The sequence below is a fragment of the Rousettus aegyptiacus genome, unplaced genomic scaffold, assembly GCF_014176215.1.
Source record: "Rousettus aegyptiacus isolate mRouAeg1 unplaced genomic scaffold, mRouAeg1.p scaffold_m13_p_17, whole genome shotgun sequence".
NCBI classification, from domain to species: domain Eukaryota; kingdom Metazoa; phylum Chordata; class Mammalia; order Chiroptera; family Pteropodidae; genus Rousettus; species Rousettus aegyptiacus.
This window is the reverse complement of record NW_023416292.1, coordinates 34,517,152-34,587,247: the sequence shown is the minus strand read 5'-3', so window position 1 is coordinate 34,587,247 and position 70,096 is coordinate 34,517,152. Positions and strand designations below refer to the sequence as shown.

The following is a 70,096-nucleotide window of genomic DNA, read 5'->3' as shown; positions in this document are numbered from 1 at the left end:
GAAGGTCACTGGCCACTACGACGCTGACTGCAGCCCTTCGCTGCCTCCCATTCTGGCCCTGTCCTAGCGGAAAGGTGTAAAAGGGAAGAGAACGATTAGGCGTCGTGGCCAGTGGTTCATAGATGCCGAGTCTTAGAAGGGGCCTTGAAAGTCGCTGATCTTAACTTCCAAGTTACACAGACGCAGAGGGCTGCGACTTGCCCAAGGTCCCCCGGTCAGTTACAGGCAGGTCTCCGGGTTTCCTTGGGCGGGACTGTTCTCCTGCAGCCTGTGGCCGAGCGCGCTCCGCCTCGTGACCTAGTGACGTCACGGGGCGCTGACCAATCCTTGCCGGGTCCGCCCTGGGCTCTAGGGCTGCGCATGCTCGGAGGGTCTTGCGTTGAGTGTCTCTCACATCGTCATGTTACAGTTACTGCTCTGGAAGCCTGGTGGTCTGGGATGGACCAGACAGTGCCGAATGCTATGACTGGGGTCTTGTCCCTGCACGGTCAGGGCCACCGGGGCCGAAGGGGCAGGCTGGTGGGACTAAACCCACCAAATGGAGCGGGATAGGTTGGCAGTAGTTTTAGGAAGGATGTCCTGTTGAGGAGCCCCGAGGGTGTGTAACTCCAGCTAAGTCGGTGTTGGAGGCTGGGCACAGGCGGCTAGGTGTCCCCACAGGACACAGCCCAGAGTCCCCACCTGGCATGGGTGGAGCCACCAGGCAGGACTCGGCACTGGGGTCGCTCTCATTCCCAACCCTGAGGGAGTGAGAACCGGCAACAGCAAGGCAGAGCCCTAAGGTGGAGGAAGGGGCCACTGGCTAAGTCCCAGGACATGGGCTCAGGCCCTGGGAACCGGGCAAGTGTTAGCGGTGGCCTGGCGGAGGCTGCCAGGGGGGTCAGGTGGCTCAGCTGTGGGGACGAAGGCGATAGAACCGGGGAGCCATGCAGATCGCGGGCAGGCCAGGACGGGAAGGGCAGCTCCTCCGGACCACGGCTCACAGTGCTGTCACATTGGAGGTGTGACCGGACCACAGGAGGGCACAGCTTGCTGGGTGCGTCTGGGCAATCTCTTTGGCCTTCCCGAGCCTCCATTTTTCATCCACAAGCTGGGGATAAGCCCTGCTCTTCCCGTCTCGCAGGTTCTTTGCGGGTTAAAATAAAAGCTACACGGCCTTGTGCTAAAGTGACAAGCTGCCTGCCAGCTCATCACGAGGTCCTTGCATCTGTGAGTCGCCCAGCACGGCGACCTGGCTCCTGGCTTCCTCTGTGTCCCCGAGCGTTCAGGACAGGGCCGAGGCCCGCTGTGCAGACTGAGAGGGCTGGCCGGAGCTGAGGCGAGCCCGCGGGGCCCTGGCAGCCGGCAGGGCTGCGGGGAGGGAACAGCCTGGCAGTGGCCCATCTGGCAGCCCGAGCAATTTGCATGAAAACAAAGACAGCTCCAGCGGCATGAAATATTGATGCCCTGAGACTTTTCAGGGTGGTGTTTGGTCTCGCTCAGTGAGTGCTGGGCTCCGGTCCATGGTGATGGTGCCTCCTGCCTGTGAGGTTCATTCAAGGGGCTGCAGGGAGAGAGGGTGTCCTAACTGAGGGGGCCACCTGGGAGGTCTTGTGGGTGTGCATGAGTCTTGGGTTTCAGGTGATACTTGAATCAAACTGGTTTGGAAAAAAACCCACAGTGGATCAGGTTCTGAGTGGCTCAGTTTCTAGTCTGATGAAGGCAGATGGGAGCTCAGTCTTCTCAGGAGGCCCTGCCTCCCTCTCCTTCGCAAAAGAACCCACTGACTAACTGGCAACCTTTCAAAGAGTGAGAGGATCAGGCAAGGGAGACCCCATCCTGACCAAGCACTGCTAGGCCCTGACGGTGTGATTTTGTGGTGTGCATCCTCCTCAGCGTCCTGGAGAGGGCACTCTAAAGAAAAAGATGCCCATAGAGTCCAACTTGGGTGGGGGTGGAGGTGGAACCCCAAAGTGGGAAGGGGAGGGCGCTTTAGGCACAGACACAGTACTTTGGGTCTTTGTCCCAAGTCAGGGCCAGGACTCTGTTTCTCTCTGGTTTGGCTTTTCTCAGAAGGTGGGGGCTGTCTCGGACATTCCGAGCGCCCTTCTCAGCGGTGTTTTGTAGGCGCTGCCTCCTGGCCCAGATCCCTTCGTCTCTATCTGCCAAAGGAGCGTGAACATTCAGCTCCAGCCGGATTCTGACCCCTGGAGCAGGCCAGTCCTAACGGGTCTCTCCGTGAGCACCTCCAAGGCTTAGTCATCTTAGTATCTTCTGCTCCTGGCGCACAGGAGGCACCTGAGAAATGTTTGTTGCAATGAACAGTCTTGACCAATAGGATGAAGGGAGCGTCCACAGCTAATAGCAAAGTCTCTTAGCTCCTGGCGGGGAGTTTTGCTGGGGGAGAGGGGCCTTCTTCTCTGCTCTGAGGGGTTCAAGGGACCCAGGAAGCTTTCTCTCTGGTCAGGTGTCCCATCTCTCCTCAGAGCTACAGTAGGCCAGCATTCTGGGCTGTTTCTTTTTTTTTGGCGGGGGGGGGGGGAGCTTTTTAAATTTTATTTTCCTCCTATTTAAAAAGAAACACATTCACAACAGAAACATTGTGAAAAATAGGATTGTAGAGAAAACAACTATCATGTTCTCAACAAGCTGGACCATCATTTCGCAAACATCCTTATTCCAACTGTGGCTGACTTGACTGGGGTTGGGTTGGAGAAGGCCGCCCACCCCCAACTCCTCATTCTGTGAGCAAGTGATACCAACCCTTGGCTCACAGAGCGAAGCCCTTGCCCCAGGATTTCTTACTCCAGTGGGTTAAGATTAGAACCGCTTGCCTGTTCTGGGTGGGCCCAGCAAGGTCTTTGCGGATGGGTTGAAGAATCTGGGTCCCTTTGGGTTATTCTCTTTCTCTTCACTCAGTGACCCAGCACTGGCAGTGCCCCACCTGGTCAGGGCCAAAAGGCTGGGCGATCCTGTGCTCAACCTGGAGTGTGGAGCAGGGACTGCAGGAGCGGGGAGAGGGCTACTTAGAAGGTCGCCTTGCCCTGTAGGAAAGACGGTTAACCGAGGGCCTTTTGAGGGCCTTTTCTAAGCCAGGAGATTCGGGGGAGACACCATTCTAAGCACTGTACAGATGTTAATTTATTTAAGCCCTCATAACAACTCTTTATTTATTTTCTTCATTTAACCACTAAACAAGTATTTATTGAGCATTGCTGTTGTTTTAAGTTAGAGCCTAGGGATCATTTTTGACTCCTTCCCGTGGCCCATTCTCCATTCTCAGTAATCACCGGCTCCTTTCATATTTCCTCCCTGACATCTCTCCTTTCTGCACCCCTCTTTTCTCCGGCCAGGATGCTTTGAATTGGCCTTTGTACAGGTTTCTCTACCTTTTTCCCTCCAGTATTCTCTCCACATAGCATCTCGGGAGGTTGTGAGGTTGTTTCATATGCAAATCAGACCTGCCATTCCCTTCCTCGGGATTTTTCAATGACTCACCATCCATCATGGTGCGAAGCTGAAACTTCTTTCATGGTGTGTGGCTCGTTGTCCCTGAGTATTGGTTTTTCCTTCTTGCTTAATAGCATCATGTTTGGCTCGGTGTGAGGTCGCGAGAAGGAAGATGATATTCTCCAGCCTCCCTTGTAGCTGGGTGGGGTCACGTGACTCAGGAGGGACTAAGTGAGGTGTTACCAGGCAGCTTTCTGGGAGCCTTGTTCGAAGGGTCGGCCCTCAAGCGCTCTTCGTTCTCTTCTTTGTCCATTTCTTTTCCCCGCTGCCTGGAATAAGATGCCCCTTCTTGGCCATGAGGTCAAGTCCATGCACACGAAAGCAACAAGGCAGAAGGAGCCTGGCAGCCTGGCAGTGGGATCCAAACCAGCCTTGCATCACATCTTTAACCTTTCTGTAAGAAATAAATGATATTCTGTCTTGTTTAAGCCACTTTTGTTTTTATCACTCTGAGTCAAACCTAACCCAGCCGATCAGCACACAAGACCAGTCCCACCTCATCTTGCTCCCCAACCTCCCTATTTGGACCCTTCAATATTGCCAGAGCGGCTCATCCCATGGACTCTGCCCAAGCTGTCCCCTAAGTCAGATGCTTCCCCACACAGTTCCCTCGAAGCTTGCGCACTTGGCAAACTCTCGCATCTCCTTCAAGACCCAGCTAGAGCATCACTCCCTTTTCTGAGCTTCCTCTGGGTTCTACAAGGTTGCTCAGGCCCCTCTTCCCCTACAGAACCAGGTACACAGCAGTCGACCCACAGAAACCTGAGAAGTCATAAATGACTGTGGTTTTAAGCCTGAGTTTGAGGGCAGCCTGTGAGGTTACACTATGCAACTGAAACAATGTCCCTCCTCTTAGTTCTCAAACTTGGCAAACAGGTAAGTGTCAAACTACGTCACCGATATATGCTAGATCAGACCAGGGACACGAAGATAACCTTAAAGAAAGAGAATGCCAACAAGGGCAAGAAGGTTCAAGTGGTAAATACATTTATGAGTGTGCACAAAGAAACTACCAATCAAAAGAGGAATCAGTCAGAAAGGGAAGCGGAAGGAAGGAGAATCCTTCAGGTAAGAGCAGCAGAGTCCTGCTCACGCCTCCCTGTTTGGGTGGAGTTTGTCTGGCAGGTGTTCAGAGGAGCTGATCCGCTGACAGGTAAACCCCAATCGTGGAGATGGATGGGTGTGGCAGGGCAGGAAAGCTCCATGCCATTAAGCAATCAAATAATTTAATTAACTCTTCTTGGCCGATTCCTCAATATGTCTTTTATTGGGGAGATTGTGGTCAGCTCAAATAAGCTTCCGACTCATTTGACAGTTACATTGCTCACTGTGACTTAATTGGCAGTCTGGTTTTTCTTAGGTTTCATGTAAGATTTGTTAGTATAAATCAGTATCTCCAAATCTGATGAAATTTGATTTGGGATTTTGATAGAATTTGAGTTTATCAGTCTGTAAGGATGAGGGCTGGAATCTTGTCAACAGTGAGCTAGCTCATCAGAATAAAAGCTGCCTTCTGATGTCCAGCCAACTGGCCGCGTGTAGCCTCTGCATTACTATTTACCTTTCCTTGCAATTCTATGGTTACGTTGTCATCCAGGCATATATAAATCTCAGGTGGCATCAGAGGAACGATCACTCCTGGTTGGTGGGAGGCGTTGTTGGGGAGATGCACTTAATTCGACCTCTAGATTCAGACGCTCATTACCTAACGGTATATTTCCAGTCCCTTGCGTCTCACTTAGAAAGACAATCCTGGGGTAGTGACTCAGGAAGAGTGCCTCCAGACCATCTAGTCTGAACTTCTCACTTCTGCAACTGGGCACAGGCGCACACAGCCCCATGAATGCTCCGCGTGGGAGGATTCACATTTGGGAGAGCCACAGTGTTAGTCCTCACTGCGGTGTGGCTGACCGAGCAGAGGTCTGGCGTGCTGGCGTGAGTACATCTCTGAGGGTAGGGGTCACGTTCGACACCAAGAATCTGGCACGATGTGCATCTGTCGGGGTCTCGACATGTGTTGCTGACCAGCCGAGCTTTGGGGTTGGGGAGCGGTCTCAGTGCTGAGTTTGGCCGGCCTGGGCTTTCCCATCTGCCGTCCGCCCTCTCGAGCTGTCTCGTTGGCGGGAGCGATCCACTTACTTGTGCTTCATTACCTGTACGCTCTTTCCAGCTGGTCGCACTCCCAGAAGATAATGAGAGAAGCGTTCCTGACCGACGAGCTGTGGCGTTTTCTCTTTTTTTTTTTCTTCTGTATTTTCTCTCCCCCAAAACTAAAGTTGACTGAGCCCTGACAGCTCAGGGAAGGGTGCTGTAGAGGAGCAAGGGGATGATCTTAATATGACTCCAGGTCTCAGTATAGTGCAGGCGAAGAGTGCAGGGCTGGGGGGCAGAACCCCTTAGTTCCAGTGCTCTGGCTCTGGGATGTTTGATTTGGGAGCTAAGTGGGTCATTTGATTTCTTTTGGACCCCTATTCTTACCTGTAAAGTGAAACGTCGAGCTATTTAATTGTTTCGAGTGCTACTATTCTGTGGTTTCATTTCGAACTCAATTTTTTTTTTTTTTAGTCCGCAAAGTTGAGAAACTAACAGCAGTGAGCTCTGTCCTTGGTGCTGAGGTCTTGGGCATCACGTCTTGGGCATCACGTCACGGGTCAGATTCAGGAAAGAAGAACCAGCTTTACAGAACGGGAGCCCCAGGGAGATTTTTGACAGCTAGGATTTGGATCCTGAAATATTGCTCCAATGAGCAGGCCACAGTTTTGGGGCTTGAAGATTTTCCATAAGCCTATTATTACACATTTCAATCTGTGTTCTCCAGAACTCCAAGATGGCTTTGCAAAATGTCTTCCATGACCAGTCTGTATTTTAATGGTGTGACCATATATATTCTAGATTTTCTGGTACCGTCCCAATTTCAAATATGCTATCACGTGATTCCCATAAACCATTAAAATGTCCCTAAAATTCTAATATTTTGCCACCTAGATCACAACTCCAGCGTGTCTCTTGGTTAGGGAAGCAGTTTAACAATCTCTTTTTCCACCTATGTATCTAGATTTCTGGCTCTTAGGTTGAGATTATAAAGGTGCTGGATAAGGAATTGCCAGGATTCTTCTTTTTCATTAAAAAAAAAAAATGTCGTTCGAGAGTATGTTTAGGTTATGATACAAGCGTCCGTCCTCTGAACGAGAAGGCCAAGGGTAAACGTTTTTTAGTGGAGCATGCCTGCGTAACATCACACAAGGGATACCGAGGACAAAACGTAAGAAACGTGAGATGCAGGTGTCGGCACAGCACCCGAAGGCTCGGGTGGCCCTCCTCTGGCCCTCGCTCGCTCGACCGGTCGCTTTGACATCGTGTTGACACAGTAGCGGTGACAGAAGGAGGGTAGTCACGCCGTTAATGAATCACTCTCCCGATGCTGGTGGAGAAAATAAACCGCGGCAGGAGGCCAGCGATGGCCCAAGAGCAACCTGTGGGACCGTTTGGAGAGCTTCTCAATGCCATATGGAAAAAGGTCCCATCTCAGCTTGACTCTGTATTCACAAAAGGCTTTGGTTCTCTGCTTCCCTATGGATGCGGTTTATTTATTCTCCATGTTGGGGAACCAAATTAAATCGGATACCAGATATTTAATTCGAGAAGCATTTTTTGGGCTCTTCCCGTGCAACTCTCATTGTGCTGTGACTAGGAGGGAGGTAGGAGCTGAGGGCTGGCTGGTAGCAAGGGCTGCAGTGAGCAGGAGTGGCTGTCAAGGAAGTGAGGGGAGAGGGCTGGAGAGAACGAGGAGGCCGGCAGCCTGGGAACTTCAGGCAGGGAGGCAGTGGTATGGGATGATGAGTGTGGAGTCTACAGGGGGCCAGTCCCAGGTTTAAGGCCTACGTTAGTGGCTTAATAGCTAGCTGTGTGACATTGGGAAGGGAAGTTGACCCCTCTAAAACCTAACACACCGATTTGTAGAAGAGGTGGAGGAAACAGCACCCTTACCTCAAAGGGTCGTTGTTGAAGTGAAATAAGATAGTTTATGTAAAGGGTTTAGTTCAGGGCCCGTGAGCCACACACTTGTGATGGACATATGACTTGTGGTTTGCTTGAGAACAGTAATCAAATAGCTTAAGGTCCATGCCATCTGCCCTCCCGCCCCCACCTCCTCGGACTATGAGGCGTTGAAATTGGTCTTGCAGTTTCTGCCCTCCCTCAAAAATATGTTAGCAATCTTTTCACATCTTGCCATCTTTCGGGGGATTGCACATGAATTGTTTAGGTAGCTGCTCCATCCTTGCCTGGTGCAGGCTTTGCACCTGGAGGGTTACCTGGGCTCTCAGCGTAGGGGTTGTCTCAATATCCACCCTGTTGTCTCCCACCCTCTGGGAATCCGAACCACCCAGAATGCCTTGGCCAAGCATTTACGATTTCCTAATCGCCCACAGGATGTAAGTCAAGGGGGCTAGTTATGAAACGGCTTCTAAGAGGCCCCTTTAATTATTTTCTTCCCTAATCAAGTATGACTTTTTATCCTCCCACCAAACAAGGCACCCTAATTATATGATTATAGTCGATCTTTTAAAATAAAGACAGTGGTTCAAAAAATGCTCCTGTCTTCTCATTGTCTCCTGCGATTCTGTCATTCGCCTGGGTGGAAGGAGGCGGCTACAGGGGGTGGAAGCGATGTGGTCTCCTCCTTCTCCCTCCCCTTTTACCCTTTATACATCGAGAATGTGTTCCTGTTTCCATCTTTCCCTGGCAAGACCTTGTCTTCTAGTCACACTAGCTTCTATCACCACACGACTGAGTGTGTGTTTCTTTTGTCCTGCTCTTCTTTTGGCCTGATAAAAAAAAAATGCACTGGGAGCATTTCTACCTAAGTTTTAGGTCCTTCAGGCAATCTCTGTAAGCTGTAGGCAGCATCACCCCGACCCGAGGATTGGCGCTGTATTGACGCAGCCAATAACAACAATAGCAATGACAGTCGCAAACGCTGGGTTCGTGCTAACTGTGCTGGGTGCTTCTTCTCATTCTCTTGCGTTTGTTCCCAGGTTCCCTGAGCTCATAACGTGGGAGAGACCCTGGGGCCCAGCCCTGGACCTCCTCTTTTCTGTCTGCATTTGCTCCCTTGGTGATCTCATGCAGTCTCACGCTTTAAATACCTTTTCCATGCCGATGACTCCAAAACTTTCCCCAGCCTAGACTTCTCTCCCAAACTCCAGGTTGATGTATCCAATTGCCTACCCTGTTTCTCTACTCAATGTCTAATAAGCATTTTCAGCCTAACATGTCCCGTACTGTTCTCCTGATATTTTCCATCAGACCAGCTTCTCTTGGCATCTCCCCGATCTCACTAAATAGCAACTCCATTTTTTCAGCTGCCCAGACCAGGAAGCAATGCTCCCCTTGACTCCTCCTTCTCTTACTTTCTACATCCAGTCTGTAGGAAGTCATATTGCTCTGCTATACAATACAACCAATATAACCAATAGAACCAGAATATGATCTCATCTCACCACCTCCACTGTTCCGCTTTAGTTCAAACCATTAGAATCTTTCTCTTGGATGATTGCAGTAGCTTCTTTACTGGTCTCTCTGCATTTATCCTTCATATCCCATAATACATCCTCCAAACAGTAGCCGAAGTGACTCTGTGAAAATATCACTCACATCTCCTCTTCTCAAAACCCTCCGATGGCTCACGTGTCAGAGTACAGGTCCAAAGCCTTTCAATGACTAGATAATCCGGCCCCCATGACTTCTCGTCTCCAACGCTCTCCCACTTTGTTCGCTCTGTTCCACATTGGCTTCCTTGCTGTTCCTTAGACATGGCCGCAGGCTTTCACCTCAAAGCCTTGGTGCTTGCTGTGCCCCTGTGTGGAGTGCTTTTCCTCCAGATAGCTGCATGAATCTCTTCTCCAAGGCCATCCTGGTTACGCATCCAAAATGGCGGCTCCCACCCCAGCCCTGTTCCTTCCTTCTGTTCTGTTTATTTCCTTAGCACTCATCGCTGTCATGTTTTTCTTATCATCCATTTTCTTCACTCCATGAGGGCAGGGATATTTTTCTATTTTGTCCACTAGACTTCCCAGTGCCTGACACAGAGTAGGAATTCAGCAGAAAGATTCATTCAAAGAGGACAAACATAAAAAAATTTGCTTTATCTGTTCACTGTTTTCTTTGAGATATAAGAAATGTATCGTATGTCTCCCCATTCCCCCGCACCCTCTCACAGTTCCCCAGAGACCAGGCTAAGAAGACTGTGAAAGTATCGGGGGGCTGGGGCCTCTGGCCTGCCTGCCCTGACTTCTGACCCAGGATGTTCTACCATTAACCCTCAGCTCTGGGACAAAGATCATGGCTCTGGCGACTGAGTTTGCCATAGAGGCCTTTTCCAGTGTTGGAAGGAGTCCGCGCTGGCCTGAGAATCCGGCCTCCACCCGGCTCCTGCCACCTCAGGTCACAGCAAAGGTAGCTCTGGGCTAACTTGCATGGTTGGCTCACAGACCCAGGTGTGCCAGGGTCAGCAAAGAAGGAGGGCTCGCTGGGCTGGGGCAGCTTTGTGGGCAGTGTGAGGAGAGTAGAGGCCAGGAGCAGGGCCAGAGAGGGCCCAGGAGGTGGGCATAGAGCACCAGCAGAGGGACAAAAGGGCGGCTCTAAGTAAAAGGGCTTCCGGTTCCCTCTCTTGTCAGCTCAGGCCAGACGCTGCCTTTCTAGACCTTCTTTGCCCACCTGTGGTGAGAGGAGGGAACTGCTCCGGCCTGTCTTCTCGCCCCACCTGGAACCCACACCTGAGAGGCTGGGCCCAGGGTTGCCAGATAAAATATAGGACGCCCGGTTAAATTTGAACTCCAGATAAACAGTGGATGATTTTAAGTGCAGTATAGTCTAAGTATGCCCTATACAATACTTATGCTTAAAGATGATTCTTTGTTTATCTGAAATTCAAATTTAACTGGACGTCTTATGTATTTCTATATAATGCTACCTGGACCCTCACAGTAGCTCTCATGTGTCTGCTTCTCCCAGACAGCCTGGGCAGGAACACTTGACCTTGCTCGAGTCCTCAGAAAGGAGGCCACCTTTGCAGAGGGACTCTCGGACCTTTCTGCCCTGGATTGCTTTATCCATCTGGCAGCTCGTAGCCTGAAATTCCATTATCGATCTTTGGTCAGTGAATAAAACGGAGTAGGGAGGTGATGGGACTGGAAGGTAGGAATGTGACTGCGACTGATTACCTGCGTGAAGAGGAGCAGAGCCTCCTCGAGCCTGAGCGCTCCCTCACCTGCCGAGGGGCTATAATAAGACCCGTTTCACAGGCTCACCATAATGATCAAAAGGTACAGTGCATGTACGAGCCACTTGGCATACAGAAAGTGCTCAACAAATATTAGCCGATGCCCTGTTTAGCGGAAAGACCAGGAAGCCATAGTACCCCTGGAAGTTCCTTTAGAGGGAAGGAGATGAAGCAGAAGGAGAAGGCAGGAAGGGGTCCTTACACCGAGCCCTAGGAGGGCTCAGCATTTGCCCCACCTCCCGTCGTCCAGAAGCCAGGCCACCGGATGTGAGGTGGCGAGTGGGAGCAGGTGGACTTGAGGGTTAACAAAGAGTGGAGGGAGGTTGGTAACGTCAGGACTTGGCCATGATGTGTGTTGGGGCCAGGAGGAAACAGACTCGAGGGACGAAGCCATTCGTGGCTAAGGGAAGACGGACAGGACCGTCGTTTCCTAGTCTATCCCAACGTCAGTATAGGATGAGGTCCGCACTCCGGTGTGAGAAGACAATGTCTCCACTGATGCCAGTTTTAAATATTGGAGAGATATCAAAGACGACGGGGACTATAAGAAAGAACTTGGCTGTATAAACACAAAAAAGAGAAAAGTACAACCAAACACTACCATTTGTGCCTAATTATCACGGTTCCTGGAAATGGTAATGAAGATCATTGTGTATGCATTTTGCTTGAGTCTTTTTTTTTTAGTAGCAATTGTGATTTTATTAGTTGTCTCTTAAATTTAGTGCGAGAATGACGTTAGACAATGCGAGCCCTCGGTTACGGAGGAGCGCTCTCACGTGCGCATCCACGGACAGCGGCACACTGTCGTGGGCCTAAATGTAAGTGACCACGGGAGAGCTAGTCCCGAGACTTTCCTCTGAGGGACTTGCAAACAATTGCAGGGCCTGGGGCAAGCGTGTCCAGGGTGGCCCATGGGCCGAGTCTAAGTATTTTAAGGTTATAAGTTAAGCCAACAACTGGTACATAAAATACGTTCACTTCTTATCTTGACACGTGTACCTTTGTAACAACCCGGGCGGTCATGTTCAAATTCAGAAACCACGGATTCCTCCATGGTCACATGTCACCACACAGTGGACAGTTCTGTGCCCCTGTCGCCAGCCCGCCACCCACTTCCTTCCTCTTCCCACCCGTGGCTCTGCCCAGCACCTCCAGGGTCTGTAATCTATTGCCGTTGTAGCAGTGACCACAAACTTAGCCATTTAAGACAACGCAGATTAACCGTCTTACAATTCCAAAGGTCTGAGTCCAACTTGGGTGTCACTGGGCTAAAACCAGGGTGTCAGCTGGCTGCGCTTCTTCCCGGAGGCTCCAGGGGGAGAATCTGTTTCCTTGTCTTTTCCAGCTTCTAGAATTTGCTGCACACATAATTGGCGGTCCCTTCCTCCTTCTTCGAGGCCCCAACGTAGCATCTTCGAATCTCTTTCTATCTCTCTCCTGCTTCTCTCTTTCACTTAGAGGGACTTTTGTGATTATCCTGAGCCCCCCTGCACAATCCAAGATCATCTCCCCATCTCAAGAGCCTCATTTTAGCCACATGTGCAAAGTCTCTTTGCCATGTCAGGTAACACCTACGCAAGTTCTGGGGACTGGATGTGGACATCTTTGGGGAGCTGTGATTGCCTCCCTCGGGGTCCTTGTGCAGACTGCGTGGATATTCCACACTCTCTTGGGGTCTCGGGATCAGCACACAGGTGGTGACATCCGTCCTGGAGGGGACGAATCAGGTGAAGAGTAGCACGCAGGCCCTGGTAGTGGGCGTGAGTCTGGACAAAGAATCAAGGGTCCCAGGTACCTGGAGAAAGGTCCAGAAGTGGGGCTTGGGCTCCGGTGTGAACACCCTCTTGGCCCCGAGGACTTCTTGCCCAATGGGGAGGGACAGGGACAGAGAAGGACCAGAGGGGAGCCTTATAAAGCCTGAAGCACAGGGTAGCGTCCCCTCTTGGATGGGTCTAAGGGTGATGCTGTATTTACTTGAGTTCAATGCACTCACTGAAATCATGTGCAAAATCTTAGTGTGTGTGTGTGTGTGTGTGTGTGTGTGTGTATGTTCACATTTTGAATGAGGTTTTACGATTTTCATTGAATCTCCAAAGTGACCCAGAAAAATTAAGTAGAACCGCTCTAACTACTTGTTTGCTCTCTTTGAGCAAAACTAGCCCTTTCTGGGTCATTTCTGTGTCTTTCAGTCCACAAGGACTCAGATGCTGCCTTATCTCTGAGGTATGGCCCCAGCGCGCTGGGCTGGCCTCTGCCTGTACACAGTGAACCCTTGCGGTGACTGTTTGGGGTGCAGTTGGGGGCCGGCGTGGGTTAACCGAAGCTCTGGCCTGTGGTATGAAGAGAAAGACCAGTCGAGAGAGGTGGGAAGAGCTGTTACTTTCTTTCTCTAGCAAACAGATGTTCAAAGGCGTTTTCTTGGTCCCTCAACTCACTTGTCAGGCAGATCTCAGGACAGGAGCCAGATGGGAGGCTGCAGATTTGGCTTTGGCCTGTCACCATCCAGGCCCCACCTGTCTCGCCTGCCAACAGGTGAGCCAGAGCTGTGCTCTTCCCAGGAGGGGGTCGGAGGATAGAGAAGCAACAGCAGTTCCCACCATATGCTTTTTATTTTCCAAGAAATTAAGCTGCGTTTCTTCCTCCCAGTGAATTTCCTTAACAAGGATATTTTAAAGCCTTGGAAAATATTCTTGTCCTAGTTTAATTGTATAAAGACTGTTTGTGCTGAAAGGGATAGATGGAAGAGAAAGAGGGTGGGGACAGGGAGAAGGGGAGAGAGGGGGCGTGGTGAGAGAATGGGAAGGGAGGAGAGGGAGGGGAGAAGGGGAGGTGGAGGAGAGTGAGGAGGCGGGGAGAGGGGTGGGAGAGGAAGGGGAGCGAGGGAGGGAGCAGGGAGAAAAGAGGGAGAAGGGGGAGGGTGGAGGAGGAAAACAAAGAGAGAATGTTTTTAAGAAACTCAAGAGCAGCTCTTTGCTTAAATGAATTTTCTCTTCCAATTTTCTTCTCTCCCCAGCCTGCTGCTCCCCCAGCCCACCTTGCTGAGACTAGCCACTCGAGGTCACAGGAAAATAAACCTGTGGCTTCTTCTCCAGTGTCATGTTCCCTCTGGTTCCAGCCCTCCATGCTTGCCAGTCCGTTTTCGACCATGGTGCCCGTGCGGGGGTACTGGTGCTCAGTTGGAGAGACCATTGATGGGAGATGCCCAGAGACCTCTCTCAGCTCTGCATCTTCAGCCCTTCCTGGTACTTACTCCCTATGAGAGCTTTCTGACCTCAGCATCTCTTCAGCCCCCCCGAACCTGAGCTCCCTCCCACGCTCCTTGTCAGTTCTGACTTCAGGCCTGACGGGTTAAGGCAGCTCCTCCCTGGGCAGTGGGGTTGGTCTTCTAGAGAGGAGCAAAGAGGAATCGAAGTGGGAGCCAAGAGGCATTTCCACGAGAACTTTATCTTCTGCAATGGAGCTTGAAATTCTTCCCTTGCTATCTCCCAGAAATCCTTGCTTCTGAGGGATGAAGTCACCCTGGGAAAACAGAGGTAATTACGAGCTATCAATTGTACACTGAAAACCCTCCATGATCCCTCACCCCTTTGGCAGATGGGCGAGAACTGGCCAGGAGTCTTCCACTCCAGCCTCTGGCAGCACTGACTGGCCACCTCTCTGTCCTTCCAGACCAGATCTTTGGGAAGCCCTTAGGTCACCCCAGGCAGGAACAGGGCCCCATGGTGTCCTGCTGTCACACTGGCTTTGCCTTTAGTGCCTCAGAGGACAGATGGAGAACTGGGTCAGGCGAGGGCAGAAGGGAGAACACATAGGGAAAATCTACCAGACGGGATCTCTGAGAGGGCAGGGACCCTGCCTTGGTGAACTCTGGGTCCTCAACACCCAGCATAGCACCAGGCACAGGGACTGTCAATAATCCAGTGAATGTCCAAGTCCTTGGTCTGCTTATCTGAAAAATCTTTGGGTCTTATCTAGTACCGATATTCTCTGATTTCACAGAAGAGAGTTGTTCTGAAGGTGAATCTATTTGCCTAAGGCTCTGGGGGTGGAGCTTAAAAATTAGCACCATCCTTGTCTGGGAAGGTGAGAGATTGTTTATTCATTCATTTGACAACGATGTATTGAGCATTCGACTTGTGCTAGGCATTGTGCGAAGTGCTAGGTTTCAATGATGAGCAGGGGACACAGGGTCCTTAACCTCATGCAGTTTATAGCCTAGTCAAGGGCAGGGTTTAGCCATATATTCTTAGAGATGTATGATCTCAAACCGCAATGATTGTTTCAAAGGCAAAACTCAGGAGGCTGAGAGAAGGGATCGCAGGGAGAACCGGGGGCCCAGCAGGCTAGCGTGGGGGTGCCTTTCCCAAGGGAGCAATGTTTGAGAGTGCCTGAAGGGCAAGGGAGAGTCACATAAGGGAATGAGACTGGCGTGGACGAGCGAACTCCAGGCAGAGGGGGATCCTTGTGGTCAAAGGCTCGTAGGTGGAGAGCAACCCAGAAAGTGCTAAGGAGGCGGGTTTGACGCAGGAGAGTGACATGCTCAGCACTTCGCGGGGTGTGACAGTGGTTGGAAGGAGGGAAGGGTATGTGAGTGGGAACAGTTAAGAGGTAACTGCAACGGTCCTCGTAGTGATGGTGGCAGTGGAGATGCAGAAAAGTGAATGAATTCGGGAGCCATTTAGGAGATGAAATCGACAGGCTTTGAGAACGGGACGGATTGCAAGAAGGATGAGTCCTGCGACAGGAAACCTGCCTCTCAAACTCGCTGTACAAAGGTTTCCCTTCAGTTAGAGAAACCGAGGGTCAGTGAGGATGCTCTCTGGTGTAACAGAAAACCCGGTCGCTGGAAGAAAGAGTTGGCTGTTTCAGGATTTCCATGAAGGAACCACGTTCTCTCCAGCTTTCCACTCTGCTTGGGGGTTTTGTCCTCAGACTTTCCCCTCTCAGTCGAAAGATGGCTGCTGAAGTTCCGGCCATCACAACATCCAGCCAGACTATATCCACGGGAAGAACAGGGAGTGCCTATTTCTGTATCTCTTCTTAAGTCACCTTTCCCCAACCTCTACTTACCCGCACACACGTCCATCCTTCATGTTCCTTTGGCCAAAATGGCTTCATATTAATACTTCTTGAATAAACAACGGCTAAGGAAGAAGGATTACCTGAATGCCTGACATGAATCAGGATGAGAATCGGCTTCTCTGATTGAGGGATAGTTTAACAAAACTGGGGTTCTCACCCAAGAAAACCAAGATCAATGAATTTCAGGAATGTAACCAAGAGCATCTGCTAACCCGGGGCCATTTCCCAAAATTCTCCCAAGGACAAACAGACGAAGAAAACGTTTCTGCGGGGATGATGCAGGATTCCGCCGGGCTGTACGGGAGGCGCCTTCCCAGCCGCACCGAGCCCGCGCGACCAGCAGAGGGCGCTGCCGGGACGACGTGGCGTAGGTGCGGCGCGGAACCGGTGGGCGGCCGCTCGCCCCGCATCCTCGCCCAGGTGTCTGCCTGGCGCCGCAGGCTGCAGGCTGGGCTGCTGGAGAAGGTCGTGGTTGTCATCATTTAACCAAAGGGAGGCCAGTGATGTTGGCTGGGCCTCTGCGGGTGTAGATGGAGCCGGGACTGCATGGCGGTTGCTGCGGGCTCCTCTGCCTCTCTGCAGCGTCCAGGGTGGGGTTTTCCTCGCGGGTCCGACTCTGCCCGGCAGCCCAGTGGCCCTGACCAGAAGCCCCCAGCGAGGGACTCTGCTACCCAGGACGCTAGCGTGGACATTGCCATCTGAATCCCATCCCAAAGCATGTGATTGATGTAGGTGGGGGATGGGAGAGAGGAGGCGTCCTTTCCCTATCAATTCTTTGGGCTTAGAGATTGAATTTTAGGGCAAGAACACCACAGAACACCGGAAGAGACACTGTAGCGTGGAGGCAGTAAGTCCAGACTCTATTACCAGATTGCCTGGGCTTGGACCCTGCCCTAGCTGCTCACCGTAGCCCAGGGGTCCCACCTGCCTATCTGCCTGCCTCCTCACCTGTACAAGGGATGATGATAGCCCCTGACTGGTGGGGTCGCTGTGAGCCTCAGTGTGTCACTACTACATGGAGAGTGCCAGGGCAGAGCCTGGCAATGCCTGTTAAAAACTATTATTGTTTATTTACCCCGAGGTCCTTCCAGTTACAAAGTCCTCACGGGCCAGGTGAGGCTCCTTTAGTGAAGCCCGGGGCTGGCCACAGAGCTGGCTGTGGTACCCTGCGGGGATGGGGCCATCAGCCCACAAGGCCGCGCTGGTGCCCACTCACTCTAGGGCCTCGTGTCAGAGAACGTGGCCTGACGGAGCCTTCTCCTGCCCTTCTCCAAAGCTTGGTAAGGTCCAGGGGTTTCACTTCCAGTGACTCTGCGACCCCTGTGAGCCCTTGACCCTTCGATGCCCCTCCCCAGGGTCTGGGCGAGGTCAGGAGGGCACGGGAGCCTTGACAGTGAAGTGCTGTGTGTTTGGGACATCCCTGTTTCCTGCAGAGGGGCTCAGCATCTGGCCGTGTCCTTCCTTGGAGGACTCTGCAGGTTTCTCCTGTGGCCGTAGCTGGCCAGGCCTCCTTGGTGACCATGTTTGCTGATAGGGCTCTTTGCACACGGCCATGTGGGAAAAGGGTGGCGGTCGGGGCGCTTCTTCAAGCACCCGCCAGCATCTCCCGGCCCCTAGGGAGGATGTGGGCCATCTCGCTTACCAGGGGCACGCTGCTCAGCTGCAGACCAGATTCCCAAGCTCCCACACACTGCCAGTCTCCCCAACACTGGGCTGCCTCCTCCCTGCAGAGTGTGGCAGGGGGAGCCCTGGGAGTCCGGAGACCTGAGTTCTAGCCTAGAACACCGCCACCTGCTGGCTGGGTGTCTTTGGGCAAGTCACTCCACCCCTTTGGCCTTAGGATGTTCATTTATAAACTGAAGACAATGATAACTGTCCCGCCTCCCCACTTGCCCCAAGGTTCCAGAGAGACTGTGTGTGCAGGGCTTTGATGGGAATAAAGGGCTGGAAGTAGGTTGCATTTCTACTTCTAGTTCCCGTTGAGTTATTGGGCTGTCATCAGACTCTCTCACTGGTCGTTTCCGTGGGCAGCCAAGCAGTTGCCAAGCAGAGGGGGTGGAGAAGACACAGATGAAGGACATCCTTGATCTTGGGGGGTCTCTGCCCCCCCCCTTTATTGGAGAAGCAGAACACACATTCCTGAGGGCAGAGAAATGCACAAATATAGACTTCAAAGGAACCCACAAGGATGGTTTTAAATATCCATCTATAAACACACACAAGTTTCCAAACTCACAACAGCTGGATTCTGGATTAATCAGACTCAGGGCGAGATAGTTTAGGATGACTTCCTGGAGCGGGGAAATGGGTTTATTATTTTTTTCCCAGGAAAGGAGTGGAGAGAAAAGGGCAGTGGGTGGTGGTGGTGATGGAGGTCCAGGCCAGGGCCACCAAATTTATAATCATTTAGGGCAGGAGAGGTTTGGTGGTGGCTCCTGGTATGCAGAGATGCTGAAAGCATGAATGGGCTGTAGGGAGCGGTGAGCAGGTCTCCTCAGTGGGAACCGGAGTTTAGATGGGAGGGTGGACAAATGGGTAGGCTTGTCAAGGCAGCGCCATGTCAGGGCCCAGCTCAGTATGGCCCATCGTCATAAGTCTGTTCCCAAGGAAACAGACTTGGAGGCAGAAATCGGCACGCAGGATTACTGGAGAGGGCGCTTGGTATGAACACTTTGGGGGGATCGAGCAGAGGGCAGGTCGAACTGTGAGCAGTTGCAGCAGAACTCTCAGATGACCTCACGGGGACCTCTGGAGCTGGCAACATCTTCCAAGATATTTGAGGCTGGGGTCCAAGGCCTTTATGTCCTCCCACCGGATATTAGATTCGGGCCGTCCTGAGGTGTGACCTTGGGGGAGGTGAGCCCTCATGTGGAGGGCAGTGCCCGGGGAGGGACACGGCCGCGAGGCGCCAGCAGCCAACACTCCCAGCAGCCGTGGGATGAGGACCTCCCTCCTGAAGGGGAGATCCAGGTGCCGGCCTGGTACCCGCTGCACCCGCCGCGATGGAGGCAGTGGTGTCCGATGCCCCCCGCCAGGCTCCAAGACCAGCATTAGCCTCTGCCATTCTTCCAAGGCAGGACGGTTTGGCCCTTTTCCCCAGTCTACCCTTTTACGCAATGTTAGAGTGGGAAGTCAGTTTGGGGCTCATTTACTATAATAACCCGCAGCCTGGGTGCAGGGTACATTTCAGAATCACCTACAGGCTTTTTCAAACCACCCTCAGTAGATTCTGGTGTGCGCTGACCCCACCATCCTGTAAGACTAGACTATGAGTTTCATGTGATGGAGTCTCTGTCTTCTCAGCATTGAACCCGTGGGTCCCAGCACACAGAACGTTTGGAGAAAGGATGGACATGACCTTTGCCCTCGTCCTCAGCCTCATCTCTTGCCACTTCCTCGTTTGTCTTTTATGCTGCAGTCACTGTGACCTTCTTGCCTTTGCACAGACTGGTCCCTCTGTCCGGAGTCCCCCTCCTCCAGGAATGGGTGGCCCCCTCTGATCACGTGAGTATGTACATGCTCAGAACAGCGCCGGACACGCAGTGAGCCACACACAGGTGCTAAGCATTGCTGCTAAACGCCATTCTCCTTCGGCACACTTTGCCGATCACTGTCCTAAAATGGACCGCTTCTTGTTTTAATGGCTCGTTTACTTGTCTCCTCAGTGACAGACAAGCCGTTGGCAAGCAGGTACAACACCCTTGTCTTTGTATCCACAGCAGCTAGTGCGGGGTCTAGCACCTAGTAGGTGCTTGATAGATGTGTGTGGAATGAGTGGAAGAAGCAGGGCCCCAGGGAGATAGTTTGAAAAACCGACTTTGAAGCCTTTTTAATGAGGGGCTAGCTGAGTGAGAGTAACCGATGCTGACCGGGTGTGGGACCGTGGTTGCACAATAATGCTAAATATTGAGTGAATGACTTAATGACGAATGAATGGATTATGAGCTGGACAGGCAGAAGGGTGAAGAGATGGATGGATGGATGGATGGATGGATGGATGGATGGATGAATGGCGCCCTGTGTGGAAGGAGAACAGGAGTTGGAAGAGTCTGGGTGGTGGGGGAGGGTGGGCAGGAGAGGGCTTTTGCGTTTCACAGGGGGCCAGGCCAGCCAAGTGTGCTTTGGGCGAGGGGCATCTGAGGAGGCGCCTCCGGTCTCGCCCAGGTGAGGCTCGGGGGAGTGCTGCTCCTGCAAGTTTCCACCTGCGGGGAAGGTGCTGGGGTGGGGCATTACTCATTCTGACACATCGCTGAGGTCAGTACGAAGGCAGCAGGCGGAGCTGAGGTGCTGCAGGGTGCTGAGCCGGGCAAGGAGAGCGGCTGCTGGGGCCTGGGCTCAGCTGGAGGAGGTCTGGGCACGGGCCAGGGCCGGCGGCCTCTGCTCCCCGGGTGGTTGGCAGAAAATTCCCGTAGGAAGGGAATCGGGGCAAGTGAGAATCCTCTGTAAGGGGTCACCCCAGAGAGCGTGGCTGAGTGGGATGTGTGTCAGGTTTCAGGGAGTTCTTGTTCTCAAAAGGCCTTGCTTTTTCTGTTCATCAGGCAAACAGGCAGCTGGTCAGTTTAACTGTAACCTAGGTGGTCAGTCTGTCTGGCAGGCCAAGATGGTTTGTCCAACAGTCACCTGGAGGGGACGCCAGGTCAGCAGGTAGGGGTGGGTTCTGTGTGCACCTTGCTGGCTGAGACGAGTACTAGGTGCAGTGGGCAGAGGGAGGCAGTCGGTCAGGAAAGAGGAGAGAGGGGCCCAGTCTCTTCCCTGAAGAGCCTCTGGCGGTGGTTCTCAGTGAGACGAGACTGCGCTCTTCAAGATCGTGGGAAATGAGCTGGGGGTGTTGGTTATAATAGTATTGCAGGGGGTGAGGCGTGTGTAAAGGGTCCAGGGCCAGGGGAGCCAAGTGCCCTGCAAAGAAGGATAATCCTGCACAACCGAGAGATCTCGCTCTAAAGGCCAAGCGTGTCCCCTTAGAGAAATACTGTGTCTAGTCAAGTGGCACACCTTATGCAAATGATTTGCAGGGTTTGTCCCCAGCCCGGCTCCCTTCTACACACCCAGACCTCTAGTGGCCTCTCTGCTCTCTCTTCCTTCTCTTCTCCAGAAGGTACAGAAGTGGCTCACTTTGAAAGTTCGCAGAGTGCCCTGCGCTGCGGGGAGGCCGGTGGCGAGCAAGTGAGAAGCAGAAACGTCATCTGCTGTGGGTCCGGCTCCCTCAGGCAGCTGGAGGAAGTGGGCTTCTGGGGAACTCATGGTGAGGGCTGGGGGAAGGGGATGGGGGGGGTGGGGGAGGGGAATCCTCCCCATGCACATCGCTTGCTCGGGGCCTCCGGAGGCTTCCAGTGGAAAATCAGAGGCCCACGGGAGCTGGGTGGGCCCCCCAGGTCAGCAGCTAAGGAGGGAGGGGACCCAGCCTGCTGCCGGCTCCAGTGGGGGCTCCAGACACGCGCCACCCCCATCCCCACCTCGAGTCTTCCCTCTCCTCAGGACTGGGCTGTCATGCGCAGGCGAGCAGGGAGGGAGGGAGGCCACTTCTCCTAACACCACGAGTCTGGGAAGGACAAATGTAAAAATATAAGAAGCCTCTGGTCTTGGGGCTGGATCACACGGGTCACACGTCTGGGAGACCTGTCACCCCGGCTGTCAGGTTTTCTCTGTCTGACAAGGTTGCGGCACTGGGTGCAGCCAGGGCTGGGGGGAGGCTGGGTTTGGTCAGAACAGCACCTGTCTGCAGAGTCCATCCTCACGGCTCTCCCAGATGCCTGCCGGCCCCACGGGGGAGGCTGGGAGGACCCGCCTCCACACTCATTTCTCGGATGAGACAACTGAGGCTCGGGTCCACGGCTGGCTAGTGGTGCCGTGACTCAGGCCCACATGTGCTGAGTCCTGGTCCAGCGCTGATCCTGGTCAGCGGGACCCAGCTTTTGCTTTGCAGGCAGGGAACTGGAGTAGGGAGCAGTGACTGGAGACCCCGCCAGAGGGGACATTCTGTGCGGGTTTGTGTGTGGAGGGCTCAGCGCATCGGCGACAGTGTGCAAGCAAAGGAGGCCTGCCCTTTGGGGCTGCTCCAAGGCTCACACTGGATTTGGTAACCTGCAGAACTGAGGACCACATCTGCAGTCATCTCAGAGGGGACAGGGGACCTCCGTAATGACAGGCATCCGAGCAGCTGGCGGGGGACTTAGTGAAGTGCCGGCCGGCCACGTCCCTGGTGTCTGGGAGGTGGCCAGTGAGGGAGAGAGGGCGGCTTGGCTGGGCTTGGTGAAGTGGCGTCTGGAGCCCCTGGGCTCCCTACCAATCACATGCTCACTGCCCCTCACCAGCGCAGGGCACCCTGAGGGGCCAGCACGGGCTACATCGCTTAGGCTGCGTCTGGCCCGTCTGACAGCCAGGAGCCTCCACCCTTGGCTTCTTCAGGAACGAGCTCTGCTTAATGCCCACAGATTGCCTTGCGGCTCCCCCGAGTCTCTGCTTGGCCAAGCAGCCTAGGCCAAGATGAAAGCGAAGCTGTCAATAATTCATGTTCTAGCTTCTCCTCCCTTCCTCTGCGTGGCTGGCTGTAAATATTTCACAGGTTTCAGGGGGCCGACATGGCCCAGCAGAGACTCCCAAGATGGGGCTCGCAGAAGCGTCATCCTTTTCCAGAAGCTCTCGACCACACCCTGGCAGGAGAGGACCCAGCCCCAGGCTTGGGGAGATTGGGGGACTGTCCAGAGACACTGACCCAGTTGGCCCTGCTGTCTCCGGTGTCTATGTCTCAGACCCTGCACCTGCTACAGACTACGTGGCCCAGCTTGTCCTGGGGAGAGGTGGCAGGGGTACAGCCACGTGGGGCCAGCCCTAGGGCAGTGTCGAGGTGGATGCAGGAGGAGGCCATGCTTTAGCCTCCTCTATGACTTTTATTCATTCATTCATTTATTCATTCATTCATCAATGGTCACTTACTGACCATCCGCTAGGTGCCACGGAGCAACGAGATCAATCTAAAAATGACCAGCTCCTCTTCTGCTCCTACCCTGGGCCCAGAGGTTATAGGCGGCCAAATCAGGGCACAAGGCAGAGCTGATAGGTGGGTAGCAAGGGGGCGGCCCTGTCTTCAGGCTGTGGGGAGTGGCGGGCAGGCATTTTCCTTAGGCTTCTTATCAGGGCTGGAGAGGCCCTTCTTCCTCCTCCCAGGAAGCTCTGCCTACTTGCCCATCTAAAGGGACAGTTTTGCCACCTGGGGAGCCCTGTCTTCCTGACTTCCTGTGGGCATCCTTGGCAGTGGAAGTGGAGGGCAGAACTGGGGGCCAGCATGTGGACTTCTTAGGGTGTGTGCCATGGGCTCCTCCCTTCCTGCTGCATTTATTTTGGGAACTGGGAAGGGTCTTTTCTCTCTCCTCTCCCTCCTCTCAAACATCTCCAAAAAGAGTGGCGTGAGTAGCAATCCTCAAACATCCACCCATCCCCTCATCTAGACAATGTTTCCCAGGCCTGGGGCCCCAGAGGTAAAACGGGAAACGAATCGGTCTCCCCATTCTGAGACTGCCCTCGGCAGACAACCCCAAGGCCGGCCTCAGCCACTCCCATGTTTTGTGACCTTGGGTGAAGCCACTTACCCCCGAAGCTTGGTTTCCTCTTCTGCAAACCGAAAGCTGGTAACGATGATCGCAATGGTCTCACAGGGTTATAGGAGGCTGAAACGCGGGTCCGAGTGTGGAATCGTGTTGCCGACAAGGAAATGTACAGATGGAAGACGGCTGCCTCTCTTTATCACTGTCATCTTCGTCGTCCTTATCATCGTCATCCTCATCATGAGGAAAGAGCAGAAGTTCACCCAGCGGGCTTTGCTGGTGCACTCGGAAACGCCTGTCTGAAGCAGGCCACGCGCGGGCTACGTGGAGGAAATGGATCGGATTTATAACGGGCTCAGTGCAGCGGTGGGTTCACGGGAGCCTCACCCAGTACGCCCTCTGGGCTCTCCTCTGATGGCTGGGGCCTCCCCAGCTATACATAGCCTGGCGTTGTGAAATGGGTAGAGGCAGGAAGCTGCAGCTAATGAAAAATTCAAGCTAATTGTTTGTTCAAAAGCCCTGCCTGCTTCGGATGGGATTTTCTGGGCCGGGAGAGGGGATGTGGGGTGGCCTGTGGCTGCTGTCAGTTTGTCAGGCTCTCCTTTCCTGGAGGACCCAGGGGCAGGGTCTGGAGAAGATCACAGCATCTTGGGCAGGTGGCCCAGGGCTGGTGTTTGTTTGGGGGACGGGGAGCCTTACAGAAGCTCTGGCTTCCGTTTTGTTAACGCACAGCGCCTCTGTCTAAACAGCAGCGTCCGTGTGGCAGGCGTGGGCATCGCGTGTGTGTCGAGAGGTGTGCAGAGGAAGAGAAAGGCCAGGAAATAGCCTGTAAGTCTCCAGAGAGGTGAGGACCCACTCCGGAACCGTCTGTGTCTGGAGAACCACTTCCTCTCATTCTGTATGGAGAGGGTGTGCTGTGGGTGGCTGGGTGGAGGGGGGGTGCCTGCTCCGGGGCAGGGGAGACCAGAAATGCGTTCACTCAAGGATACGGGTGGCATGGTGGCCGCCAGCTAGGATAACGTGTGCACTGGCTGAGAGTTATGTGACAGGCCCAGCCAATATCAGAGGGGGCGGCCAGGATGTGGGGAGGGCTTCTAGCTGTGCGGATTCTGGGAGTGGTCCCAGAGGCAGAGATGAAGAGCGGAGAAATTAGATCAGACTACTTGATAAACAGATTGAGGCTGCAAAAAGTGGCCATTAACATTGGCTGGAAAGCTGAAAGCAGGAAAGACAGCGGGGGGCACGGGGGTGTCTGTACGTAGGCCTGGGAGGGAAGATGGCGTGGTAGGATTTGGGGTTCTGGAGGCTGTGCGGAGAGTAGCTTCAGCTCCCAAAGTGCACTTGTGGTACAGGGAGGAAGGGCTGCCTTCCCGAGGTCAAGGCTGTGGGAAAAAGCTGGTCTCCTTGATGGTGTTTCCCAGAGTCACAGCTCGTTAGGGGACATAATTTTGAGTGACGCTCTGTCAAGTGGGTTTTCATTACGACCTTTCTGCCCGACATTGACCTTTTTCCATCAAGTATAATCTGTGCCCTGAGATTTCCTTACGGTTGAGAAATAGACCACACAGGGCTGCATCATGGAAAGGGCACGAAGCCACACGGACTTGGGTTCAAATCCTGACTCGCCACTTTCGGGAAGCCTTTGCCGAACCCCCGAGCTAGCTTACGTGTGTTAGGAAGACACAGATGCTTTGGCCGTGGATCCCAAACACGTGTGCCTGTGCCTGGAGCACCTACTCGATACGCGTTTGTGGACCCGAGTGGATTTTTTGGTGATGTCACCTTTCAGATCCTGGTTTTCCGACGGGTGACATGTAGACCATAAATCGTGCGCACCTTGGGACTGTGGTGTGGCCTGGATGACATAAGCACCGGAAATGAAAGGCCTTGCGTGGTATCTGGGACATGGTGCGCGGCTCGCGAATGATTTTCTGAGTCCGACCTGTGTACACGGCGTGGAGGAGAAACTCTCAGTCCTCGGGTGAAGGTAACGGACATGACCAGAGATTCTGGGACACCTTCTCCTTGGGGTTCCCTTTGTAACGTTTCTTTTCTTGAAATGTCTGCAGCCTGGACTTCCCTGGCAAAGGACCTGGAGCTGTCCTTCCTCCAGGGGAATGCCAGGCATGGGGGACCTGGTCAGAGGCAGTGGCTGGCGCCTGCCTCATGGGGAGGGGGCAGCGGAGAGGAGTGGAGAGAGGTGGAGGTGAGACGCTTCTGTGTTTGAGTCTAAAGAGGTCCCTCTCGCCAGCTGTGGGCTCGGCTTCTCCGCGCACTCTGAGTCTTGAAACGGCAGGAACGAACTTATGCACCACGAAGGCTGCGGGAAGACTTAGAAGAAACTTCCCGATGCCTCAAAAATTGGTTGTCTCATTTCCATCTCAGATTATTCCTAAAATTGAGGCAGTTCCTGCCAGTCTGGTTCAGGAGAAAACGGCCACGATGCCATCTCCATTGTTTTACTTTATTGCTTTCTGGAATACGCAGGTCATAGAGGAACACGGTTTTGCACAAGATTCAAATAATACACACATTAGCATGTAAAGCTAACGGTGAAAGTCCCCTTGTTTCCCAAGCCACCTGCCTCATTCCCACTTCCTTCCAGAGGGAGGCCGCTGTTGACGGTTTGATGTGTATTCTTTCAGAATTTTGCCCGCACGTTTACATGTCTATGTACATAAAAGAAAAATAGATACAAAACTTTGAAGCATAAATCAGATCATACTACTTGCATGGTTCTGTGACATTTTTCTATGAAATATGTTTGGAGATTTTCCCATGTTTGTACATATAATTTGGCCTTAATTAAACAACAACAACAACAGCGATGTTTCCGTAATATTCCATAATATGAATTCTAATTTGTAACCACTTTTAAAGGATATGGATGGGTATTCTGATTGCAAACGAGATGGAGCATCTTAAACATAGTTTGTTAACCATTTAAATATGTATTTTTTACTGAATCGCCTGCTCATAATTTCTGCCCATTTTCATTTATATTATATTTATAGTGGATGTTTGGTCTTTTGTAATTGATTTTAGGTTCTTACCTAAGGCTCAGACATGAATCCTTTGTGTGTTATATATAATGCAGGCATTTTCTCCCATTCTCTCATTTGTCTTCTTTTGTTGTACAAGAATTTTAATTTGTAAGACAAATCTGTCAACTATTTTCCTTGTGGCTTTTGGGCATTATGTTTTGCTCAGGAAGGCCTTTCTCAGCCCAAGATTACATTCTCTTACATTTTCATGTGCTATTTTAAAGTTCTTTCTCATTTTGGGCATTTTGACATGGAGTTAATTTTGATTCTGCTTGCCTTTATCACCAGCCTCAAGGATGTTACCTGGAATTAATTTTGCTCTGTGAATCTATTATTTACTTGCGGTTGGAGCCTGTCTATGATGTAGGTGGACGAAGGCAGATAATGGCAAAGAAAATTCCAAACATTAGAGAATGTCTAGCGTCAAAATCATGTGATGACATATTTTTATATTTTAGAGTCAGTTTTTTAAACAGTTCGAAATGTTTATCATAATAATTTTAAACTGCAGAAATACGTAATGCAAAAAAAAAAAAAAGGTGTTCCAAGCTTCCCTATCCAGTCTTTTTTTGAGTGACCTGAATATTTTATTACAAACATGTCTAGGTCATATAATTGTTAGCTATTTGTATTTCTTCGCTACGAATTATCTATTTATATCCTTTATCCTTTTTTTTCCTATTGGGTTATCTTTTTCTTCTTAATTTAGGAGCATTCTTTTTATCTTAAGACATTAACTCTTTGATTATTATATGTTTCAAGTATTTGGGAAAATCCGTTGTGTATTGAGTATCTATTAAATTACGACACTTACCAATTTTCGTTTCAGTCATTCATTCTTTCACTTATCCATTTATTCATTTTAGAAGGGATGCTCGCTATACTGGAAAAGAGTACTGAACTGGCAATAAAAAGAGCGGGGCTTGTGACTCGGCACGTATACAAACCAGCTGCGTGACTTTAAGTCATTCAAGCTCTCTGTGCTTCAGGCTCCTTGTCGACAAGATGAAGATGTTGTGTTAAGCTCTCTAAGTTCTATGATTTTTATGATTTCAGCTGCTCTGTCTACCACGGCCTTATTTTCTGGACCGGGGTATGGCGGATCCTCATCCTAAATCTGTGGTGCCCAAGTCCATGTTAGTGACGCTGACTCCCCAGCGGACAGGCTGACCTGGGAAGTGGGTGCGTATCAGCTAACGAGCAGAAAGGCACCAGCTGGGGAGCCAATAGTTCACAGTCCCCCGGAGACGACTCAGAGGGCTGCGGAAGCAGAAGATGAGATGCTTGGCATCTTAGATGAGTCATTTTCCCAATCTCGGCTTCGAATTTTGATCTGGAAGGTGGGGGTGGGGGTTGGTGGCTGACCAGGGGTCTCTGAGTTTCCTGCTCGCTCTGCTGTCCTGTGATGGCCCATGGGAGTCATGGGCAGGGGCTTCTGTGGCTCCTGGGCTGGCAGTTTGTCCTCAACACACTACGCGCAGCAGCCTTCAGAGCCTGGATCTGGCCGTTCGTGCTGCGTCTCTGTCTGAGGAACTTGAGAGCAAGGCTTCTCAACACCTCAATAAAAATCATTTTAATCCCCCTACACCCTGTTAATTACTGATATGTGCTCATTAGAGGAGGGGGAAAAGAACAAAGTTTCTAAAGTGGGTAAAGTATCCTAATAACAGGAGACTTCTACTGTTAGCATGTTGTCATCTTTCTTTCTAGTCTCTTCTCTGCGTTTTTCTTTATAAGCCGTGTACACAATTTTGTATCCTGAAATCTTCACTTAGAGCACAATTATTTCCTTTTTCATTAAACACTCTCCATAAGCATCATGTATAATCACTATGAATCAGCAAGGAGGGACATTTTTATTGTTCAAAAGTGTCTTCACACGTGTATATCATTTTTGTTCCCTAAACAACACTGGAGAAGATTAGGTGCAACCAGCCTTATTGCGGAGGAGAAAGTGATGCTCGAAGCAATTTCCGGGACTCGTCCGGGTCACGGGGCTGGCCAGCTGCGAGGTGAAGCCTCCACGTAGCGGACATCTCATTGGGAATTACGGTCACACTGTCTCATTCACTTCTTTCCATAATTCTGAAAGGAAGGTGGCCAGGAATTACCATGCCCTTTACTGACAAGCAAACTGAGGCTCGGAGAATTGAATGACTTGCACAGAGTCAGGGGCAGCACCAGGACTGGAACCTTCCTTTGCTGACTCCAGATTCAGTGTTCTGGCCTTCCTAGGTGAGACTCTTTCTGCTAACGTCTCAGTGCAAAAGGAAATTTGAGTGATGGTGGCTGGCAGCAAGATTTCAGAAATGAGAGGTCAGGGTTGTCGCCGGAGGAAAAACCAATTCTCTAATCAATCCGGACATCATTTATTTATAACTATAGAGGCTCAAAGAAGGTGCACGTCAGCAGAGGGGGGTGCAGGGGGAGGATGAAACAGAACGCACCTTGGAAGGAGCCAAAGGTGTCCTGACGCACGGAGGGCCGGGCATGAGAAGGTAGGGAGAGGAGGGCGCACAGGAGGGCTCAGCCTGGCCTGACAGGAAGTGCTTCTCCTGGGCCGATGGGCTGGCCTTGGAGAGTCTTCTTTTTTCTCCCCTTCTGCATTACGTTCTTTAAAAGAAATGTGCCTTGCTCCTCCGGCCCTCGACTCCTCTGGACAAAAATAACCTCAAAGAAACTGCTCTATTTGCTCGAGCAAATGGTGGATTTGGTGTTTCTCCAGAAAGCACTGGTCTCAGCTTGATTTTTCCAGAGCTGATCTGTCTAGTTGATTTCCCAGCAGCACTGAGACTGCTCAGTTCCCTGGTATGGGCCCTCAGGGATGAAGACAGTAAGGGGTTGTCCCCTCCCAGCCCAGTCACAGCTCGTGGCGCATAGTAAGTACTCACAATTATTTCTTCCTCTCTGGGGCAGCAGAAGGGCCACGGTGAGCTGTGGCGGGGAGGGCGCTTCCCTGGGAGTCAGGAGACCTGGGTTTCCACCCAGCTCGGTCACTGCACACTGTGTGCTTTTGGGTGGGTTATCGTCTCTGATAGGCTCTCTGTTTCCTTATCTCAGAAATGAAGGGGTTGAGGAGATGATGTCCAAGGTCTACGTTGGCTCTGGGGTCCCTTGACTCATTTAGAGATAGTGTGGCTTACAGGGCAATCACGCAGATTCTGGAGCTGGAAGCAGACGGCTTGGGTGTGCATTTGAGTTACTGGTTAAGAGCAAATTACTCAACCCCTCTGCCTGTAGTTTTTCCCACCTGTAAAATGAGGACAGCCTCTACCTCATTACACTGTTAGGATGACTAAGTGGGTTAATTTGGTGAAACACTTGGAACAGAGCCTGGTACATAGTAACTGTTTTCTGGATGTGTGTTAAGTCAATAGCTACTACCATTAAGTTTAGGGGAAGGCAAGAGTGGGTACCACATTGGACTCTTCCTTCCTGGAAGGGCACAGCTCGTGGCACATAGTAGGTACTTACAATCGTTTCTTCCTCTCTGAGCATAGCTGAGATTCTGTGGGGCATCGTCACGTGGGTGCATCAGGATTCATAGCAGCTCTGCATGGCCACCTCTCCTTCCAGAAAACAATGTCGGTAACCAGTTTGGATGCTTTCAAAGGACCTGCTTTTTATGTCGTTTTATTGAATCCTCTCTCGACCCCGAAGGCACTTGGTGGTGCTCACCTCAGGCTCACAGGTAAAAGCTGGAGGCTCACAGAATACAAGACCAGCACGGCGGTGTCCGGGTCCACTTGTCCCATCTGCCTCTGTAGCACAAGTCGTGGGTGAAGGCCTGACTTCTGGGCAATTCATGCTTGAGGTCACCTTGCTCGGTACAAGGTAGCCGAGGCTGGGAGAGGGGGCTGACTGTGAGCTAGGCCAGGTGGGCTTGGGTGCCTTTAACAACTGATTTTTATTGACCATATAGAAGAAATATACAGACTTGTCATCCTTCTAACGCTCATTCCTTTATTGTTGAACATTTAGACTATTTTCAATTTTAAGATATCATTATAGGCCTATTAAACTAGCAAAAAATAATTATTTCAGAACTTGAGAAGCAGTTATATGTATATTGCTGATGGCTTCATAATTTGGCCATTTTTAAAAAAATGATCAAGTAATATTTAAGAGTTATCAAATTATTCTTACCCTTTGACCTCATAATTCTATTTCTGAGAATATACTCCAAGGAAATAGCTTCAAAGAGAAAAAAAGAAAGTGATATGTACTTAGTTCCTCTTAAAAATTCTATTTATAAAAGCTGGAAGCAACCCAAATGCCCAGCCATTGGGGTTTGGCTTAAAACCCTGGCATGCTTACATTCTAGAATGACAGAGCTATTAAAAATGACAATGATGGAAACTACATCAGGACGTGGACAAGTACGTACATGCAAAATAATAATAAGCAGAAAAAGGGCTAGTAGTATGGATTGTCCGATGATAACTATGCAAAACATAGGCCTATGTGCATTCAACGAACTGACAAAGATTAGATGTAAGTTGGCATGGGTTTTAATATTCATCAAATCATTTAAGCTTATGGTAAAAATGAAATGGATTCTTTTAGACTCATAGATGAATAGCACCAGCTACATAATTTGCAGGGCTAATTGCAAAACGAAAATTTGGGGTGCCTTCTTCAAAACTTTAGACTTTCTAGATGGTGGTGCCAGACCTTTTCAACTAAGCGCAATTCTTCCAAGCGTGGGGCCCTGTACGACAGCCCTGCAGGCCTAGGAAGCTGTCGATCCAATCTACTCACTTCACTGGCGAGCAACTGAGTTTACAAAGTTCAGCTCTGCTTAGGAAACCTCAGGAGCCCCAGCAATGCTGAGCTTCTAGGAGCCTGGAGGTTGGACTTAGTGTCAAGGTTACTGAGCACCAGGAGGATGTGGCCGATGGAGGATGTGGCCGAGGGAGGATGTGCTCGTAGAACTTGGGCCCTTTGTCCCTGGGCCTTGCTGCTCCAGCTGCAGAGGCTGTTGTGCTTGGTTCTCTCATCCATTCACTCACTTATCAAGCATTTATTCATTAGTCATTTTGTCCCAGATGCTGTATTGAGTGATGGGATACAGAGGGAAACATGCGCACGCGAACACACACACACACACACACACACGCGCGCGCGCGCACACACGAGCTTAGGGTTTACTCACAAAGACGCAGGAAATACCTTATAGGATACTTTGGTAAATGCTGTGATCGATTTGGACTAATGGTTTAGACATCACGGGGGTGGCGGGAGGCTGGGAGCTCCTCTGGAGGAGCTGACCGACATCTGAGTCTTGAGAAAGGAATGCCTCGATGAATCAGACGAGGGGGACCTATGTATCTAGGAAACAGCATGTTCTTCTACGAAGCTCAAGTGAGGGTATATGTTTGGGAACTGCAATTAATGGCTTCGGGGAGCATATTGCACAATCTGTTCATACGGAGACAAATCAACCAAATTTCCAATGTCTTTGCCCGAAGAAATGCTTCCAAACTAGGTAGTTCCCGTTCTATTTAGCTGACCTTGCTTCCTGTTGTTTTAGCTTGTAGAGTCTTTTTTTTAAATTTATTTTTAATTTCTTTTTAATTTTTTTAGGTGAGGCAACTCTTGGTTGACTTCACAGATTGCAAGGAACTTGTCGGCTTACAATCCCTTATTCTTTATTTTTTACGCCTACAGCACCTGGTCTTTTGAGGTGGTCTCCCATCCATGTACTAACCAGGCCTGACCCTGCTTAGCTTCCGAGGTCAGACAGAGTCAGGCTTGTTCAGGGTGGCATGGCCATAGACTGTAGAGTCTTTTAAGGTGGACTCTGCCATCTCTCCTGGCTTCATGCCATCTCAGGTTGGATTAGTTTGTCATCCAAATGGCCAGTGGGAATGCTGATGAGGACAGAGTGGCCTCCACGACTGGCCCCACTGGAGTCTCTTTGAGTTGTCCACCGGACTTCGTGAGGGGCTCTGCTGAATGCCTTCTGACAGCAGAACACAGGGAGTTTCTGACCCATCAGAAAGGAATCTTGCAAGTGGCCTGCATTGCTTGTAGAGATCCCACTTGGTTCCTAGTGGGCATGCCTTGCTATTCTAAAAGCTCACAGACACGCCAGCTGTGGACGCTCATTCTGCACCCCTGGAAGTTCCTGCTTTGACCTACTCCTGAGAACTGAAGGTCGTCCATAGTGAGCTCAGAAACAGAAAATACAGAGCTCCTTTCCTTTCTTCCCTCCATCCTACACACCGTCTGGCCGCAGGTTTGGGGATGGAAGACAGGTCAGTGGTTTCCAGGGGTTAAAGTTGGGGGAGGAGCAGGGAGAAGAGTTGACTACAGAAGGACAGAGCCAGAGGATTATTTGGGAAGATGGAACCGCACGGAATCTCGATGATGGTGGTGGATCGACAACTCTATGCATTTGCCCACATCCATAGAATATGTACCACAAAGAGTGAATTTTACTGTATGTAAACTTAAAAACCTAAATCCAATAAAATGCTTTTTCCAGAAAAATCAAACAAGTAGAAACATATATTATATAGCCTTTTGGGTCTGCTCCTTTCACTTAGCAAAATGGATTTGAGATAAACTGATGTCATTGTATGTGAATGCAGTTCATTACATTTGATTTCTGAATATACCCTTGTTTGGATGTACCAGTTTGTTTTTCCAGTAACTGGTTGAAGAACTCTTGAGTTGTTCCCAGTTTTAGTGGTTATGGATGAAGCTACTATATAAGCATTCATGTAGTGTTTTTTGTGTCGGTCTAAGTTTTTATTTCTCTCGGGTAAATATCAAGGAGTAGGGTTGCTAAGTTATATGTTAAGTATATACTTGGCTTTATAAGAAACTACTAAACTGTTTTACTAAGTGGCTCTAGCAATTCACAGCCAGGAATGTGTGAGAGTCCAATTACTCCACATTCGCTTTTGCATTTGCCGTTGTCAGGTTTTTAATTGTAGTCGTTCTAATAGGCGTGTAGTGGTATCTACACGTATGGATAAGACCACACGCATGCGGTTTAACGTGCATTTCTTTAATGATTAATGATGTTGAACACCTTTTCATGTGCTTGTTTTCCGTCTGTATATCTTTTTTAGTAAAATATTTAAAACTTTTGTCCATTTTTGGGGGGGGCATTGCTTGTGTTTTCTTACTGTCGAGTTTTGAGAGTTCTTTATCTATACTGGATGTGAGTCCTGTGTCAAATATGTAATTTGCAAATATTCTCTTCCAGCCTGTGGTTTGTCTTCATTCTCTTAATCGTCTCTTTTACAGAGTGAAAGTTTTAAATTTTAATAAAGTTCAATTGATCATTAAAAAAAGAGATTATGTTTTTTGGTGCCATCTCTAAGAACTTTTTGCAGAACCCAAGATCATAAAGATTTTTCTCCCCGGTTTTCTTCTAGAAGTTTTATACTTTTATGTTTTATCTTCGGGGCTATGATACATCTTGAATTAGCTTTCGCACGTGGTGTGAGTGTTCATGAGTGTTCTGAGGGCGATCGCCTGGAACTGGGGCAGCAGGCCCTTCCTAGGGGCGCGGGGCTTTTTCTAGGGGTCTGAGGATGGAGGGACAGAGAGAAGGAAGCAGGTTTCCATGTCACGCATGTCTGAGGGGTGAGAGTGACCCTAAAGCTCGCATCATTGGACATGGCATCTGGGGCTGGGACCTTGTCTCCAGAAGCTTTCGGGAAGGGGTATCAGAGGGCTCCAGGAAGTGTTGATCCAGAAATGCTGCTGTGGGCAGGGGATCTGGTGGTGGGGAGGGCCTGGGTTCTTACAGGGATAGCATTAAAAAAAAATTGCAAAAATAGTAAGGACTACTTTTTATTGAGCAATTCACCTGTGCCGGGCATTTTACATACATCCTTTTTAATCTTTACAGCCACTTGGCAAGGAGGGAGTTATTCTTAAAAGACAGGTGAGGGAACCAAAGTTCGGAAAATTATCTGCGTAGGGCCATACTGCTGTTGAGTGGGAGGGCTGGATTTCAAACCCAGGCTGGATACTGAAGCTGGTGCTCTGTGTGTTCCAAAAAGCTGTCTCTTGTGACTCAGGGCTCAGGGCACACTGGATAGAGGTGGACAAAGGGCAAGCAGGGAGGAAGACTGGAGGTTGGTCAAAGGTAGACTTCCATGAGGCCGAAGGACGATTGGCTCTCGGACTGAGCTTGAGAGGATCCACGTTCTATGGTGTTCTCTCTACAATGTCTTATGAGACAGAGTTTCTAATTTCTCGCCGGTGGAGAAAGTAGAGGCCAGGAACTGGACAAAATGACCCTGGTGGCCACTCGAAGGGGAATCTCCTTGATGTGGCCCTGATGAAGCCATCTGTATCTACTGTCCTAGATGCTTCCTTCCAAAGCTGACTTGTCATTTTTAGGTCAGTTCCAGCCTGGGAAGCCATCCGGATGACTAGATGACCAAAAATAAAAATCGAGTTCCTGCCTGCCAGATGAGTACCTACATCTCCCCTGCATCCCAGGTAGGTAGGACAAGCCAGCAGAGAGCATGACCCATCATTGTCTGTCTGTCACCATGAGGGATATTATCTAGGGGGCTGGCAGGGGCCAGGTGGTGTCTGTCCTGGAAGAGTGGGACCTAGAATCAAGAAGAAGTGCCCTGGCAAAGGATAGAGATTCTGGACCATTCTGTTGTTCTATGTAAAGGTTTCTCCCTCTGCCAAATTTGGTGACTCTTTGGCCTAGGTCACTGAGCTATTCCTGGAAGGTAGGCAGTGTGCCAGTGTTCCAACGGGCACTGATCTCGCTCTGTAAATAGACACAGTGGAGCCAGTGCCCAGCACCCCCGGGGAACAGCAGCCTTCAGTGTGCTTCCGAGCAGGGCTCCCAGGGAGGTGAGGGCCAGAGAGATGGCGACCTGGTGTCCACCCATGACCAACCTCTGCTTGGCCCTGGGTAGAGGTTCCACCACTCTGGCTCAGGCCCTGGTTAGCCTCCCACTGGGAGCAGAGGGCAAGGAGGGCTCTGCATGCACCTGGCACTTGGCCTTGGGCTCCTGAGCCTGGGGGGTGAGGATCTGGGTAAGCAGTGTCTACATGAGCTTGGCTAGCCGGGTCTGACTGGAGGGGCAGGTGGACAGCCCGAGAGGAATCGGAGCCGTCTCTAGGACTGTGGGTCTCTCCTTAGAACAGAAAGATAAAAGCTGAGAGGGGATGAGAGTCAAGTCAATAAAATCAGGAAGAGTCTGAGTAGCATGAACATGGATTTGACCATCATAATCTGGAATACTGGAAAGAGAGGGTCAGTGCTGTGGTGTGGGCCAGTCCTAGCTCCCCCTTACTAGCCCGGCAAGTTACTGAGCCCGTTTCCTTCGCTGTAAAGTCGCGGTGCTTAGATTTGAGAGCATCTCCAACATCTAGTTATTACGTGACTCTGGTGAAGTTACTTGACACTACGAGCCTCAGTTTCCTAGTCTTTAAAGTAGGGATAATAATAACAACACTTTTCAAAACAGTATTGGGGGTAACTAACTGACTTCAAAAGACACCCAGCACAGGGTAGGCTCTACATAGTTTAAGTTGAATGGAAAGACCCTTATAACACTTGAGTTCAGTTTAGGGCCTCCCCGCCCCCAAAGAAGTACAATTTCACATGGCAGGAGTCGCCTCAGGGACTTATCACGTCAGGAGATGATGCAGATTAGTGACTGAGTCAGGAGCATTTCAGATGCAAGTGAAGAAATCCCACCACCCGTCGGCTCGAGAAAATAAGGATGTCCAAGAGAGGTGAGCTGGGCTTCAGGCACGGTGGGATCCAGGCATTTCGACGATGGCGTCAACACACTGTCTCTCCTCGGGCGCTCCGCTTCATCGTGTCGACTCCCTTCTCAGGCAGGCGTCTCCTCGTGATGACAAAGCCAGCTGCTGTCCGTGCCTGGCTTGCGTCATTCCACAGCTTGCTTTGGAGAAAAAGAGCAACACTGTCTTGCCCTGAGTAAGCAGCCCGTTGCCTCAAAAGGACTGTTTGGATCACATGACCGCCCTCGGACCACTGACCTGACTGAGTCTGGGTCACGTGTCCAGCTCTGTGGCAAGGCCTGAGAGCCCTTTGATCGACAGCCCCATTGGAATCCAAGGAGGGAGGACCATTCCCATAAAGCAAAGAAATGTGCAGTTACCAGAAGGGAGAAGGCTCGCTGGGCAGCCAGATACAATAGCTGTTGACGCAAGTTAAAAATATGCTCTAGGTAAATCCCTGGATGACCTAATGTATCATCTTAATGGGCCGTTAAGGGGAGGGGAAATGCTTACAAAATTTCGTTCTATGGGTCCCTCGGTGCTCCCGGCAGGGAAAGGCTCATGGAATGAACATTCACTGGGCTGTTTCGTGCTGCGCACACAGCGGGTCCCCAGCTGGCCCCAGACCACACACGCACCCTCGCCCCGGCCTTCAAGGCAGCCTTGGAGGCCAGGCTGCTCCCCTCAGGCTCCAGCGGTCACCCCAAGGGAGGCATGAGGGTCTGGAGGCTGCACTGGGTCTCAGAAGCGGAGGGGCCGGGGCCAGCCCTGCTCCGTCCCAGCAGCACGACCTTGGACACACTGCTGCCTGCTGCCCTTGGCCTCCTCCGCCGCCGCCCAACGAGGGGCTGGGCTGGCTGGTCTCTGACGTCTCTCCCAGTGCTGACATTCTGGGAATCTATGAATGTTATTAAATTCATGAATCGGCTTCTTTGCCTGGAACAAGTCAGCTTAAAATACATGCAAATTGCACTAAGTATAGCCGTTCTCTTGCTGAGGAGGCAGCCTGGCATATTTGCATAGTTTGGAATTGGCTGCTGCGTGCACGTGATGGGGGGAGCGGTGTGGGCTCCGAGGCTGGCCTGGCAGCCGCCACCTCTTAACACAAGTGGGGTTCTGGAGTCTCCAGGCCTGTTGTTAGCAGGGAGGGGAAAGGGAGCCAGCTGCTCCGTGCCAGGACCCATCTGGGTGCTCATTCTCTTATCTCGTGTAACCCTCACCGCTGTCCTCAAGACCAAGTACCACGACTATTTCTGTTTAGCCAATGTGAAAACCAAGGACTAGAGCTCGTGCAAATCGCACAGCGAGAAAATGCTGAGGTTAGAACGCAGGTCCGGCTGACCCCCAAATCCGAGCTCTCCGCCTCACGGGCTGATGCCAGTGACGAGGGCTGCGCCAGTCTCGGTGCCTCTTAGCCGTCACCCTGACCAAGTCACTTCTCTTTCTGAGCTTCAGTCTCCGCATCTGTGAAAAGGAAGTGATGAGATCTCCACCGAGAGGGTGGCCGCCCAGTGCCTGGCACGTGAGATTCACCCACTGTTATCGTCGTCGTACAAACTCATTCGTGCCGGGGGCTGCGTTACTCTTGGAAGCAAGGCTATGTGATCAAGTCCCTCTATGGCTGACCCCCAAAGCCACCAAGCTTAGGGCTCATGTAGGTTTCAGGCTGGGATCAGGGTCCTGGTTCCAGTCCTGGCTCTGCTACCTGCTGCTCGGTGACCTTGGCAGCTCAGGGGACACACAGGGTCTCAGCGAGTCCCCAGCCGCTGGTTACGGCTGCTTCCCGGGATTTCTGTGACACAGTAGAGTATAAAGTGCTCTGCGCCGCTCCTCGTCGATCCGGTTCTCCACCCAACTAGCTGCATGACCTAGGCAAGTTTCTTTGTCTCTGGGCCCAGTTTCCTCAGGTGCCAAAAAGGACTAATGATCCCCACCTGGCTATCGCTGTGAGAGGCACAGGTGAGGCTCAGAACATAGAGCACCCCAAGTCCTCACACCAACGTTTCTCGGAGACGATGGCTCAGTTTCAGAGAGGTTAGGTAACTTGCCCAGAGTCACACAGCCTGCACATAAATTTGAACCTAGGCCTGTCCGACTCCCAAAGGCAGATGTTGCCTTGACATCCCCACAGTGTCCCCTGGTCTAGGGAGGGGCCATCTGCTTGAGTTTCTAGATCAGCGCTTAGTGTTCCCCGAGCCCCGCCTTGCAGCTCCGTCAGCTCCCCAGAAGGCGAGTCCACTACCGATGGTTCCCCCCAAATCCTCTGGCTTACGACTGGTCTGGACTGGACTCTTCTCAGACTCCAGGTGGCCAGTGGCAGCGCTGGCCAGGCCTGCTGGACGAGGCCCAGGGTGTGGTGTGTGAGGCTAACTTCCTCTGACAAGCCCAGGAGCCGTGCCCCAGGGGTTGGACAAGCCAGGCCTCAGGGGCAACCCTGCTGGCAGGGAAGCTGATCGAATTGATCTTGTAATTAAATCAGGGCCAGGCCTGGCTGACCATCTGGGCTCTGACCCTGCTTGGGCTCTGGCCCTTGGCTTCCAAGACTGGCCCTTGGCTCCCATGACTGGCCAGGGTTGGGCTCTGAGAAGGCTGCAGGTTTATGGCTGGGCGGGATCGGATATCGAGGGATCTTATGAGAGGGGCTGTCTTGATTCCATCTGTGGCTAGGAAAGGCTCCCTCAAGAGTGCTCAGGTACCCGCAGTTCGGACTGCGGGAAGGCTACAAGGTGAGACTCCTTAAATGAACACCTCAGGTAAATGGACTCTTGATCCGCTCTTGAGCAGATCTCTCCATCACCAGAAACGGCAGCTCTGTGATGCCGGAGCCTCAGGCCAAAGCCGTGGAGTGATCCGAGATGCCTTTGTTTTTCTCACGCCGCACATCGGTCTGCCAGGGAATCCTGTTGGCACTGTCTTCGTGCATGGGACACAAAGCTTGGTTCCACCTGTGTATCCGCCTTCCGACTACTGCTCACCAGCTCCTCTGCCGCCATTGCCATTTCTGCCACCATCCGTCACGTGCATTTTGGCAATAGTCTTCTAACCGATACCCTGTCTCCATTCTCGCCTGCTATGATCTATTCTAAACACAGCAGCTGGTGTGAGCCCAGGAAAAAAAAAAAAAAAGTCTAGTCAAGTCTCTCTTCTGCTGTAAAACACCCCATGGCTTCCCACCTCGCCCAAGGTCGTATCCAGAATCCTTTCCCCAGCCTAAAAGGTCCTGAGCGATGTGCCCCCTCCCTGCCCATTCTGCTGCGGTGACACTGGCCTCGAAGGCACGTCCCCTTCTGCCTCGAGCACTCTGCCTTTGCTGTTCGCTGAGCCTTGAATGCTGGTCCCACATCAATGGGCACGGCCACCTCCCTGGCTTACCGAAAGTCTCTGCTCAGATGCCACCTTATCTGAGGGACCCTCTCTGCTCACCCTGCATGAAAGAGCCTCCCTTCTGTCACTCTCCGCCTTCTGAACCCCCATGAGAGCAGAACTCTGTCTGCCTTGTTTACTGATGTATATTCCCAGACCAGCAAGGGAGGGAAGACGATTCTTTGCATAACGTCATGCGAGGTGCCGGAAAGTGACAGGGGCTTCGTTCGCGTGGCCTGGCGTGGTGGCACTCTCCCTTGCCCAATGCTGTGGCCCTTGGCTTCTTTTGAAGAAGAGCGTGGTGCGACTGGCCTGATAGACGGTCAGCAGACCGGCATTCCAGCTACCGATTTGCCGTGCAGCCTTAAGCAAGCTGCTGCTCCTCTCTGGGCCTTGATCTTGTCTATAAAATGAAGCAATGGGCTTCGTTGACCCCTGAGACCCTTTCCAGACTGGACGATCCAGGATTCTATTGCCTCCGACCTCTCCGCCCCTCACCGTTGAGAGGCTGCGTTGTGACAACAGACGTGAGTTCTCTTTCTGTTTGTTTCCAGCCAGTGTCCTGGGTGGGTTGTTATTCTCTCAGTGCCTCAGTTTCCTCATCTGTAAACTGGGGATAATAGCGCCTACCTGGCCCGCTGCCGCATGAATGTACTGTGAGGCTCGATGGATGCGATATTGCTTCAGAGTCTGGGTCGCGAATAAGAGGGAAAGTTAGCAGCATGGGTTTTGGAGCCAGATGGCCTGGGTTCAAATCCTGCCACTGCAACTTATTCAAGCCTCCCTGTGCCTTACTTAGTTCCCATGCATGTAAAATAGGAATAATTAGTGTCTGAAAGATTAAATTAGTTAATGTATGTGAAGTGCTCAGAACAGGGCCTGGCACAGAATAGGCGCCATGTAAGCATATTTTTAAGTTATTAATTCCTGAAACGATTCATTTATTCTGCACTGATTTACCAAGAGCCTATTCATGTGCTATATTACTGGTTCAGGGTTCATTTCCTTCTCCTCTTCCCCAGTTTAATTTTTCCTTCACCTTTCTCTCTGGAGGGGAAGAGTGGTCTTACCATGTGAAATTCTGACATCTTATTTACGTCTGACCCCCAGAGCCAAGCACTGTGCCAGGCTCATACAGCTGCTTCGCAAATGTTTGCTGAGTGAATGAATGAGCATTGTGCAGGCCCCAGCACTTGGCAGCATTTTTTATTAAAGACTGATTACCTGAGAGACGTTTTATATAAGGTCCTTCTCCCCAAAGAACTCTGCAAGGTGGATAGTAGCACCCCACTTTATAGATGAGGAAATCCGGGATAAGTGAACTCGATTACTTGGACAGAAAACCAAAGCTGGGGTTCCGAGCAGAGCTGAGGCTCCTTGCTTTATGGAGCGCTTCGTCTCCCAGGGTGGAAGGTGCTGTTTATTGAGCACTTACTGTGTACCAGGCGACCTCTAGCATGCACTTCCTCCCCACGGCTGCCTTGTGAAAAGCATTTATCCCCTGACCCCATCCCAGCTTTCCGAATCAGGCTGCCAGAGGAGGAGGGAGAAAGCGGTGTAGCACCCTGGACCCTGAGCAGGCAAGTCGAAGAGGGAGTCGGGTCAGGGGTGCAGAACCCCTCAGGCTCCCTCCTTTTCTCTCTCAGGAGCTGAAGCCCAAGGGACAGAGAGCTTTTTCAGGAACTTTTAATATAGCAATTGCTCATTCACACCTTGCAGCCTCGTGAATCCCATTGACAAAAATACCCCAGGAGGGTGATCCGATTCCATCGCACCTCGTAATCCGTAGAGTTCCTGACTCTTTCCCAAGATGCCTCATTCCTCTATTTTCCTGGAGGCTCCCAGAGGTCAGAGGGATAGAGGGGCAGCGCTGGAGTCTTTGGCGGTTTTTGCTGCGGTGTCGTTTTAAGACTCCAGCTGGAGTTGGCCACCGGGGTAGCTGTGGTGTCATAGCAAGGGCACTAGCCTTGGCTTTGACGGCTTCCAGCTGTCTTGGGTCTGAGTCCTAGATTTCCCTCTCCTTAGCTGTGTGAGTTCGGGCAATTCCTTTGCCTCTCTGAGTCTCAATTTCCTCATCTGAAAATTGAGATCGTGACAAATTGAGACAGCGACAATGACCTCGCAGAGGTGTTAAAAGGATTAAATGAGGTAAGAGAGGCAGGCCGCACAATGCCCGCAGACAGGTGGTGCTCCTCATATCGTAGTTGAATTTGAATCATTTATTCAATCACCATATTGACTGAATATCCACTTTGTATGAGGAACCCTTATTTTTCTTGATTTGACAACTTTCAAGGGTCAAGTCCTGAGGTTAGGCTAAGAATGACGGACGCAGACCCTTGGACTTGGTGAGGATTTGTCTGTACGTGTGTGCGTGCGTGTGTGTGCATGTGCGCATCTGTGTGTACCTGTGTCTTTCTTACCCCAGATGGTTCTGTCCATATTTCGCCCTTTGAGGGGGGAAGGAGGAGCCCCTCCACGAAGCCGCAGCCACCAACTGAAGCGTCCGGGCTGGGAAGGGCCCTGGGGGCGGGGGGAGCAGGTGGGGTGACGCGGGACAGTGTTGCGGGGAGGTCTGGCCCCAGCTGGAGCAAGGGTGCTGGGCGTGCCAAGGCCTGCTTGTGGGCTCTGCTGCCCGCCGCCTCGGGCACTTACAACGTTGGGGGCTGGAATGCGGAGCGAGACGGTTATCCCCGGAGTTGCTAACTTTCCCCATCCCGCCGGTTTCTGATGCCGCTTCTCAGGGCTCAGTGGGACAGGGCTGAGAGAGAAGACCGAGGCTATTCCTACCCGAGCTCGTCTGGGCTAAGCGGACTCTCTTGACCGTATCAAGGCTTCTTAGGGCGGACTAGGTATTTTTGTTTGTCTTTAGGATCCATTTACATGTCCTCAAACCCTGAGGGGAGAAGGTGGTGGCAGTAGGAGGACTAACTTCTATCTATTGTCATACTCGTATGGGCTTTGGCTTCAAAAGGCTCTGCCGATCGTTAGCTGTGTGACCTTGGGCTAGTTACGCAACCTCTCTGAGATTTGGTTTCCTAATCTGGAAAATACAGATAATAACACCCGCCTCACCAGGTCTGTTGTGATAACTAAATGACATAATCCATGTCAAGCATCTGACACAAAGTAAGCCTTGACACATACAGGGGAATACATTATACATACACACACACACACGCACACAGACATACTCTCTTTATAAATATATTATATATAATACATAAATATAAGTTATGTGCTATATGATTATATGTCGCTATATTAAATATATTAATATATAAAACATAGAAATATATATAACTTAAAAGATCTTCATGATGACCCTGTGAGGCAGGCATTTGAATCTCAAGTCGAGACAGAAAAACACAAGTTTAGAAACGCTACGTCCATTGTTAAGGTCACATCGATAATAAACTTTACTGTACAGTAGAACCGGGAATGAAACCCACCCCTGACCCCAAGGCCTGGCATTTTCTAAGGCACCAGGATCTCCTAGCTTTAGAATTTGGAAGCCCAGTGGACTCCTTTAGGTCTCTAGTCCCTTGGGATAGGGGAAGGGTTTGGCTCTAGGGCTGGTACAGAGTTGGGCACACCTGGAAGGGTGACTTCTCTGGGACCTAGGAGAGAGTGTGCTGGGGACGGAACATTAGATATGTGACGCCGTGACATTTGAGACCTAGACCTAAAGGCTTGTACCTCAGAAGATGGAGGTCAGAGGTCTCTTGTAGGGCCAGAGAGAAATACAGGGATAAGGGGGTCCTAGAACGTGGCTATATCTTTGCTGTCCCAATGACACAGATTATCGTGGCCACCGTTGTGACTACGTGATGCAGATATTCATTCATTCAATGGATATTTATTGGTCCTGGCACTATGTCAGATGCTGGGGATTCAGAGATTGACACGACGAAGGTGCCTGGCTTAGGCTGGGAGAGGCGGAGCAGCACAAGCCACTAGGACAGAATGGCTGTGCCGTTCTGTTCTCACAGGGCTGTTGGTGGCTCCCCAAAACACCAGTGAAAAGAGAACAAATCTCCCATCAGAACAGACCTGGGGAGAGGCAGATTTTCCTTGCTGCGGGAAGCCACGCAGATGAAGAGATTTTCCTCCTAACTTCACCGCGAAGCATTAAGCATGGTGTCCTGGCTAGTGTTCGGGTTGGAATGGGTTTGGGCTAAAGAGCCTCGACCTTTCCTTAATCTGCCAAGGATCTGCGTTGCTTACTGATGGAGTGAGGGGTGGGCCTGAACAAAGGGAGAGAATAATCAGAGCTGACAGTCACGTTCAGAAATGCCCCAGTCCTGGGGTCAAAGCCCTGTAGACTTGCCTCATTTGCATAGTATTTAAATAGCACTAATTTCCCATCAAAATCTGTGGTCCTTTCCCTACTGCTGTGCTAAACTTGCCTGGGGAAACTTCAGGTCTGGATCCTGAGGCCTGGGGCACAGGTCCAGCTGCTGCACAGGGGACAGGTTAATGGAAAGGTCTGTCCTGAGAGCAGGGTCAGGCCTAGCTCTGTGTCAGCCACTCACGCGCTGAGGGTGAGTTTTTGTCTTCGGAAGACCCACAGGGGCAGAGTATCTTAAGTACTAAGGGCAAGATAGTTTTTAAATTGGCAGATTTTTTTTTTTTTTTGAGCAAATGATAGTGACTCTGGGACAATCACTTTTCCTTCAAGAAGGTAAAGAGTCTAAATGTGACCAATAGTTTTAACTTTTGGGGCCATGGACAGCTGCAGACATTCTCTGTGGAAAAATGACCATATTACAGCATGTCACGTACCATTTCATGAGTGTTCTAAACCTCCGACGTCAATTTTTGTACCTGTGAGCCCAGATCAGGAACCCTTGGACCAGAAGTGATTGAAAATCTTTCAATTTTTTCATTTCCGATCGCTGAGTATCCAGGCCCTCTTGGATCTTGCGGGCGTAGGACCCCAAGAGAGAGGATGCAGTCACGATTTTTACTGGGCTCCCACTGTGTGCCAGGTGTTTGTTCAATCTTCACAAGATAAAGCAGGCACTGTGATTTATTTTACAGAGATGAGACACCTGAGGCCCAAGAGATTGAAATAGTACCCCCAGGGTCACAGAGATGGTGGGTTGACAGAGCTGGGATTCTCTAGAGTCCTTTTTGTTTCTCGGTTGTTCCAGGCCAGCTTTGCACCTCCTGCCCACCACGCTGGCCTCAGGACCTCAGGACAAGGTGGGCTCTCCCTCTCACGCCTCACCTCATCAAGCTCCACCCTTCGCTGGAAGGAACTGGCTGGGCGACGTCCAGGGTCCGGGACTTCGTGCTGGGGAGTGCATGGGGCAGGCGCCCAAGGCCAGGCAGGGAGGAGTCCAGTGTGGCATGGGTGACTTACACTTGAACCGAGCCCCCCACCACCCTGAAGTGTAGAAAAGAATGGGGACCTTAATGTTGTAGCTTTCATTTTTCCCCTTGACGCATTTACCAAAAAAAATATCGAGACAGAGACAGACAAAATGCAAGGCTGCCTGCAGCAGCGGTTGTCCCAATGGCTCCCGTCTCTTTACCACCCTCTCCCTTGTCACCTCAGTACCTGCTGCCCAGAACAGATCCTTCTGAAGGCGAGATGCGGCGGGGCGGGGAAGAGGCGGGGGGGAGACCAGCTGCTTCAGTTGGTCAGTTTCCTAGGGGCAGATTATGGCAGACTGTGAAGGGCGGAACTGGAGATCATTCGTGAGAGCTTAGGGGATGGAATGTGTTTGCTGGTGGCCGAGGGCAAGGACTGTCTGTTGTGACACCCCCGTCACGACACGTTTGGGGCATCTGAACGCTGGGGAGTCTAGCTATGGACTAGGACTATAGGTCAGGTGGAGATGCTTCAGCTCCCTCATCCTGCATGTGTGCGCGCGTGCATGTGTATCAGAACCTTTCCAAGGAGGTGCTACCACATCACATCCCCAGGCCCCTCCTCCTGGGGAGGCAAAGGGAGAGCTGATAGTTGGGGTGATCCAGACTCCTGAGCACCGGCAGGAATGGGCAGAAGTCGGGGTGTGTTTGAGAACAGAACCTGCACAGGTGGGTGCAGCTGGAGTTAAATGACTCCCAGGGGTCTGATTGCCTTTGGCCTTCAAACTGGTCCTCCCTTTCCCACACACTCCCCAGCTCCACAGAAGACACAAGAAGCGTTGGTACAATGCGGGAGGGGACCTCGGACCCACCCACGCACCCTCCCACCCACATCCTCTGCTCCGTGTGCACTGGGCAGATAGCTGGATGGTCCCTGACGCACCCAGGAGCGTCCTCTCGGCTCCTGCTCTGGTCCCGGCTGGTCCTAGGGCAGCAGGGTCTGGGGTGATGGTAAGGCAGTCACGCAAGCGTGATGTCAGGACGGTACTCCCGTGAAGCAGGAAGGAACGTGGAAATGCTCGGTGTCTGTCAAAAATTTTATTTTATTTTTTTCCATTTCACACAGAATGATGTTAAAATAAATCCTCAGTAATATGTATTTATACACTTATTTACTTGTGTTGGTATTTACAAAAGACTGCGGAGCTCTATGAAGCCTATGTACACCCATGATCAGGTGGACAGGCCATGTTCATTGAGGCACGTATGTACACATATATGTATAACCTATGTACAAATACCAGACCCTACTGACACGGGAACTCTCAGCTGCAGAAGTCCTGGGAGGGGCAGTGTTGGTGGGGCTGAAAGCTTCCAGAATATGTCAGCGAGAATGATAATATCTATACAACCTGTGCAATGCAGTTATAGCTGGTGTCTAAATTTCATGAAGCAAACAAATAGTTAAATGACTCCCAACTCCCATGAGTCTTCCCACAAGTCCTGCTCCACCTTCCACTCCCATTGGTCCCCAGCCTCTTATCACCATGGAGACCCCAGTTCCCTTTCGTCATCATTGGTATCATCCTTACGGAGCTTTACCATCAGCTTTGGAGTTCCTTCTCCTATTGATTCCAGGGAGGTTTATTTATCTGCCTCTTCTCGAGGTTTTAGCAATTATTACAGACAGGACATGGGAGGGCAGCTGAGGAATCACACACGAGCAGCAAGGAAGCCAGTGCAGACCCTGATCAGAGTCTGTGCTGCATGAGCCTACGTGAGCGGCCATTTCCATACTTTATATATATGTGTGTGTGTGTGTGCACGCGTGTGTGTTTGTGCAATACATAAAACTTCCAGAGACAGCCTATATAAGCACATAAGCACACGGGTCTAGGAAAGGAAATAGCATCCTGCACTCATAAGCCGTACAGCTGGATCCCTGATGGAAACTCGAGACTCCGCCTTGATTTCTGGCACCATTAGCCTCGACTGTTCCAAGATCGCCCTTAGTGGAGAGAGGGGTGCAGGGATGCAGAACCCCAGGCGGAGGCCATTTGGCTGGGGCATTGTTTGCTCAGCAGGCTGGAGCTCGATCATGGGGCTTTCCAGCTTCCTGGGGCCCTTCAAATGAAGGAATCATCCAAGCACAACAACAAAAGGAAACTGGGTCGCTGGATCCCACGTGAAGGCAGAACTGGGGCAAGCACAGAGCATGTTCAGACCCTCCGGAGCTGGCGCTTGCTCTCGCCAAAGCCGGCCAGGCCCCTCTTCCCGCTTTTCTCTCTCACTTCTTAGACTAAGGCTGCTCACTCCATTCCAGCCCTACCTGGCAGGTCACTGCCCTTGCCCTGCACTTCACAAGCTAGAAGGTCAATCACGTCACCAGTCAACAGGGCACTTGTTTGGCAGCAAAGCGAGCCCCTGCAAATTCTCTTCCTCCCAGCAACTCCCATTGCTTTCTCTAGCCTCCCGGAGTGTTTACGCGCTCACGCAAGCAATCAGTGTCCAGGGAATCATTTTCAAGGAGAAGCAGAGCTTAAAGGCCTCTCACGAGGACCGAGGAGAGACACAGGACTGAGTCCTCTGGGTAGCTACCCACGGTCCTAGCACACAGCCACGTCTACACTGCCCTCCATTATCCGGACGTTGTAGCAGCTGTCCACACCGTTACATAATCACACCTGCCCTGTGCATTCGTCAGTGGAATGAGGCAGGACTTCTCAGCTGCAAACTCATCTGGAACATATCTGACTATTTTAGGAGTGCAGAGGAGCACAGAAAGTTACATCTGTTTCCATGTCGAGGTTCACAGAGTATAAGAAGTGGCCTCCCAGACTGGCTGCCCCGACTGCCACAGTTTACCAGCTGGTCACACTCAGTCTGGTTTTTGGGCTTCTCCCATCTTACCACTGCCAGCTTGGCCAGATTGCTGAGAGTGCTGGGAGATGGCAGGCCCCCCTGCATCCCTGCAATAGCCCCAGATGCCAGAGAGCAATCTGTCCCACCCCTGTCCAGGTAGAGCGCACACAGAAGGTGAGGTTGGAACCGTCCCCCACGGGTCTAAGACACAGCCAGGCAAGATGGAGATTGAGCGCGTGGCTCAGCTCGGACCCGGCTGTCTCTCCAAAGAGGCAACTAAATCCGAGCTGCTCTGCTGCCCACATCCTCAACCCAGATTTGGTCAGAATCAACAACGGGATGGATTTGTTAGTTTCATCCCTTGCCACACATTGCACCTTCCATGGGGCAGACACAATCCTTAGAAAAATGTTACATTCAGATCTCATGAAATTCAAGCCTAGGGCACCACCAAGAAAGGACAAAGAGAAAGCAAAAACAGATCAGTCCTTTGCCAGGTCTTCAAGCTTTCCACTCCCCCAGAGCCACAAAATTTGGAATAACTTTTCTGGTCTTCAGTGATGAGGTGACAGCCAACCAGAGCAGACAGAACAAAGGACAAAGCACCTGGCCCTTAGATCAGACTTCCCTTTTATCCCTGAGTCAGGCAGCCACCTGGGAGGAAAGGGAAAGATCCTGGAGCCTGATCTTTTGTTGTGAAAGAACCACCTTCTAGAGAGGTCCCTGCATGGAAGAAAAAGAGTTGAATGAACTGGAGAGGGGGTAAGAAAGCAAAAGGAAGGTCGTTTAAAAGAAATCAAAGAAATTCGGTTTATTTCTTGAATTGCCAAATTTATTCCACATCAGTGAGGCTAAGGGGATTGGTCACTGTATTAACTGTCGAATTTTTGAAACAATGGTATACATATATACATATACTATACATCTATATACACAGATATATGTATATATGGAAAACCTCTGCTAACTTAGGACCAATTGATTAACCAAAACCTCGATCAACGAGAATTATGTTTTCTTACTACACTTTTCAGTAGAAAGAGGCAAATGACAGCGAGGGCATTATCTGGCGAGCCAGGGTATGCCCAGATGGTCGGCTTCCAGGCACGTCTGGCAGCCGACGTACATTCAGCCTATCTCTTTGGTCGTCTCTGTCTGCGTTTTCTCTACAGTGAACACCGAAGCTCAGAATGCAGATCCTGAGCAACGCAAGGTCTTCTGTCGTCTCCAAACACTTGACTTACTAAGGCAGGAAAGTCCATACTAACCTACTTAGGAAATGTCTTTTTTTTTTTTCTTCAATTACAAAAGTTGAATCAAAACATGTTTTTCCATTGCCACTCAAATAACCGGAATTATAAAGCAAGCACGACGTTCCCTTCCCTGAGGATCTCCCCATCGGTTAACTGAGGTTTTGCTGTACACATGGGTATAGAGCAAGGTAGATTGAAAAAGACTGGAATGGGACCCTGGGCTTGCCAGCCTTCCCTGATTGTCTAGTCGAAATATTTAACCTCACGGATTTTTTTTTTTTTTTCCAGGAAAGGGGACTCTTCTGAAGTCCCTGGTTATGTGTGCAAATATTTGTGCAACTGCACATCGTAGTGGGGGGTGGGGACTTTATGTCACTAACGTCACGTCCTAACACCCAGATATGTATCCCTGTAGACCTCTATCCACGATAACTTGCTTCCCTCCACGGCTCTCATGGTGTCCCTTTGTTTAAGCAAGTCAGCTTCCTTCGAAGGACAGCCAGAGGGCCATGCCCCAAATCTGCCCAGGCTAACCATCCCAGGTGCAAACCTCCAGGCCACATTCCCCCAGCGTCCATTTCCCTGCGGAGGGGAGGAAAGGAAACGAATGGATCAAGTAATGGCTTTTAGTGCATGGAAATGATCTGTAATGGCTCAGGATGCTTTATTCGTATCTATTTGTAAGCGCTTTCCTGCAGGCTTCCATTACACCCTGCCGGATTGACTGAAAGTCAACGAGATGGGCTGGTGTGAGGTCATTCGAACTCAAGGTTTCAGCGCCTAGAGGTCGTGAGGATGCTGCGGGAGAGCAGACGGGAAGGGAGAGGCCGGAGGGAGAGCGGGACAGAGATGCACTTGGAGACAGAGTAAGGTGCACATGGGAAGGAGACCGAGCGACAAAGAAAGCCTTCTCACAGACCTTCCGCGCGCGGACGCTGCACCTCTGCACATGTTTACATTCCAGAGGGAGGGTCGTCCAGGACAGGAAGGGCGTGCATGCCACGCGGGAAGAAGAGGGGAATACAAGACAGTGAACTAATGCCCAGAAGCCAAGGGCATTCCTGATGATCCAGGTACGATCGCTTTTCAGTCCTGAGAACAAGAGTTTGAAATAGCTATTGCTAAAGAAAACAGTCACTATTTATTTTATTGCACTTTTCCTCTTTAAAAAATAGTCAAACGCAAACTATGAGATATGGAGCTGAGCTTTGGTGGGAAGAGAAGCAAAAAGAAGGGGAAAGCGAACTCGATTAGTTTGAGGATGAGACCCGTCCCAGCTTGTAGGGGCTCTGCCACCTCCACTTGTCCCCATGTGCTGCTTTGATGGGGGGACCGGGCTGCTCTCAATAAGGGCCAAGTCTGAGGACACAGACAATGGTCACCATAGCCATTGAGATACCTCCCTGCACCCAGCACACTGCCAGTTGGCTCAGATGACTAATGATATTAATAAGGTCAAGGTCATGGGTTCAAACCTGGCAATGGACATTTTGCCACGGCTGGAGGAACTCCATTGTGTCACCAAGGAACACCCTGCACGTTACAGCCTGCACGGACCAGCCATCTCAGACCAGGCAGCCATCACTCAGACACAGGCTCATGGCAGTGGCCCCAGGAGAGCTGGAACTGGACCAGGGCTTCCCATCCCTGCTCCTGGGTTGACATTTCAAAGCTCTGTGCTCCTCCTGCCTGCCATGGGGAGTAGGGTGCCACCCTCGTGTGCAATTTGCAAACTGTCCTATCACTTCCTTTGGGGAGTGTCGGCCTCTACTTCTCCTCTCCACCACTGTGGGCAGCACTGAATTCCCAGCCCAATAATCTTCAGAGGACACTCTCCTCCATATGAGTCTCTGTGTGGGTCTGCACTGATCTTATGGCTGACTATGAGGAAATCAGCTGGCCAAAGACCTCACTACAATGAGAGATCCAGAAAGAGCAGATAGGACACGCAAGTCCTACAGGGCGGTCACATGAGCACCAGGCTGGGAGCTCAGGCCAACAAAGCTTTCACGGGAGCCCCTTCTGCACCAGGCCAAAGAGGCTGGAGGCACACTTCCTTGCGGCGCCTTCTAAAAGGCTCACTTCCTGGGAACATGCCTCCTCCATCCTCAGAAAGCCCAGCTGAGAGAGACAGAGGGAAGCAGAGAGGAAAGAGGAGAGTGTGTCAAACACCTCAAAAGCTTCAGGAAGCACCGAGCTGCAGTTGTGTCTTTAATTAAATTTTGGCTCCTGAAAAGCTTACTTTAAAATTTAACCAGCTCAGGTACCCTCTCTTCCTAACCACCTCCCTACTTTTTCGGGACCTCTTTCCCTTTAGTCCCCTGAAGACTCCAACTTCCTTGAAAGGTTGAGCCCACAGAGCCTCCTGCTAAAGCTAAAGAAACGATCGCCATCTTGACTTGGAAACACTTGGAAGGCCAGCAGACTGTATGACAAATGCAGATTCGGACCCACCTGTCCATTCCTTGGTGCTGCTTCCTCCGTGGAGGTCAAGAGCTGTGACCGTCATTAGGAGGGAAGTATAACACACCTCGGATGGCTAACAGGAGTAGAGGCTGTGGTGCCTGAGCTGACACCTGACTTCAGCCCCCAACTTCCATTAGAGGTGAAGCCCTTGCCAAAACGTACCCAGCTCTCAGCTAGTCCTACCGGCGGGAAGAACCAGCTCTGTGGATAATCCAAAACAGTGGGTGATCTTATAAAGCGTTTAAATTGGGCCCTAGCATATAGGATAGCTATCGGGCCCTTTAAACGTTGTTATTTGCGTAGCATTAGATTTCTGTCCTTAATCATGTTTTACTTAAGCCAAACTGGCGTCCGTTTCCTCACAGCGCAGCAATTGGATGAGAGGCAGTGCGTCCAGGTGGAGCCTGGGAGAAGCGGAGGAGCATGCCTGGGACTGAACACCCATAGACCGTACCCGGGAGTTGAACCTATTGGGTGCGCATGCCCACAAGCAAGTGAGATGCCGCAAGCAAGTAAAGATGGCTCGTTTTAAGAGAAAAATCTATATGTCGTCTCCACTTACAGACCCAGCCCCTGACAAAGCCACTAGGGATGGAGGGACAATAAGGTCTGCAGACTGAGAGAATGTTGGGGGCATCTTCACTTTGGGTCAGAGCACTGCAGTTTCTTGAGCAATCACCACTTTTAACAGACAAGGTCTGAATACAGAGACCCCAGGGCTTGGGAGCAGGGGAGCCTGGGCTATCGGGTTCTCTGTGTGGACTGGCTTTGAAGGAAAGGGCATGGCAAGAAGGTGCACCCGGGTTTCTGGTGAGAGGAAGGTGAATAGGTAGAAACAGCGATCTGCTTGACAACGGTGACTCATCTTTCCGCTTTAAACCTTGGGAATTACTTCTGTGAAATCTGGGGGTGAGAGGGAGAGAAGAGACTTGAGGAAAAGACTTCTCGAAGCATACAGAGGGGTATAAATGCAGGCTGGGGAAAGGCGATTAAATCTGAACTTCCGTTCATGCCTATTAACGTATAGGTCTGGGGGCAGAGACATGGGTCTGAGCATAGGTACGCATTTTGTTATGTGCTGTGTATGTGTGTTCTTGGGCATGTATGCTGCAATCTGTGCACCTCATGTATGAGTCAACGCATGCACTGTGTGTATAAACCGAATTTGTGTGTATTTCGTGTGACGTGTTCTTCGTGTACTTGGTATGCAGACTCATTAATCATAGTCATTGTGCATTTCACATTCGAATTGCAGGTGGTGTCTCCGTACATGGCGCACGCGGGCCTTTCGCATACGTCCTGTGTTGGTGAGCACATGCTATGCCTGTGCCGGATGTGCACACTTTGGATGCAGTATAACCATATATCTTGTGTGTGTGCCCTTTCCGTTCACTTGGTCTCTGTGTGTTTTGCACGTGTGTTGCATGTGTTGTCTCTGTGTATGGCAACAGCGTGTCTATCTCTTTTGTGGCGGGTGTGCATGCATGTGGACCTGTGTGTGTGAACATTTTATAGTCCTGGGTCAAAGACATGGGGATAAAAGATCTACCCCTGACCTAGGCCTTAGACATGGGTTATTTTACTATCTCCTTCCCAAAGGTCTGGGTCCCTCTCACCTCGTGTCTGGGAAATTCAGCACCACTTCCCAGGAGAAGAGGCGGAGAAGCACAGAGGCTTTGCGCTGGGCCTGGGATGCCCTGCAGACACCTGGGGAAGTGGGTGACCAGGAACTAATGAGCACCCTGGGCCTAGCACCCTGAGCTGGTGCCCCACCCCCAAGGTAACTGTAGGTGCTAAATAGCCAACAGTGAGGGTCGGGCTGGAGCCACCCCTGGGCAGCCCTGCCACCCGACTCACTGTGTTTGGGAAATTTCAGCTATGATGTTGGAAGGCAAAGAAGCCCAGGCTGTGAGGCAAAGCCTCCCAGCTCACCCCATTCCAGGGCTGGCCAAAACCCCACCTGTAGGCTGCATAGTGCTCATTTACTCTTAACCTGTTCTGAGGGTGGGGACCTATTCTCTACCCATCCTTTGGTTTGGCGATGCAGCTCTGGTTGCTAGTTTAACTGGAAGAGAGTTTGAGCCTGTCAATCAATCAAAATGATGCCTATGGATCATCTAGGGACTCCATCTCTTGGTCCTGGACTTGAGAAGTTACTGCATAGAGGAGGCTCCCCTTAAGTCCAGACCTGTGGAATTGGGTCCCCAGAAGCCCTCCTCCTTGGTGTCCTTGGTTTCAAAGCAGGTGATCCGCTCTTGCCCTTTAGGGAAAGGTTCATAAAAGTGACTGACGCAGAGCCAAATGATGATAAAACCCGAACAGCGTTGGGGGAGGATGAGGATGGAGATGGCTGACTCGAGGGACTGTAGAGGGGAGGCCTGGGGTGGGGCTGGCCCAGGACAGCTGGAGCTGTGAGGGCCACGGGGCCCTTGTGCACTCAGTAAGACAAGCTTCAGCCGTGGGAAACTGAAGCTGCAGCACATGGAGGGCAGAAAGACAATTCTAACGTCTAAGAATCCATGGAGACTGGAGTGTCTGAGGCAATGGCAGCAAACCCGGGTCCAGTGGGGTTACCAATGAGATCAGTTAACCCATTGGGCCTCTAAGATAACCAACCCACCAAGCAGTGGATTTGCTCCTGAACCTGAACTCCAGAGAATGAATATATATGTGAGTGTGTGTGTGTGTGCACAGAAACATACACACACATGTATGTATATGTGTACATATACATACATACATTATAGTGCACATAGTCAAACACATGCATAAATTGCCCTGTGTCAAAAATATTGCATAAGCTTATACAAGGTTCAAATGCAATTTTTTTCTATAGCTAGCTAGGTAGAGGAACTCGTGAAAGAGATACTCGATATATATTTATATACACTGGATCCAAGATCCGCCTTCCTCAGGACCAGATGCCCTGGTCAGCTGTACAGTCATGCCCATGGCTCGGTGAATTCCTAAGGTACAGTCACGTGAGGTGTTTAGATGCTGCCTTCCCTGCTCACTCTCCCGGTTTTGCCGTAGTCTGCGCCCCCGTTTGGAAGAACAGGGGCGGGGTGGGCTGGAGGGCCAGAAGTTTTGGGTCCACATTCCAAATAGTCTACTCTTTTCTCCTGATTGAGAGCTTTTGTCTTCCGATGGAGGAAAAAAAACCTTAGTTCAATGCCATTCCTAGGCTATTAATACTCTAAATATGAATACTGTGTAGGCTACTAAGAAAATAGGTTATCTCCTGTTTTAAATATTGAGATTCATGCAACAAACATCCATGCAGCTCTATTGCATCACTGGAAAATGTCACTGCAGCGTCAGTGTGGCCGAGCCACAGCCCTAGGAAAGCAGATGTCCGCAAACGCCAGTGTAACAAAGAAGTCACACGTGTTTCTGTGACCCCGAAGCCTGCAGAAATGGTGAAATCTGAAGCTGAGAGGCCCCTTGGTTTGTTAGCTTCTCCCCATAGGCCTCAGGGAGCACACGTGGAACTTGACAGCTCACATTCAGTCATACTAACCGGCCCTCCCCCGGGCTTCCCTCGCACCGACACTGCAGAGAAAAAACCAAATGCAGCATTTTCCGTTATGAAACACAAGCCTCCGGAGCCTCTACTTGGCAACTGCAGTCCACAAACCCCGGCCTGTGACACAGAAAGGAATCCCGACACGCGGGACAGAGCGTTCTTTTCAATGCAAAAAGTGGGAATGGCCTTCCGAATAATGACCAGCGCTTTCAAGCTAAGCCACCGCGGTTGTCCTCTGTGAAGGGGAAGGTGAACTCGGATGGGTGGGGCGGGGCGGGGGGGGGCAGGGGTGGGGGGCGCTGTGTGCGTTTAATTAGGAAGGAAAAGTGCCGCCGATGTGGGGGGTTACGTATGTGCTATGAGGCGGCCTCAGAATCCTGGCTCCATAGGTGACACCCATCTTTGGAAACCCCTCAGCGGGTGATGAAGATTCGCATGAAAGCCATGGACAGCTATTCTGTGTTCTAAATCGAAAATCAAAAGATCAAAAGTCACTTGCACGACTATTGCTTTCCATGCAGAACCAGATACACACTGTAGAACACTGACTACAATGCAGGCTATTATGCAATATCTGCATTAGTTCCGGTGTATGTTAATAGGTCTCAGTCAGACGTCGGTTAACATTTTGGTAATATTCACATAGTTTGTATTAGCCAAAGTGCAGTTGGCTGTTTTCAAGTTTTCCTCTCTAAAGTCCTCGTTACTGTTGTTCACCCCCTCCTGGATCTCCATGTAATCAGACTTACTAATGGTAGAGGCACTTCTACTTTTCTTTAGGTCAGGGGAGGATGGGATCTTTGGACAGCTTGTCACTTGCAGGTACTGGGCCTGCTCCTCTCCCTCTGTCTCCCGGTGGTAGAAGTAGTTGAAATTGGACACTATGACGGGGACCGGTAAGGCAATGGTTAACACACCTGCAATTGCACACAGGGAACCCACGATCTTTCCCCCAATGGTAGTTGGAACCATGTCTCCATAGCCTACAGTTGTCATGGAGACGACTGCCCACCAGAAGGCATCCGGGATGCTGGGGAACTGGGAATCTCGCTCATCGGCCTCGGCGAAGTAGACAGCACTAGAGAAAAGGATGACCCCGATGAAGAGGAAGAATATCAGGAGGCCCAATTCTCTCATGCTGGCTTTGAGGGTCTGGCCTAGGATCTGGAGACCTTTGGAGTGTCTGGACAACTTGAAAATCCTAAAGACTCTTACCAACCGGATGACACGGAGGATGGCCAGCGACATGGCCTGCTGGCCCTGCTGGGCATCCTCTGGCTTCTCGGCCAACTCCGTCCCCAGGGTGATGAAGTAGGGGATGATGGCCACAATGTCAATGATGTTCATGATGTTGGTGAAGAAGCCGGCTTTGCTGGGACAGGCAAAGAACCTCACCAGGAATTCGAAGGAGAACCAGATGATACAGAGGGTCTCCACAATGAAGAAAGGGTCGGTGAAAGAAGTCGACTGTTGGTACCCGATGGTGCTGTTGGAATAGGTGTGGAAGGTCACTCCACCGCCATGCATGTCTTCATTCTCATCCCGGAATATGGGCAACGTTTCCAGGCAGAAGCTGACGATGGAGATCAAGATCACCATGACAGAGACAATAGCTATAATCCTGGCAGGCCCTGAGCTCTCTGGGTATTCGAAAAGGAGCCACACCTGTCTCTGAAACTCATTTTCGGGCAGAGGCCGCTCTTCCTCTTTGATGTAGCCTTCGTCTTCCCGGAACATCTCCATCGCCTCTTCTCCCAGCTCATAAAACCGAATTTCTTCCGAGAATATGTCTAAGGGCACGTTCACGGGTCGCCTCAGCCGGCCCCCGGACTGGTAATAGTACAAAATGGCATCAAAGCTAGGGCGGTTCCGATCGAAAAAGTACTCATTTCGAAGGGGGTCAAAGTATCTCATCCGCTTCTTTGGGTCCCCTAAGAGGGTCTCCGGAAACTGGGCTAAAGTCTTTAGCTGCGTCTCAAACCGCAGCCCTGAGATGTTGATCACCACCCTCTCACAGCACTCGTGGTCGGCCTCTGGGTCATAGGTGTCCTGTGGGTGCCCAGGGAGGGCAGCAGCCTCGTCCGCTGGGTCTCCGGTGGCCACTGTCATAATTGGAACTGAGAGAGGTGTCTCACGCTATGCCTTCCGGCTGCCTGGCGGCAGAGAGCTCAGGGTGCTGCTGATGGCCCCAGGAAGCACAGGAGCATGGGGCTGGGCCCCAGCAGCAGAGCCCCGAGGGCTCTCTGAGAGCCGGAGCGATAGCCTCGCCTGGCTGAAAGACAAGGCAGTTAAGGACATGAGACCGCTCTGCGCTGGCAGCCCGGCCTGGGTCGCCAGTTTGAGTCTCCCATCTCTCAGCCAAGAGTTCAGAAACATGACCGCTACTACCACCTCCAAAAAGCACAATTCCCTTTCACCTTGTAATCTGGCTGGGGATCACGGGGGAACAGGTGGCCGTCTCTCAAGAAAGCTCTGGAATGCCCTGCCACAGAGGAGGGTGGCGGTACAGACCCCCTCTGCACTGCACTGGCTTCGTGGAGCCTAACTCCCTATGGGAGGCTGGCAGGGGGCCCTCTCCCAGGCACCAAACTAATGTCTTGCAGATACCTGCACCCTGGGACGTATTTGCAGTGGAGGATCTTGGACCCTGGTTTCTCTCACTGTCCCCACCGAAATGATTTTACACATTGCTGGTATTAAATGATAGATGGATTTACCTGGCAAGGCAGGGATCTGCAGCTCTCTTCCTTGCAGAGCTGATCAAATGCTGAGGGACTCCTAGATACACAAACGGGCAGCCTGACTCTGCATCACGTCTTCACACTTGAGCTAGAAATAATGGTGAGTCATTCCGGGCAGGAGAGCAGGCTCCCGGTCCTGGAGGTGAGCTCCAGGGCTGCGCTAGGCTGGAGGGGCGGTGGGGTGTCTGGTCAGGGACACGTAGGATTCGAGGACAGCCGAGCTTGGGTCTGGAGCCTTTGGAAGGAAGGAGACGAGATGCAAAGGTCAGCAAAAGCTGGAGTCCTCCTGGCTGTCCTCAGGAGGTGTGACGCTGCCTGGAAAAAACAGCGGCCAGGTGGAACCAGGGCTTTGGGGTAGCTGGTGCCAAGACTTGGGAGGGCTCTGGCAGCTCCCCTTCCATGCCCCCCTTCCGTTTTGGTGTCCCACCTGAGGCTACCCCTCAGCCTCCTGGCCTCCTCCGGGCCTCCTCCAGGCAGGCTTCCATCAGCTGGGTGCGCTTTCTCCCAGGGAACAAGCCTTCAGGCTTGGCGGGGCCTGTCTCCTCCAGGGGCCTCTGGGGCTGAGCCAGAAACCCCTTCCGACGTCAGCAGCCATCAAGGAGAGACTCTGGGCAAAGTCCTCCCATCCCCAGGTCATCGCCTTGCAAAGGAAGGCTTCCTACACTGCAGCCTACTACAAACTCTGACCTCCACAAGGCCCTGGAGGAGGGAGAGCACCCCCCGTCCCCCAACACCCAGCACATACTCCTTCTGAGCTCTTCTGCGGAGAATCCTCACACAGAAAGGTCGGCTCTACAAAGCTGGCTGGCTTGAGCCCAGAACTGCTTCTCCCTCAGGCATGCCTGGGCTGCAGGCCTGCCTCAAGCCGGTGACATTTGAACTGGGCAGGCGCTTAGACCACCGACTTCTGCCCAAGAGAAAATCCCTCCCATCTCCCCTGCAGGAAGCGCAGGACCGACGCTCAGCCAGCCCCGCTGCCAGGCGGCTTGGCAGCAGCGAGAGGGGAGCCTGGAGGAGGCCGGCTTCCGAGCTGGCCCCCTGCCAACTCCATCCTGTGGGCCCCCGGGCGGGGAGGGGTCTGACCTCTCCCTATCGCCCCCGGCTCGGGTCGGGATTCCGCCCCGCTCACTCCGCGCCGGGCTCCGCGCCCGCGGCCCGAACCTACCGGCTGGTCGCGACAGCCAGCGCCGCCTTAACCCCCTCCTGCCGGGTCCGGAGGGCAGCCCAGCTCTTTTGCCCCTTGGGTCCAGCCGAGGGACCAGGGAGGATCCATCTCCACCCCCAAACACTGGAGCCTGAACTCTGGGGGCGGGGGGCGGGGGGCGGGCGGCCGCCCCGGATCTCGGCTCGCTCCTGAGCGCGGGGTCTCCGTGGCAGCCCGCGGCCCCAGGGAGGCGGAAAAGCCCTTCCCCGCCGCCAGGCAGCTCTGATTCCGCGCCGGAGAGGAGCCTGGAGCCCGGCTGTCCCAAGTGGTTCGGGTCACACCAACCGGCGCTATTTACCAGACATGGTTATGCTGTCAGCCGCGCTTCCCATCACCCGCCAGCTCCGCGCTGCGCCCCCCGCCCCGCGCCACGCACAGCCCCGAGGGTCCCCGAGCCCATTCGGCGCCCGCTTCCAACGCAGGGCGCCGGCCCCCCGCCCCGGCCGCTCCGGCCCGGCCCGGGGCCGCGGGCTGCGCCGCCCTGCGCCCCGCGCCGCCCTGCGCTCCGCAGCCCCGGCCGGGGGCGCGGCACGCGCAGCCCAACGCGCCGACACCGATTTACCCTTCCGGATGGGCTCCCGGAGCCTCCATGTTTCTCGGCGACCGCAAGCGCCAGCGGAACCGCGGTGGCGGCGGCGGGGCGCGGGCGGCCAGCCGGGAGCCGGCTCTGCAGTCCCGCGGGCGGCGCGTACGGAGCGCCCGGCCGCCGCCCGCAGCCGCACCGCGCCGCACCGCGCCACGCAGCGCCGCACCTGGCCCGGCTGCGAACTCGAATTAAAGGGACCGGCGGGGGCCGGAGCTGGCGCGGCACGCGCCCGCCGCCACCGCCGCGCTGGCCACCTGGTCGGCCTCTGGGCCTCGGCCCCCACCCCACCCGGAAAACACCCCGTTCTTGGCAGAGCCCAGCTTACTAACCAGAACCTCGTGGAGAGCTCAGCTGGGGGCTGCCCTGGCTGAGGAGCAGGGGCCAGAAGTTGAGGAGCGGTCGGTAGGGGCTTCTGCCAACATAATGAGGCAGGCAGGGAGGAAACAATCGATAGCCGCTATCCCAGGCCCGAGGGAGAGGTGTTGCTATCATTACGATGCTGCCAGACGGAATCCGTGGACCCACTCCTGGCCCCCTGGCGCCGACTCGCCCCCTCCTCCAGGTCTGCCTCCCACCTCCCTCTTACCCAGCGACAGCTTTGGCTTCGCGGGGAAATGCAGCAGGTGCGGGCCTTAACTTGCTGTTGCCTTCACCCTTACCAGGAAAAGAAGCAGGGACAAGCCGGCCCTCTGGACGCCCCCTCCCCCGCCCACAACGAGAAGGTGGGAGACCCACGGAGGGCCTACTAGGGAAGGGCCAGCGACTCACCAAACTGGCCTTCCCAGACCTTACAGAGCCAGCTGGCCCACGGGGCTCTCGGATTGGGACTGCAGTTCACAGCACCCAGGGCTGGGCCCAAGACGATACCCTTGGCTTTTGGAAGAATGTGTGTGGGATGCCCAGTCTGTCTTCTGCCCAGAGAGGGATCTGAGAGGTCCAGGGTGCTCTTGGGAGCCACCAGATAGCCCCAAGGCGGGCCAATTCTGTTCTCCAGATCCCTATCAGAATCTCTCTTTCAAACAGCGTGTCTTTGAGCCCAGACTGTGAGGGGGAGGGGCTCTAGTCCCAGGAAGGATCCTGCTGGGCCCTCCTTGCTCAGAGAAGCTCTTCTCCAGGCCTGCAGCTTGTAATGGAACGCACAAGGTCCAGCTCTGTGGGATTCTGGCATTTTATGGGGGTCATCTACCCTAAGCTGCAGGTGGCAGGTGGTCTGGGAGTACAGATGACTATGAGATAGGGCTGTCTGGGCTTCAGTGTCCTTGAAGCTGGGCTGTCAATGTCCTCGCTGAAGTATGGCCTGAGTGTTTTGGAACTCTGCCGGTTACTAGGCGAGATAATTCACATCTCCGGACCTCAGTGTCCTCATCTTGCAGATGAGGACACCTCAGGCTGTCGTGAGGGTGAGGTTGTTTACATAAAGAGTTTAGTGCCCAGCGGATACTCACAAATGATGGTTCCTCCCTGTTTCCCTATGAGACTCGCCTCATAACCCCCCACCTCCACCTTAGCTTTTGGCTGTCCATCTACGTGCCCAATCGCCAGGTTTTTGTTGTCCCATTCTCTCTGCTTCTGAGCTTACCATCCCTCCCCCCTTTCCTTTAGGTCTCAGCCGTTCCCACTTTTGCCACCAAATTATCCTCCAGAACCCTGCTCCATACTCCTTCTGGAAGCTTCCCCTGACCAGCACCGTAGAGCTGTTTCTCTTAGCCACGATGGGTCCTCATGCCAATTAAATCCCAATGGTCTTACCCATTTGATCATGTCTATATATTTTCTTTGCTCTCCTTTGTAAAAGAAAAGACTCGGACAGAAAAACACTCTTGAGGGAGAATTAATCATCGTGCTAAGTGGTGACATGTGCTTATCATGTGTCAGACACTATGCTAAGCACCACGAGCCCAGTGGGATGTTTAATTCTCACAGCTCTAGTAGTTTGTACATCAGTACCATTTCAGGGAGAAGGAAACTGAGGCAGAGAGAGGTGACACAACCTACCCAAAGTCACTAAGTGATGGCTCCAGGACTCAAATGCAGTCTAGGACACACACCCTTAGCCCCCAAACCACACTGCTCATGAAGCACGAACAGCCCTTGGATTTCATTTTCCTCTTTGGGGTCTTCCTCTGACCCCTGTTCCATCTGATTGGCCTCAGGGGTATGTCGTCCTACCTCTCTGTTAAAGCCTGATAAAGTGTGAACAACAACTGAAAAGGAATTAACTAGAGAAGGAAATAAAAACAGCTGTTCAGGAGCACAGGGTGTGGCTCCCGCTGGGCAAGGTGTCTCTGGACTTGGCCATGCTGTGGGAGAAAAGAATGTGGACCCAGCTCCCAGCTCTGACACGTACCAGCTGTGTGAACTTGAGCAAGTCACTTAAACTCTCTGAGCCTCAGGTTCCTAATTTGTGGAGGGGGATGGCAAAACTACTGCACAGGGCGTGAGGATTGATAAAGGGCGGCAGCCAGCTCGCTTAACCTAGGCGCTTATTTACCATTAGTTCCTTAGCTCGCTTTCCAGCCCTACAGCGGTCAACGTTTGTTATTTTGGGCCACAAAGGAACAGCTGGGGTGCCCCCCGATGCCTTCCCTGGGGTGGATCAAACCCCCAGATCACTCCCTTCCTCTTCAATCTGTCTCCTGCTTGGGGGCCACGCTTTGCCTTCAACAGAAGGAAGGACTGGTGACCGCCACAGTGAGTGACCTGCCCCCGCTAAACGCAGGGAAGTCGTTCGTTCCTGTGGTCTGTGACAACGGTCTTTGAAAGGAGGCGTTTATGACAGTGCTCCCACAACCAGCTGGCCCAGGACCCACAGGTGCGGGAGGGAGGGTCTCTTAGTTCTTCCCACCGCAACTTATGAACACAGAAGACTGTATGAGCTCCCTACTCACGCGTCACTCCAATAGGACCAGAGCTTCTCGCTTGCATGACCGCTACCTCTGCGAGGCTTGCTCCCCCACCCTCCCATGGCTGTGCCATGGCAGCACAGCCCCCTCTCGGCCACAGGAAGCAGGGCGGGGAAGCGAGGAATACAAGCCCAGACACTGGGATGACAGCTTTCCATAAGTCCTTTGATTTAATCCTTGCAGCTGTGGGAAACATGCCATTATCTCAATCTTTCAGTTGATGATACCGAAGCTCAAAGAGGACAAGTTGCTGTCCAGGGTAATTTAGCGGCGAGGCTGGGATGGAACTCAAGACCGTCTGACTCCACAAATCACCTACTTCCACTGCGAGCCGGAGGCCAGGCCTCTGGGCTCAGTTCCTGGTCTGAGAAACATGGATCCAGCCCAGCGGGGCTCCCAGACGCCGAGGGCAGACCTGCATGTCCGGTGGGCATCATCCAACCTGACAGGAGGGTCTGTTTTAGAAGGGGGGCGGCACTGGCGATGACAAACCACCGACACCGAGGGAGTCGTGGCCGAGGTGCAAGGTTCAGGGTGGAAAGGCCTGCTCTGTGCCCTTTTCTGGAGCAACCCTATTGATGCTTTTCACATCCGCAGGGCCCAGGGCCAAGCATCCCTCGCCCTGGCACAGGGAGTGCAAGGCAGAGCGTCCGACCAGGCTTGCAGTCTGGGTTTTAGTCTCAGCGGGCAGGACCGTGTGACCCAAGGCCACTTGTTTGACCTTTCCGTGCCATAATTCACTTGTGAAACAGGAAAGACAGCATTGTCCCCCGCCCCCTTGCTTCTCAGGGTTTGAAGAGCGAAAGGGAGGAAGAAAAGAAGGAAGGAAACTAATGTTCATTGCTAGTATGTGTTGAAATCTCATTTGTTAGGAACGGAGAGGAGAAAGCACGTGAACGTGCTTGGAAATGCAAAAGCCTGGTCAGTGTGGAAGAGTACACTGTCCTTGTGATTGTCGCCGCTGCTGTCATGATCAGGCCAGCGTGTGTCATGACTGCCATGCGAGGACTTTTCCTGGAAGTGAGACGAACAGCCGTTCCAGCCCCCTACTTACCTAAGGCCTGCCTCCTCCAAGAAGCCTTCTAAGATTGACTCCAGCTGCCTCTAAGGAACTCCCGTGCGGAGACCCGGGCCTTGGCTCCTGTCCTGAGTTAGCTACCGCACAGTCGCCCCACTCCACTGCGAATCTCGGCCAAACAAAAGAGCACGTTCAGGAATGGCGAAAGGAGGCGGCGCGCCCTCGCTTTTTGGAGCTGCTCCCCTGTGTCTGTCTGGCCCTGTGCTGGTTGCCTCACTGTCCGACCCCGCTATTAACACCCAAAGGCAGAATAGTGCAGTCCAAGTACAAGCCCGGCGCCAGCAGGTCTAGGGCCTAAGGGCAGGCTTGCCATGCTTTAGCTCCGAGACTCAGTTCCTTGCCTGTAAATTTTTATTGTGTGGCTGGAATACAAAGCACTTAGAATAGTGCCTACCCCAACGCGAACACTAGGTGTTAGCTGTCAGCAGAGCGTCCTCTCAGCACTGCCACCACGGTCTTCCCCATTAGACGTGGAAGGAGAGGTTCACGATGAGCTGTGACAATCGACACTTTGTGTTCCAGACCGCATCCCCTGGACCACCCGTGATTTCAGCTGCCTGAGGGTTGGTCCTACGCACGCCGGCAGTGTCCTCTCTCGATCACTGTGTCTCTCAGCTTTTCTGACTCAGGACCCTTTCTGAGGCAGTGCTGGCTTACTCAGGGCGCCCGGGATGCTCTGGATGTCAGTGGAGGCAACGCTGAATGCCCCAGGCTCCCTTCTGTAAGAGAGACAATGCCTGTTCTACGGCTGGCACCTCAGCCGGCTCCCATCTACATGGAGCCCCATGGCCCACGGAGGTAACCAGCTCCATCTCTGAAGCCAGCCAGCCTGGGTCAGGTCAAGGTCTGTCGCAAAGGCTTGACCCGGCTCCTTGGGGCTGTGCTCCTGGCAGCTGAGCCAGCTCCCCTGTCCCATCCACGGCTGGCTCCCTGGATGCGCCGTCTTTAGCCCAGGCCTCTCTCTGGAGCAGCAGACTCATCAGCCCCATTTCCCAGGCCTGCTTTTTCCTCACGTTCCCCTTGTTGGGAGAGATGTCACCTTTCACCCTGTTGCCCAGAGCAGCTCCCATACCCCAACGTGCCCCACATCCAGTCCTCCCGCTGCTCTGGTTTAAGTCAGCAGAAGGCATGGTCTGGGATGCTGCAACCGTCCCTGGCCCCTTGCCTTCAGACTAGACCCCCCTCCTCGTGTCTCTTCTCCCCACAGGGGCCATAGCAGTCCTCCGAAAGTACAAATCCGATCACGTCACGTACCTCCGAAGTCCTCATTGGCTTCCTATTGCTATGATACAGCCTACCTGTCCTAAAAGGCAAGCAAAGCCCTTATGATCTGGTGTTTCCCTGCCCTCCCTCTGTCCCCCATCGCAGGGGTCTATACCAACGTCAAACTAAATGACTCGAAGGCTCTAACTGGATTAAAACATGTGGGTTAGGTTAAGACCTGAACGCAGACAGGCCTAGCATTGAGCCCTGGCCCTGCTACCTGCCGTTCATGTGACCTCAGGTGGCTGCTTTGTCTGGGCCTGATTGTTGCTATAAGCCCAGCTCCTTCTCCTCTGCCCTTTACTGTCCTTGGTGCTAAGAGAAGGGGACAGAGCCAACGAGAAACAACTTGATTTCATGGAAAGAACATTGGCCTGGCAGTTCCAGCCCCAGTTCTGCTAATACCTGGGTGACCTTGGGGCATGTGACCTTGCGTTAGTCACTTCCTCTCCCTGGGCCTCAGCTTTCACATCTGTGAAATGGGAAAGCTGGACTACATGATATACATGGCCCCTTCTTGTCCTGAGTAATTTTTCAACTTTACCAGGCCTGGGGTATGAGGCCATTAGTATCATCAAAAGGACTCCTGTTATAACTATTTTACAAAGAAGCTTTGAGGCTCAGAGAGGTCATGTGACCTGCTCAAGGTCATGTGACTCCAAGGAGTGACAGAGCTGGGATTGGAGCACAGAATTCTTTAGTCCTCAAGTCAGCAGTTCGTCCATCATGTCTCACTGTTTAAAAAGAGAAGAAGGAGTTTTGGAGCTACAAAATCACTCTGCAGATGAGGCCTGAAAAAAATTCAGAACAGTGCAAATGTGATGCCCAGTGTATCTCCATGATGTCCTCTGAATCTAGGAAGGTCATTGCAAGGGGCGCTCAGGGAGCCTTCCATTCTGAGGCCTACAGAGAGAAAAGGGGACAAAACTTTCCTGAGGGGGTTCTGTTAGACACTGGGGACAATGACGGACTCTATGGGATATTTGATGGCCTAAGGGACCCAAAGGGGACCTTTAAGAACAGGCAGAGAGGCTTGACCATCACACACCACTTAGGTATTTCCTTCCCCAGAATGCTTAGAAAACAAAATTAACTGAGTGAAAGATTGAATAGAAAAGCATCAGATAACAAATACGTGTTATCTGAGTGGAATAGTCCAGAAAGCCAGCGGGACCTTGTCCAGGGAACTCGGATCTGCGGTTCTGGATGACTTGGCCTCTCTAACCGGCATTGAGGTAGGGAAAGGGAAGGTAGAGGATGGAGGAGATGGAGCTATCTTGGCAACTTTCCTGTGTTGCAGAGCCAAGATGCACCGGGAAAAGATAACGTAATCTAGGAATGGACAAGGGCCTAGGAGCATGTGGGTGGGCTTAGGAGGAGGGAGTAGAACCCATGGTTTCCTGGCCCCAAACACAGCCCCGGCCGCCTGCCTGCTTTTCATCTGAAATTCCAGGATCATCCGACAGTGCCACCTAGTGACCATGTGGGGGAGGTACAGAGAGGTGCTCAGGGAAGCAGAAACTAGATCAGAGAAGAGGAAAAGCATCCCACCACTCAGAAAAAGCAAAAACTCTGAGTTTCTTCCTGCCTAAGGATGTGCTGTAGACTCTCCACAGGCCTCTCGGCCTAGGCACAGCTGTCCTGTAAGGATCCTGAAGGCCCCAAAGACTTCCCCTCTTCTCAGGATTCTGGCCCTTTCGAATCTGCTAGGCTAAGCCACGGCTTCCCTAATTCGTGGGTCCCCTGTGTGTGGACCTGAAGAGGCAGCTGTGTGTCTGCAGACCCTCCCAGGCTTCCCTTTCTAGGGTGAGGAGGGCAGAGAATGCAGCTGCCAGCCGGCCCTCCCCCTCGGTTCATCTGGTCATGGTCAAGGTCATGGCTGTTGTCATGTCAGCACAGGAGGGTGTGGGGGCAGCAGTGGGAGGGGGCTGCAAGTCATTTTATAAAAGACTGAAAAACACTTCGAGTGGCACCCTCTCCGAGGTCCATGAGCTTTCAGAAGATGAGCAGAAGACGCCACAGTTCTTAAGAAAACCACAGTAGAACTTGGAAATGAGGGTTTAATTGAAACTCCTAGCCAGCCTGACGTGATAAGGACAGTACCAAGCAGAGGTGGATACATTTTCATTCCGAGTCTACGAATACAGACACCAAAGCTTGGTGAGGTTGAGTAACTTGCCGGCTGCTACATAGCCAGCAGCCGGGTGCCAGAGGCAGACTCACCAGCCCCAGCTCTACACCAGGCACAAGCCCAGCACCATGGGGGACACGAGAGCTTGGCAGGCAGGAGCTGGCTCAACAAATACCAGTCGAATCAGAAGATCCTTCCCTAGAGCCGGAGAGGAAAGCAGAGTTGTCAGCAATGGACTGTAACCCGAAGCAGAATGCTTTGGCTTAAATTAGGGAAGAACGCACAAACAAAAGTGTCTAAGAAAAGGAAAGCTTTCATAAAGGATGCAGTATTTGACAGATGTCTTTAAAGAGAATGTTCTAAGGCTCTGAAAGGGGTGTTGAGGCAAGAGCTGGGCTTTCTGTGCAGGAAATCTGTGCGCGCGCGCGTGCACACACACACACACACACACACGCACGCACGCACACACCCGCCTTTATTCATTCACTTTCTCCAGAAAGGCTCTTGGAACAGCCTGTCTCAAACAGCAGCCCCCATCATCCGCACCTTATCGCGCCGTATTTCTCATCAGAACATTTATCTCTACCTGTCAATTTGCTAGATACTTGTTTGTTTATTCCCCTTCTACTTGAATGCAAATTCCATGTGGATGGATTTGAGAGTTTTGCTTTGTCCTGTATGCCCAGTGCCTGGAACATTGTGGGTGCTCACTACATATTTGTGAAATAAGTGCCTAAGTGGATGAGTGAATTCCAGGACAAGGGGACCGCAGGGACAGAGCACAGAAGGTCATTGGGGAAGATTGGGAGAAGCCTCGGATGTCAGTCTGGGGAGTCTGATTTATTTTGTCCCGAAGGCGAGAGGGAACCATTGACGGTTTTGTGTAGGAGAATGACAGGATCCAAGCTAGGTTTCAGAAAGATAACTTTGGAATGTAATGTGATTTGTAATGAACTTTGTAATAACAATGTAGCGTAATGGATGCTGTTGAGAACAGAGGCTCCAAACTGGTCAGGAGGAGGTTGCTTCTCCTGGAGAGAGATGACAGGGTAGAAGGGATGAAGCACTGATGATGGCAGGAAAGAGAAGAGTCCCAGCAGAGAGCCGTCACCGGAACAGGATTCAGCGGGCGGTGAGGTGGGAGAGGGAGAAGGAGTGCGGTGGAGCCCTTGGCCAAGCACGGGACTCAGAGAAGCAATGTTTGAGTTTGTGTTGCGTGAGATCACCTTTGTGCTGCGGGCTGGAGCTCACGGGGATGGGGGACAGTTCTGGCAGACAATGGGGGCGTGTGGGGGCTGCTGTGACGGGTCAGTTAGGCAGATGGCTGTGCTGGCCTGATGCTGGGGAGACAGACCAGGAGTTGGGGATGGAGCTGGCAGTCGTCAACATGGAGAGGTATTTGAAGCCACCAGGGAGAATGAGATGGTCCAGGATGAGAGTACAGGGGGAGTGAGAAGAGGAAGGAAGCCTTTAGAGACAGTGGCATCATGCTCAGAGGGGCCAGGGGAGGGCCTGAGAGCAGTGCCCCAGACAGCTACCTCTGGGACAGGGCACCATGGACATCCTCACCTCCTCTGCTGAGAGGACTCGCCTCCCCATCTGAGTCCCACGGCCCACCCCCTCCTTCCCCCACAGAAGCACACGACGTGGCCAAATCCACTGGATCCCGTTCAGGGTCAGCATTTGTACTATATTGGGGTCAGGACTTCTACTTCAGGCAGGGAGAAATAATTTATCAGTGGCATCTGTAGAGCTAAAAATAATACTTTTAAAAATGGCAAAGTCTCGTTAGAGTTTTATCCGAAGTAGCCTCGTCCTTCCCATTCATCTGTTTGGAAGAGTGGACTGGGGCCCGGAGATAAGACCCAGTATCTAGACTTGGGCCTGAGGGAGGGGGAGCCAGGGCAGTTCTGAGCAAGTTTTGCGAGGTGGAAAGACCTGAGCTGGCAGAGGACAGAAGTGGCAGTGCCGGGATGGCGCCCACAAGGAGACGTGGCGGCCGCCTCTCTCACCGGGCTCACTGACCAGCAGAAAAGACAGACCTGCAAATGTCAGGTGATGGGTGTGAAGATCCCGCGGGACCCGGGCTCACTCAGTTGGGCGGCTGTAGGGGTGGAGGCGCAGGGAGGACTCAGGCTTCAGCCCTGGATGGGAGGGGTGCACTGCTCCCTGCTGGGGTGCACGGGACCCCAGGTTCTCACACTCCCGCAACAGGAAGGGTCCAGCCATCTGTAAGCTCGCGATAAAAGATTCTTCTCCTCTTTTTGCTCCGGAGAGTTTGAGGAGCCCAGAATCCCAACCTCCTCTCCCCTTTGGAGTTCAGTGTAGGCGTGGCTGTGGGCGTGGCTGTGGGCGTGGCCACGGAGATCTCCGAAGCCCTCCGTTCTTTTGTTTGGAATTACTGTTTTGGAGGGGGGCTGCCCTTAGGAGAGGCAGAGGGAGGGAGGCGTTGCTTTCTGATAAGAAGGAGACCCAGGAGGGTTATGAGAGAAACTTAAGGAGAGGATGAAAAGTGTAGAGAGCCCTGCTCGGGCGTCCTTAACATGGCTACTTAGACTTCCAGTTGATGGCTCAAACTTGGCACATCCAAAACAGAATTTTCCTTTCCTCCCATGCCCCAAACTAGATCCCTCTTCCCCATGTCGTTAACTAGCACTGCTCCTAACCCGATTGCTCAGGGCCAAACTCCTGGAGACAGCCTTTGACGAACCCATCACCAAATCTTGTTTCTACCTCCAAAATGTATTATGAATCTGACGTCTTATCGCCCCGAGAAGCAATCCAGGTCCCAGACACACTCATCTCTCAGCCGGGCTCCCAACAGGTCTCCCGCTGCTACCCGTGCCCCACGCGGAAGCCAGAGTGATTTGCTGACAATGTATTTCCAATGGCCGTTCACTGCCCTTAGAATTAAACTCACAGTCCTCCCGAGGCCTGGAAGGCTCTGCACCATCTGTGCCCTGGATACCTGTCTGACCTCATTTCCAGTCACCCTCCCACTTTTGCTGGGCCAGGCCAGCTGCCTCCTTACCGGTGCTCAAACCCAGCACGCACATCCCTGTGGTGTGGCCTGCAAGTTCCCTGTCCCCGCACCCTGCCAGTCTCTTTCCTCACATATTTCTATGACTTGCTCCCTCCCTTTATGGGTTTTCTGCTTAAACATGACTTCCTTGGAAATGCCTGGTATATATTGGGGCAATGAATGAATGAATACTACGG

The 70,096-nt window shown here is 52.0% G+C and overlaps 1 protein-coding gene, 1 long non-coding RNA gene and 1 pseudogene across 10 annotated transcripts; 1 reads left to right on the top strand and 2 right to left on the bottom strand.

Annotated features, from left to right (window-relative positions):
* Window positions 1-23,383: 23,383 nt before the first annotated feature.
* On the top strand, window positions 23,384-27,732 carry LOC107516115. 2 transcript variants are annotated; one of them, XR_001598202.2, is made up of 4 exons: window positions 23,384-23,760; window positions 24,144-24,238; window positions 25,184-25,381; window positions 27,495-27,732. It is a non-coding gene; the product is annotated as an uncharacterized LOC107516115 (long non-coding RNA). The 2 variants fall into 2 exon arrangements; XR_001598201.2 differs by having other exon boundaries at window positions 23,384-23,784.
* Window positions 27,733-32,099: 4,367 nt separating this feature from the next.
* LOC118613120 lies at window positions 32,100-32,218 on the bottom strand (annotated as a pseudogene).
* A 23,038-nt stretch (window positions 32,219-55,256) lies between these two features.
* On the bottom strand, window positions 55,257-60,303 carry LOC107516163 (potassium voltage-gated channel subfamily A member 2). 8 transcript variants are annotated; one of them, XM_016155657.2, is made up of 3 exons: window positions 60,271-60,303; window positions 57,689-57,947; window positions 55,257-57,243 (listed from the first exon to the last, which is right to left on the bottom strand). In XM_016155657.2, the coding sequence occupies exon 3, from the start codon at window positions 57,078-57,080 to the stop codon at window positions 55,581-55,583; it is 1,500 nt and encodes a 499-aa protein (XP_016011143.1). In that variant the 5' UTR covers window positions 57,081-57,243; window positions 57,689-57,947; window positions 60,271-60,303; the 3' UTR covers window positions 55,257-55,580. The 8 variants fall into 8 exon arrangements, with proteins under 8 accessions (XP_016011143.1, XP_016011137.1, XP_016011138.1 ...); XM_016155651.2 differs by lacking the exon at window positions 60,271-60,303 and adding an exon at window positions 59,479-59,587; XM_016155652.2 differs by lacking the exon at window positions 60,271-60,303 and adding an exon at window positions 59,479-59,553 and having other exon boundaries at window positions 57,689-58,027.
* Window positions 60,304-70,096: the final 9,793 nt, after the last annotated feature.

What these genes read in the sequence shown, in the direction of transcription:
- LOC107516163 (XM_016155657.2), bottom strand. Translation starts at nt 57,080, where the DNA reads ATGACAGTGGCCACCGGAGACCCAGCGGACGAGGCTGCTGCCCTCCCT.